The sequence below is a fragment of the Chenopodium quinoa genome, unplaced genomic scaffold (assembly GCF_001683475.1).
Source record: "Chenopodium quinoa cultivar QQ74 unplaced genomic scaffold, ASM168347v1, whole genome shotgun sequence".
NCBI lineage: Eukaryota > Viridiplantae > Streptophyta > Magnoliopsida > Caryophyllales > Amaranthaceae > Chenopodium > Chenopodium quinoa.
The window spans coordinates 6,180,341-6,251,460 of NW_018744633.1; the positions used below are offsets into that span (position 1 = coordinate 6,180,341).

At 34.4% G+C, this 71,120-nt stretch overlaps 8 protein-coding genes and 1 pseudogene across 10 annotated transcripts; 3 read left to right on the forward strand and 6 right to left on the reverse strand.

Annotated features, from left to right (window-relative positions):
* Positions 1-736: 736 nt before the first annotated feature.
* On the reverse strand, positions 737-1,651 carry LOC110701473 (protein DOG1-like 3). Its single transcript, XM_021879122.1, has one exon. The coding sequence runs from the start codon at positions 1,649-1,651 to the stop codon at positions 737-739; it is 915 nt and encodes a 304-aa protein (XP_021734814.1).
* Positions 1,652-3,533: 1,882 nt separating this feature from the next.
* LOC110701525 (protein DOG1-like 1) lies at positions 3,534-5,458 on the reverse strand. The gene has a single exon (XM_021879163.1). The coding sequence runs from the start codon at positions 5,389-5,391 to the stop codon at positions 3,916-3,918; it is 1,476 nt and encodes a 491-aa protein (XP_021734855.1). The 5' UTR covers positions 5,392-5,458; the 3' UTR covers positions 3,534-3,915.
* Positions 5,459-9,031: 3,573 nt separating this feature from the next.
* LOC110701474 (protein DOG1-like 1) lies at positions 9,032-9,376 on the reverse strand. The gene has a single exon (XM_021879123.1). It carries the CDS (start codon positions 9,374-9,376, stop codon positions 9,032-9,034), a length of 345 nt encoding a protein of 114 aa, XP_021734815.1.
* On the reverse strand, positions 9,248-10,739 carry LOC110701526 (annotated as a pseudogene).
* A 6,631-nt stretch (positions 10,740-17,370) lies between these two features.
* Positions 17,371-18,468, reverse strand: LOC110701475. The gene has a single exon (XM_021879124.1). The coding sequence runs from the start codon at positions 18,466-18,468 to the stop codon at positions 17,371-17,373; it is 1,098 nt and encodes a 365-aa protein (XP_021734816.1).
* A 4,604-nt stretch (positions 18,469-23,072) lies between these two features.
* LOC110701316 (cyclin-dependent kinase E-1-like) lies at positions 23,073-30,714 on the reverse strand. 2 transcript variants are annotated; one of them, XM_021878953.1, is made up of 15 exons: positions 30,229-30,714; positions 29,351-29,461; positions 29,105-29,208; positions 28,980-29,022; positions 28,777-28,875; positions 28,605-28,674; positions 28,319-28,413; positions 28,024-28,057; positions 27,860-27,944; positions 27,570-27,647; positions 27,266-27,313; positions 25,827-25,859; positions 25,605-25,713; positions 24,492-24,701; positions 23,073-23,812 (listed from the first exon to the last, which is right to left on the reverse strand). In XM_021878953.1, the coding sequence occupies exons 1-15, from the start codon at positions 30,523-30,525 to the stop codon at positions 23,747-23,749; spliced, it is 1,482 nt and encodes a 493-aa protein (XP_021734645.1). In that variant the 5' UTR covers positions 30,526-30,714; the 3' UTR covers positions 23,073-23,746. The 2 variants fall into 2 exon arrangements, with proteins under 2 accessions (XP_021734645.1, XP_021734644.1); XM_021878952.1 differs by having other exon boundaries at positions 23,073-23,815.
* A 2,054-nt stretch (positions 30,715-32,768) lies between these two features.
* Positions 32,769-41,028, forward strand: LOC110701317 (alternative NAD(P)H-ubiquinone oxidoreductase C1, chloroplastic/mitochondrial-like). The gene is made up of 12 exons (XM_021878954.1): positions 32,769-32,941; positions 34,323-34,516; positions 35,323-35,418; positions 36,649-36,715; positions 36,831-37,011; positions 37,439-37,532; positions 38,477-38,689; positions 38,890-39,285; positions 39,413-39,489; positions 40,405-40,508; positions 40,594-40,774; positions 40,911-41,028. Exons 1-11 carry the CDS (start codon positions 32,893-32,895, stop codon positions 40,734-40,736), a joined length of 1,614 nt encoding a protein of 537 aa, XP_021734646.1. The 5' UTR covers positions 32,769-32,892; the 3' UTR covers positions 40,737-40,774; positions 40,911-41,028.
* Positions 41,029-55,621: 14,593 nt separating this feature from the next.
* LOC110701318 (fatty acid amide hydrolase-like) lies at positions 55,622-63,428 on the forward strand. Of its 2 annotated transcripts, XM_021878955.1 has the most exons (20): positions 55,622-55,897; positions 57,159-57,268; positions 57,448-57,508; positions 57,691-57,878; positions 58,218-58,347; positions 58,638-58,715; positions 58,822-58,969; positions 59,172-59,284; positions 59,374-59,449; positions 59,589-59,660; positions 59,745-59,796; positions 60,821-60,892; positions 61,012-61,092; positions 61,282-61,385; positions 61,473-61,568; positions 61,927-61,995; positions 62,199-62,263; positions 62,377-62,438; positions 62,548-62,643; positions 62,986-63,428. In XM_021878955.1, exons 1-20 carry the CDS (start codon positions 55,798-55,800, stop codon positions 63,046-63,048), a joined length of 1,836 nt encoding a protein of 611 aa, XP_021734647.1. In that variant the 5' UTR covers positions 55,622-55,797; the 3' UTR covers positions 63,049-63,428. The 2 variants fall into 2 exon arrangements, with proteins under 2 accessions (XP_021734647.1, XP_021734648.1); XM_021878956.1 differs by lacking the exon at positions 55,622-55,897 and having other exon boundaries at positions 57,172-57,268; positions 57,440-57,508; positions 58,207-58,347.
* Positions 63,429-64,642: 1,214 nt separating this feature from the next.
* LOC110701319 (caltractin-like) lies at positions 64,643-68,472 on the forward strand. The gene is made up of 7 exons (XM_021878957.1): positions 64,643-64,790; positions 66,340-66,454; positions 66,542-66,578; positions 66,654-66,681; positions 67,393-67,545; positions 67,631-67,733; positions 68,096-68,472. The coding sequence occupies exons 1-7, from the start codon at positions 64,788-64,790 to the stop codon at positions 68,158-68,160; spliced, it is 504 nt and encodes a 167-aa protein (XP_021734649.1). The 5' UTR covers positions 64,643-64,787; the 3' UTR covers positions 68,161-68,472.
* The last annotated feature ends 2,648 nt before the right edge of the window (positions 68,473-71,120 follow it).

Below are 71,120 nucleotides of genomic sequence, written 5' to 3' on the forward strand. Positions count from 1 at the left end.
TTTTAATAGGTTAGAAATAAGGAAGCTAAGGTGATTTTAGAATTAGATGAAAAAAACCACTCTAGCAACAGGGAACTCATTTGTGGTAATTCAATCTTCAAAGACTTCAAAAAACAATAATTTGTCAAAATACTCACATGGCCATAACCACGACATTGATTTCATCCCAAATTAGTAGGTGCAGTTAAAGGGCCGGACTCATGGTATGTACTAATACTTATAAATTTACAGTCACCTATCTTATAACTTTATCTGTTTTACTATAATCACAACATTTCTTATTTTTCACATTTCAATGTATTTTTCAATCAGTTATACTTTGTATATTGGTAGGCATAACCTGTAGAATAAAATAACTATGTAATAAAAACTGCGAGAAATTTAAAGTATAAAGAATAAAATGAAGCAGAAGGAGAGTAGTATTTTGCAATTTCAATACTACTCCATAGTATTTTATTCGAAGTGATTACAAGACAAACCACCGACTATAATTAATTCCCATACATAAATCCAAAATCACCCATCATATCTACATTTATGTAAAAACTCGAACAAGCATCAACTTGTTATTCTATTCTATTTATATCAATATTCAATTATGATTATACAAGCTAGTTATTAGACTTATAACTAACTATGACAGCAAATTCAGGCAATTACATTGCTATAAAAAAATCACACTAAGCTTATTCATACTCTTATTATACATCTATAGTTTAGTTGGAATTAAAGTAAATTATGGGCTGGGCTGAGGCCCACCAGGCCCAACAAAACCACGGGCCTCTTTCGAACTCTTTGCATCTTCATCTTTTAACTTACCCCACTCATGGACCCTTAGATGAAGTTGAGTATCAGCAATCAAGAAATGAACGGCTTGGATTGGAGTCAAAATGTCAACCACACTTTTAAGCGTTTTCAGCCGTAGATCATCCGCCTTCCTCAAAATATCTTCTAATCCGTGCTCCTTTGGTGCTAGAGCCGAGTCAACTCGATCTTTTACTGAGTCAACTCGGTCAGACTTCCGAGCTGCTGACTCAGCATCCCGCTTTAACTCGGTGTAGTTCTCAGAGAGCTCAACCATGGATGAGTCAGCCATTGTTTCTTGGTGTGAAGCTAGAATCTCGGTCAACTTCCTCTCTTGGTGAATGGTCTGTCTTTGTAACTCGTCAACTCGGACGAGTTGACTCGGTGAGAGGTTGCTGAGATCGTCCGAGTTGACCCCACTCAGTAACTCACTGAGTCGGGCCTCGAACTGAAGCCCGGCCTTGGAGTAGAGCAAGTGTACGGCCGTGGTGGGCCGCCACCCTCCAAGCCAAAGGAAGGCGTCCTCGAGTTTGGATAGCCAATCGGGGTTTAAGACAAGGAGGACGTTCTCCTTGATCGACTCGGACCGAGCCCGGTAGAACTCATCGTAGTGGGTCATGACTCGGTCGACGAGTTCTTGGAGTTGCCGAGTCGACTCGGAGTGGGTTTTGACCATGGACTTGAGCTCCTCCAGGTCCCGCTCCTGGACCTGGAGCCAGTCCAAAAAGAACTTGTTGAAAGGTGCAGGTTTAGACTCGGACTGATACTCAAACTTACGTTTTGGCAAGTTAGACTTAGGCCCTGGCTCGAGTGAGGATAAGGGTGAGTTTGAGTTGGATGATTGCATAATTGTTGCTTTCAAAGTAGTGTGACCAATGATCAAAAGAAATTTCGATGCCTAGCTTATATGTGCTAATAAGCTAGCTTAGTTGATGATACGGATCAATAAAAGGGTTACGAATGAACGATGTTAGTTGCACCACAGGGTATGTAGCATAAAGTATGAACCAAAACTACATGAGTCAATTGTTGTTAGACAACTACTTATAGTGTACTACGACAGTGTTTAGTGGCATATTGTATCACTGTATGTATGCACTTACATTCAACTCAAAGTCGGCTACCAAAAAAAAAAAGGAAAGTTAATCTGCGCCGTCATTGTTTGGAGGAGACTTTTTTTAAAAAAGGAAATAATGATTTGGTGTAAAATCGTAAGGACTAAGAAACTAAGGAAGCATTTATGATTTATCCAAATGGGATTAGAACTTAGAACTTTAGAAGGTCTTGGTAGTCATGGAAGACATCAGATTTTTTGTAAGGAACGCATAGGACAAATGTTTGTCACAGGGTTATGTAGAAGAGAGTACACTACCGTGTAGACATATTCGTCTGCAAAATCACTCAACCGTATAGAGTAAGGTACACTCGATTATGCCTGAGATAAAACCTTTCCAGTTGTATTACTAGCTAATTTCAACATAGGGTGCACCCGAATGTATATAACAAATTCTAATGACATCTATCCTATGATTTTGAAATCACACAACCAAAAAAACTAAAAACCACACCAAACGATCTTTACCTTATTGATTTTTTTTTAATTTTTTTTTTTTTGAGAAATACCTTATTGAATTTTTAAAAACTTATGACGTCAACAATTATAAGATTGCTAAAAAAAATATTATTTTATATTATTTGTAACATTTATTAATATATTGAGGTACAAATAAAACTGCTACACAATATTAATTTATACTAATTTTATTGCGTTTACTATCCAATATCCTTGATTGAATTACACGTTTCTCTATTAAATAACACAAGTGTCTAATAAATACTAACCAGCAAAATAAACTATTAAATTGTTGGTCACCAATAATTTAGAACAAATATTATGTATATTGTCAAACACTCCCAATATGCAACGGTAAAGTTTAGTTTGATCCTTATATAACTAGTCACATAATTTACTATTTATAAAGAGTTGATAATAAGGTAAATTCTTTGTGATTTAATTACCAAAATAATAATAATTTTGGATGATCCAAAACATGTTATTAGGTAATTTATCATTTGTGATGAAAAGGTGTTATTTTAATGAATTAATGAGTCAACCAGTCAACCACCTTCTTGTATTTGTTAGGCTAATCAAGACATATATTTAGAAGATTGTTTCCTTAATTTTAAGAGATGATTGATTATATATTAATAAACATTTATTGACGGATTAATGATATCCAAGGCAAGCTCTAAGCCTTAACCTAGCTAAGCATAGAGTCAGGTCCACAATTGAAAATTTTACTTTATGCCATATTGAATTTGATCATGTGATCGTATCAGGGGTGTGAGATAGTGGCGGAGTTATTAAGGGGTCTGGTGGCAACGACCCCGTCATTTTTTTTTATTGTTTTTAATTTATTAAATTAAAGGTGTAAATTTATAAGTTATATACAATTTTAATACAATAAATAACATCAAATTAGCTTTATCATAGTGGTAATCCATTAAATTTGTGTTACAAGCAAGTCATGACTTATATTTATAGGTGAAGATAGTTAGATAGAGCATGACTAGAATATTCTAGAATTCCCTTGATTATTCTTGTAGCCATAATGTTCTAGAATTTTATTATTCTTGTAGTCATAATGTTCTAGAATTTTATTCTAGATAATTGAATAGCAATACTAATAATGTTACATGTATTCAACAGCTTCCAAAACACGCATAAATATAAAAATAGAATCACAAGTTAAGTTTTATTTACTATTTAACCTTTTCGATGAATTTAAAAAAAATTAAAACTTACTCATAATAGTCAAGTAAATGAAGATTCGACAAAAGTACAAATCCTAGAAGATTATAATCCATACATTACTAATTAACTACTCCGATATACTTTACTTTTTTTTTTTTTTTTTTTCTGTGTTATGACTAGGATAATCAATTACTCAAATACATATATATAGTCATATACTAATTTCATACTAATATAAGTACCGAAGAAAATACATATTTTTTTTACAGGTAGAAAATTTGTAATCTTATAATATAATGAGAAAGAATGACATAAATTAGTTAAGTTGAATATAATTATTAGATTATTATGCATGGTTAATGTTGTTGTTGGTCAGCATCTTTGTCCTTCCCCCATTCATGAACTCTCAAGTGAAGCTCAGCAGCAGCAATCAAAAAGTCAACGGCTTGGATTGGACTTAATATTTCCACCACTTTTGTAAGCGTTTTCATCCGTAGATCATTAGCCTTCCCAAATATCTCGGCTAACATATCGTCTTTAGGCTCTAGTGTCAACTTAACTCGCTTCTTAATTGACTCACTCACAACTCGCTCTCGGGTTTTCGACTTGCGTGAGAGCTCAACCATTGAGGAGTCAGCCACGGTTTCTTGAAAAGAAGCTAGCTTTTCAGTTAACTCTCTCTCTTCCTTAATAGTATTCATTTGCAGCTCATTGACTCGGGTGAGTTGACTCGGTGATAGTCCTCCAAAATCGGCGATTTTCAATGACCCGTTGAGTAACTCACGGAGTTTATACTCGACATGTAACCCTCCAATGGTGTAGAGTAGGTGGAACGTCTTACTAGGTCTACACCCGGTCACCCAAAGGAAGGCATGCTCTAGGAGAGACCTCCATGCAGGAGTCAGCATGCAGAATACGTTCTGCTTCGCTGACTCCGACTTGACTCGGTAGTAGCTTTCATAGTGACACATGACTTTGGCTACGAGTCCTCGTAGATTCTGAGTCAACTCGTTTGAGGACTGAGTTGACTCAGTGTAGGCCTTGGCGGCTGACATGAGCTCCTCGAGGTCTTGTTGTTGCTCGAGGAGCCATGTCTCAAAAACCCTGCCAAATGACTCCCGCCCACGACCGGCGCCACCCTCGTCGGGATTATCATGTGCATGTTTGTGAGCCCCTTCTTTTTTTTTACCCCATGTATGAACCTTGAGATGGAGCTGAGCAGCAGGAATAAAAAGTTGGACGGCTTGGATTGGACTTAAGATTTCCACCAACTTTTTCAACGTTGTAAGCCGGAGATCATCCGCCTTGCCAAATATCTCCCTTAAATTTCCATGCGGATAATCATACACCTCGGTCATCACCGAGTTTTCGTTTAGAGAGACCGGCTCTACAAGAAACTGAGTCAACTCAGTCTCCGCTTTGATGGTTAGCCTTTGCAACTCGTCAACTAGGACGAGTTGACTAGGCAAGATGTCTTTAAACTGCCTCATACCCACCCCCTTGAGCAACTCGCTGACTTCAACCCCGAGCTGCAGCTCGGGGTTGAAGTCTAGCAAGTGGAAGGCCATACTAGGCCTCCACCCGCCAACCCAAAGGAAGGCGTCCTCAAGGTAGGAAGGCCAAACATGGGATAACAAGAGGAGAACATGTACACTATCCTTGACTAAATCGGACTCGACTCGGTAATGATTCTCATAGTGAGTTATGACTCGGTTAACGAGTTTGGTAAGGGTTGGAGTCCAATCAATATCAGACTCCTTGGTCTTGGACATGAATGCTTTACGGTCTAGCTCTTGAAGCACTAGCAAATCATCAAATACCTCGCTAGCCATGATTGGGTTAATATTTAGTTGTTTGGCTGATAAGTGGTAATATTTTGTTTGTTTGTTTGTTTTGGTGTGTTTATTAGGCTTATTTTATGTTTAATGTTACAACCAATTCATCCAATATATATAGCCGTATAAAGTCTACCCACTTTCTAAACGAACCACTTATTAATCTACAATCTACTTGATGATGAAATAATTACGTACACACATGCATGCACCGTACAAGTATGGGGTTTTGTTGAGCGAAATTTGTTTTCCTCTAATCACGTTTCACTAAACTTAATATTTACTCCATCACATTTTGGTAGTACACATAAATGACATGCAAGGTGATCGATGCAACTGGTGTTGTAAGTGGTGAAAGTAAAAATTTAGGCGACAAGTTGGAACCATTTATTTTAAGTTGACACGTTATTTTACTCACTTTTGCAAATGTATAAATTCAATCATTAATATCTATAGTCACCAACAATCGATGAAAATAATAATATAAAAAGTTGATAGTTAAAATATATATCTAACAAGATTTCCGTGACTATATTTTTCATCACTTATAAATCATAGAAAAAATTTGAATTTTAACACCACAAAAAAACACAATAATAATTTTTAACACTACAGACATAAACTTTTATTTTAACACCATCAAAAGTTAAAAAAAAAATGATTTTACACCCATTTAACGGCTGCTGTCCCACTTTTCGTTAAGTGGGATCCATTATGCCATGTGTCGCTATATTATTAGTTTTTTTTTTTAAAAAAAAAAAACCAAAACCTCGAAAACTAACCTAGGGTCCCTAGTCCATCGCCGACAGCGTACCACCACCACATCCTCACCCTAAGTCCCTAACCATCCTGTTTCCATCTCCAGCCACCGGAAAAGCGCTGCCCTCCCTTTCCCCCTCCCCGAAACCTATCGTTAATCCTCCTCGGACACACAAACATCCAAAAAAACGAACGACCACATGCACATCGGTTACTTATAGTCAAACTCGACCAATTTCGACCACTAGTGGCCGTTTTGGTGGTCGTTTTAAGGCTTATGAAAAACGACGGCTGTTTTTGGTGTTTGTTGGGGAGCTGCTGCCGGTTTAGGGACGAGAAAAGGGAAGGAGGAGATTTTCTGGTGGCTAGGGCTGGAAACGGGGCTGTTAAGGTGAGAGAATGGAGGTGGGGGTGGGGAGGCTAAGGTAGTTTAAGGGTATTTGTTATTTTATTATTTTTTATTTTTTTTAAACCAATAATATGCTGACACGTAGTATTGTAAGTACCACTAACGAATTTCATCCATAAATCAGTTAAGTGGTAGTAAAGGATCATTTTATAAAATTTTTGCGGTGTTAAAATAAAATTTTATTTATTTATTGTTATGAATTTATTTATTGTAGTGTTAAAAACCATTTTCGTGTTTTTTAATGGTGTTAAAATTCAAAATTTCATAAATTATTAAGCACATAACAAAATAAAGTGTGCTACCACTCAAATAGAGTTAAATTCAAATTAAAAAGTATCAATTTAACTAAAAAAAACAAAGGTATTACTACCTTCGTTATAGATTATGTGCAACGATTAGACATTTTCCCTCTCTGCTTTTTGTCAAATCGTTGCACATAACTTGTAACGGAGGTAGTATAATAAAATGCGTAATTTTTCATGGTAAAACTCACAATCTACATTAAGCAAAATTTATTGTATAATTATTAGTATGATGCAAAGGTTAAAAAACGAGTTAGTTGCACTGCCATACTCCATTACTCACGTATCGTGCTATATAATATACGGTGGGTTCAATGAATCCATTTAAACCCACCATAGATCCGCTAATGGTTGCTTCTCTTAGTGGGACAAAATTTAAGATAGAATTTGAGTGAGGCGGTGGTATTTTAAGGAGCAACATGATAATGTATATCTTAGATTCTTAGTCCTTGGAAATGAGCATCATATATTGATATACACTATATATTACTTTGCGACTACGTGTAGCGCTTTGCTTTACACTAGCTTTCAAAATAGGACTAAAATACTTCACTTTATATATAAACTAGTTTTGTGCCCCGTGCGATGCCCGGATTGTTTATGAAGTTGATTTAAATCTATACAACGTGGCGCGATACTCAAATTTTATTTTATGAAAATAAAACTCTAAATTAACAATTTTATTCTAAAATTCTATCCAAATTTGATTCATAATAGAATTATAAACTAACTTTTTTATCTTATAAAGTATTTTTAAATCTATCCAACGTGGCGCGACACTTGGCGAAAAGTTAGAATGTCAAATAGTTTTGTGCCCCGTCCGATGCCCGGGTTGTTTATTGAAGATAAATTTTCAATATATATGTCAAAATTTTAAATATATCATTGATACAAATTAGTTAGGAATTGATGTGCTTTTATAACGATTTGCTATATTTTATCAAAAAAAATTTAACAAAATTATAATTTAATGTGTACCTCTAAAATATTGGTATTTTATTGAAAATAAAACTCTAAACTAACAATTTTATCCTAAAATTATATCCAAATAGAATTTTAAATTAACTTTTTAATCGTCTATTTAAATTCATCCAACGTGGCGCGACACTTGGCGAAAAGTTGAAACACCAAGTGTCGATGCCTCGTGACCTGCTAAAAGTTTAGCTTTATATATTAGTTATATGACTAGGTGCGCAGCCCGTTGTTTTTGTAATTTATTGTTATTATTATTATTATTAAAAAAACAAATAAAGTTTATAAATAACAAGATATTTATTATTATTATTATTATTATTATTATTATTATTATTATTATCATCGATATTTATTATTCTTGATCAATATACTTCGCGACTTTGTGTATAGCTAGCTTGCTTTGTTTTACGTTAGCTTTCAAAAGCCGACTAAATATTCCTCTTTAAATATAACTGGCTGTAATTTCGTGTAATACCTAATTTTTAATAATTTAACTCATCAATATGGCACGGGATCTAATCTAGTATTGTTACAATATATTTATTAAATATATTCTATGTGTATCATACGTTCGTGTATATCTTTCGCTACAAGAAAAATCTCTTTTCGTAGCGATTGTACATTCGCTACAATATGTAAGTATGTGAACCAAGATACACATAAATATCCTTGTGTAAGTGTACATGTAACTCTTCAATTAAGATATGTGGACGATGTGTTATACAAAATACCTTTTTTTATAGTATAATAATACTCGTATTGCAAAAATTGTAACCACACAAAATATTTATGTAATAAGATAGAAATTTCACATGGCTTCACTAATGCACCCTCTCTTAGAGTAGCTAAGACTCTAATGAAAGGTTTATTCATCATGGGCGATGGCCTGTCGGGTATCAATTATTAATAATGAAAGGTTTTTATCTTTTATTTTCTCTGATATGATCTGTTTGTTTTATTATATACTTTTTGATTATTAATAGAAAAAAAAGGGGTACATATTTGTACAAGTAGTGTTTAAAAAAAAAAAAAAGTCTAAGTTTAAGGATGATACATATACATCTACTAATAAAAAACATTACAGAAAACAAATGAATAAACTTGACTTTTTTTAACAAAAATATTTATTAAGTCTGAGCCATGTTATTCTATATATCTTAATCTAATATTAATAATGTTTATGTAAGACCAACTAATTTTTCATTGAAATGACCATTGCACCAGTTTTATCCTTCTTATTACCCCATTCATGAAGCCTAAGTTGAAGTCCAGCAGCAGCAATCAAGAAATGAACGGCTTGGATTGGGTTTAAAATCCCCACCACATTACTAATCGTTTTCATCCGTAGATCATCCGCCTTCTCAAATATCTCCTTCAACTTATCCTCTTTCGTCACTAGTGTCGACTCAATACACTCATCGTCTGACTCACTCGACCCTACCACACCCGAAAGCCGAACCATCGACGTGTCGGCCACCGTCTCTTGCACCGCAGCCATCACCTCAGTCAACTCCCTCTCCTTCTTAACCGTCTTCATCTGCAACTCGTTGACTCGATGAGAGGTCACTCAAGTCGTCGGTTCTTAACCCATCTAGCAACTTAGTGAGTCCGGCGTCGAGTTGCAATCCAACAATGGTGTATAATAGGTGAAATGCCGTAGTCGGTCTCCACCCGCCGATCCATAGGAAGGCATGCTCAAGGAGAGACCTCCATGCAGGAGTCATCATGTGGAGTACGTTCCGCTTTACTGACTCGGACTTGACTCGGTAGTAATGCTCATAGTGACTCAACACCCGCCGAACTAATCGGCGGAGGTTTTGGTTCGTCTCGTGTTTAGATCGAGTCGTCTCCGTGTACGCCACCGCGGCGGACCGGAGTTCAAGAAGGTCCGCCTCCTTCTGGCAGAGCCATATTTTGTAAAACCCTCCGAAAACATTATCAGATAGTTTATTATCGTCATTACTCTTATTGGTATCGTGGGCGTGCAGTTTTCATGTATGAGCATCCTCTTTGTTCTTACCCCACGCTTCAACCTTGAGGTGAAGTTGAGCGGCAGGAATAAATAATTCGACGGCTTGGATCGGACTTAAGATTTTTACAAACTGTTTGAGTGTATTAAGCCGTAGATCATCTGCCTTGCTGAAGATTTCCCCTAACTCATGATGATCAGTAACGGCGGCGGCGGGGGCGGTAGCGATAATTATGTCCGCCATCACCGTATCAGCCTCGCTATTGTTCTCCGCCATCACTAAATCAGCCTCAATGTCTTCGTCCGCCAGAGCATCAGTGTCGGCAAGAGAATGAGTCAATTCGGTCTCCTCCCGAATAGTGTGCCTCTGGAGCTCACCGACTCGAATGAACTGACTTGGCGAGATGTCTTTAAACCCTCCCATGTTCACCCCGCTAAGTAACTTACCGAGTCCAACCCGAGTTTTAACTCGGGCTTGAAGTCGAGCAAGTGGAAAGCCATACTAGGCCTCCACCCGCCAACCCAAAGAAAAGGGTCCTCCAAGTGGGAAGGCCACTCCGGGGACACCATGAGTAGGACTTGTACATTACCTTTTATTAACTTGGTAATGACTCGGTAGTACTTCTCATAGTGAGTTATGATCTGGTCAACTAGTTCCGTGAGGACTGGAGTCCACTCAGTATCTGAATCCTTAATCACAGCCATAAATTTTTGGCGATCTTGCTCTTGAAGAGCAAGCAAATCATCTAAAACCTCATTCACTAGGGCTTTGTGTTTAACTTTTGGTTCTCTCTTTTTTTCTAGGACCAAGTATATGAAGATTTTTTTTAGTTGGACTAGCTTAGTAGTTTTTCGCTAGTACACCAAAGTATATATAATCTCACTTTGCACAATTTACAAGATACAATTTTGACCTGTATTATACATTTAATATTTATACATTCTTGTTTCCTCCGCCATTAGTTTTGCCCCCTCTTTGAAGATAATATTGTCATAAAATATCTAAAAAAAACACTGAAAAACTTTAATAGGACAAATAAGATTATACTCCGTATTTTGTAAGACGAATAATAATTTGTTTCACATTGATAAGTTTTTTTAAAAAAATAATGGAGTAATTTATGTCCTTAAGTAGCATGTGGTGGAACGCAAATCGGTCTAATGGGAATTGCTAAATTCAGGAATACCACAACAATGCAGCATGCCAGCATTAGTGCATTACGCTAACAAATTGCAGCTGCGTGGAGTTTGATCGTGGCTCCGTGCTCCATGCACCGCCGCTTTTCTAACAAGTTATAAGAGTTGTGGCTGAAAAATACAATACTTTTGTCTGCTTTTGTTTGTCACAATTTCCTTTTTTGAATTAGTATATATCTCTTAATACTATTATTTTGTTTGAAGTAAAGCATAAATACAGTCCCTGAAATTTCGTATAAAAGCCGTTTTAGTCCCTCTTTAACTTTTTTCACCAATTTAGTCCCTCAACCCCTACTTTAGTGTTTGTCAGCCAAAAGTTTAGGGACTTTGCTGACTAAGCAAAAGTTGAGGGACCTTGACTCATCAAAAAAAGTTGAGGGATGTTGAGTCATCAAAAAGTTTAGGGACTTGATGTCAGAATTTGTAATTTAACTTTTTTTTTTCTTTTTTTTCTTTTTTTTTTTTTTTTTTGACAGGAGTAAATCCCAGGATAAAATTTGTAATCTTATTCTGCAAGCTTTATTATTTTAATGAGATGATTTTGAACAGTTTGGAAATAAATGCTTTAATCCAATGTTCAAATAAATGCTTTTATCCAATGTTCTACCACTATACTATTTATAAAATGCATTTATACGCATCAAATGCATTTATACGTTCATCGAATCACTTCATCAACAATCATTTTATCCAATAGTATTTATGAAAGCATTTTATCCAATAGTATTTATTTTTTTTTTTTTTTTTGTGGTGAGATTATCCAATAGTATTTATAAAAGCACCAAAAAATTAAAAAAATGTTGTACTTGGGGAAACAATCCCCTACTTTGCACCTCATCAACATTCATCAGGAATAATGATCTTTTAATTCAAGCCTTTGATTTATCTTGTGTTGGAAATGTGGACCGGTGGAGAATGCGACTGCGCAAATTAGGGTGTGCACAAATTAGTGATTATGAAGTAAAGTAAGAGTTTAGATTTTGGAAAAAATAGATTTAAGTAGGATAAAAAAAACAAAAAATTGCTTATCGGTTTAGAACGGGTAACCGTTAATTTTAAAATGATACCCAATAACCATACCCGATAACAAATTATCGGAACGGGTACCCAAACCATTATGGTTATCAGATCGGGTACCCTAATTTTTGAAACGGTAACGAAACGAGTTTTCGGGTAGTTTTGCTCAGCCCTACTTATTAGATCTAAGCTGAGCTGAACTGAACTGAATTGGATATTTTATAAGAGAAGGAAATTAGGAGCTGAACTAAACTGAACTTATTAGAGCTGAACTGAACTAAATTGAAAATAAACGTATGAGAACAGTCCCTTAACATTTACTGAACTGAACGGAACTGATTAGAGCTGAACTGAACTAATTGGAGCTTAACTGAACTGAACTGAACTGAAATGAGCCGAAACAAATATTTTATGAGAGAAGGAAATTATGAGCTGAACTAAACTGAACTGAACTGAAATGAGCCGAAACAAATATTTTATGAGAGAAGGAAATTATGAGCTGAACTAAACTGAACTGATTGGAGCTAAACTGAACTAAACTGAACTAAACTGATTGGAGCTGAACTGAACTGAAATTAAGTAAATGTGAACAGATCCTAAGTGTAATTTAGGGACCTTAGTGCACATGTGGTAATAAATTTAATAATTTTAAAAGCAAAGTTTAGGGACCTTTAGTTGATGAGTTGACATTAATTAAATTGGAATAGAAAGTTTAGGGACCTATAAGGTGATGAGGCTAATGTAATAGTTATAGGCTCGAGCTTAGGGACTTATAGGGTGAAGTGGCTAATGTAATAATTATAGGTTAAATTAGAATATGGAATACTAATGCTATACTTGTTGATCTCATTTTATTTGCCCCAATTTTCTTTCACTTTACTCTCACATTTACAAAATTTAGTATCGATTTATTTTTCTTTCTTTCTTTCTCATCATTCTCTGATTACAAAAGGTAATGGATTTATAAAGGGACAAACAAAATGGAAAATTATACTACCTCCGTTAATTGTTATCTGCAACTTTGGAATATTTTATATATCTCAAATAATACCCAAAGTTGCAGATAACAATTATCGGAGGTAATAGAATCTTAGTGTTTATTTATTTTTTTATTTTTTTTGGAAATGAAAAGAAGGGAACAGAAAACAAAAGGAGAAGAGATTAAATAAAAATAAGAAGAATATAAAACATGTTAAAGAATTTACCGATAGAAAAGTTTTGATTAATAAAAGGAGTAAAAGAGTGAAAGAAGATGGGTGAAATTGTTGTAGTGTTATCATTGTATTCTTACTTCTATGGCATTGTATTTATAGCCATGAGTTACACTAATAATACAATAATTACTCACATAGAGCCATATGAGTTCACAAGTGTTTGGACCTATATGAGCATTGTGTAATCAAATCAATAATTGGCATTCACTTATTAGACTTATCTTCTAACACTCCCCCTTGAATGCCACTAAAGATCTTGTTAGGTAAAACTTTATGGGATAAGACCCATAGCCAAAAGAGTACACCAATATTATTGTATTATATGCTTTGGTATACTGCCTCGTTAAAAACCTTGTCAGGAAAAACCCGGTGGGATAAAAACCTGATCGAAGGGAAAAAGAGTGCAGTACATATAATACTCCCCCTGATCTCAGCATAGTTCACGAAGATGTCGCATTCTGATTTTGTGAACTAACTGTTCAAATTTCTTCGAAGGAAGTGATTTGGTGAAAAGGTCGGCAAGATTTTCACAAGACTGAATTTGCTGGATATTTATTTCCTCGTCCTTTTGCAGATCATGTGTGAAGAACAGTTTTGGGGCAATATGTTTCGTTTTATCTCCTTTAATATATCCTTCAGTTACTTGAGCGATACATGCTGTATTGTCTTCAAAGATGATGGTTGGGTCTTCTGTTATTGCGTTCATTCCACACTCCTTCTGGATATTACTGATCATCGACCTCAGCCACACACATTCCCGTCCTGCTTCATAGAGGGCTATCAACTCTGCATGATTTGATGATGTCGCGGTCAATGTCTGCTTTGTTGATTTCCATGATATTGCAGTGCCGCCATAAGTGAATACATATCCATTTTGTGACTTGGCATTTTGAGGATCTGATAAGTATCCAGCGTCTGCATACCCAATGAGAGCAGCATCTTGTTTTGGTTGGTAATATAAACCAAGGTCTTGTGTCCCTCGTAGGTACCGGAGTAAGTGTCGAACTCCCTTCCAATGCCTATATGTTGGTGCATTGCTGTGCCTGGCTAACAAATTCACAGAGAAAGCTATGTCGGGTCTAGTATTGTTAGCTAAGTACATTAAGGCTCCAATTGCACTTAAGTATGGTACTTCTGGACCCAGAATCTCTTCATTTTCTTCTCGGGGTCTGAATGGATCATTTTTCATATTCAAAGAACGAACAACCATTGGGAAGTTGGTTGGGGTTGCTTTGTCCATGAAGAAACGTTTCAGAACTCTTTCTGTATAGTTTGATTGATGGACAAAAATGCCATGACTCAAGTGCTCAATTTGTAGTCCAAGGCAAAATTTAGTTTTCCCAAGGTCTTTCATCTTAAATTCTTTCATCAAGTATTTTGCAGTTTTCTCGAGTTCATTTGGGGTTCCGATGATATTTAAATCATCAACATAAACTGCAATGATAGCGAATCCTGATTGTGATCGCTTTATGAAAACACAGGGACTAACTTGGTTGTTTTTGAATCCTTCTCTCATAAGGTATTCACTCAGACGGTTGTACCACATCCTTCCAGATTGTTTCAATCCATAAAGTGACCTTTTTAGTTTTATGGAAAGCAGTTGTCTAGGCTTGTGGTTTTCTGGTAGTTTTAGTCCTTCGGGGACTTTCATGTAAATGTCCGTATCGAGTGACCCATACAAATACGCAGTCACTACATCCATTAATCGCATTTGCAGTCCTTTTGTGACTGTCAAACTTACCAGAAATCTTAATGTAGTTGCATCAACCACTGGAGAATATGTTTCTTCATAATCAATCCCTGGAATTTGAGAAAATCCTTGGGCTACAAGTCTTGCCTTGTATCTAACTATTTCATTTTTCTCATTACGTTTTCTTACAAATACCCATTTGTATCCAACGGGTTTTACACCTGCTGGTGTAAGGGCTATTTTCCCAAAAACTTCTCGTTTTTCAAGTGACTTTAACTCAGCCAGCATTGCCTCCTTCCACTTTGGCCAATCACTCCTACGTCGACATTCTTCTACAGTTCTTGGTTCAACATCATTTTCATCAGACACGATGTCGATTGCGATGGAATTTGCAAATGTTTCATTAACGATAACATCTTTCCTATTCCACTGAGTCTTTGTAGAGACGTAATTCATTGAAATTTCATTGTTATCGATGTTTTGAACATCTTGTTCATTCCCCGTAGGGTTGTCTTCTTGTTCGTCCCCTTTTGGATTATCATCATTTTCTTTACTTTCATCCACATTTGGTCTTTCTTGACCTTCTGACGGGGGAACATTATTAGTCTCATTTTCTATTCCATCCAATCTTTTTAGTTTCCTTGGCTTAGAATCTTTTGAACCAAGTGGTCTTCCACGCTTTCTGCGTGCCTGAGATTCATTTTCTATGGCCTTATTACCAGTTGGGATTTCAATACGTGCAGGGGCATTTTCTGCTGGTATATGTGATTTTGTCACCTTCTTTGTGTCTACAAATGCATCGGGCAATTGATTTGCAACACTTTGTAAATGAACAATTTTCTTAACTTCTTGTTCACACATATTTGTTCGTGGGTCTAACATCAACAGTTGTGTTGCATTCCAAATGAGTTCAATTTCTTTCTTATGTGGGTCCACTTTCTCTCCCCCTAAGGCTGGGAATACTGTTTCATTAAAGTGACAGTCCGCAAATCTAGCCGTAAATAAGTCACCAGTCAATGGTTCAAGGTATTTAATTATAGAGGGGGATTCAAACCCGACATAAATTCCCAGCCTTCTTTGTGGACCCATTTTTGTTCGTTGGGGTGGAGCAATGGGAACATATACAGCACAACCAAAGATTTTTAGATGTGAGATACTTGGTTCTCGACCACAAACAAGTTGTAGTGGTGAGAATTTATGATAAGCTGTAGGTCTCAATCTAATTAGCGCTGCTGCATGTATTATAGCATGTCCCCAAGCAGATGATGGCAATCTTGACCTCATTAATAATGGTCTTGCAATCAATTGTAATCTCTTAATTAGTGATTCAGCTAGGCCATTTTGTGTATGAACATGAGCTACTGGGTGTTCAACATCAATTCCAATTGACATACAATAATCATTAGATGTTTGGGATGTAAATTCCCCAGCATTGTCAAGTCTTATTTTCTTTATTGTATGATCTGGGAATTGTGCTCTTAATTTGATGATTTGGGCAAGTAATTTTGCTAAGGCAACATTTCTACTTGAAAGTAGACTAACATGTGACCATCGTGTAGAGGCATCAATTAAAACCATGAAATATCGAAATGGTCCACATGCTGGATTAATTGGCCCACATATATCTCCCTGAATTCTTTCCAAGAATTTTGGAGATTCAGTAGCAATTTTGTTCATAGATGGCCTTATTATTAATTTGCCAAGTGAACATGCAGAGCATGTTAATTCATCTGATCGGGGAATTTTGACATTTCTTATTGAATGTCCAACTGAATGTGCTATTATTCTTTGCATCATCCCAGTTGCTGGATGTCCCAAACGATCATGCCATAAAATAATCAAATGTTTGTCATCTAACTTCTGGTTAGATATCATATTGATTTCCACGGGTCGTATGTTTATACAGTATAACCCCGAAGAGTATGCTGGCAATTTCTCATATATATGTTTCTTGCCATGTTTTTCTGCCGTGAGGCATATATACTCTTTTTGATCTGTCGTCATTGTTTCTAGATGATAGCCATTTTGGCGTACATCTTTAAAGCTTATGAGATTTCTTCGAGATTTACTCGAATATAAAGCATTATTGATTATTAATTTTGTTCCATTTGGAAGCATTATACAAGCCTTTCCAGATCCTTCGATTAATTTAGCTGACCCGGAAATGGTGTTTACATTTGCTTGAAACAACTTTAGTTGTGAAAAATATTTTCTATCTTTTAAGATAGTATGTGTTGTTCCACTGTCCAAAAGGCATTGATATTCGGAAATAACTTCAGGTAGATCCATATCTTCATAAAATAAATTTAATATTAGTTTAGAATAATATCATACAAACTTTTATTGATGATAAAGATTTAAAGTACATGACTAGAAATTTAAAATACAGGGAACTAAGAAAATACATTAAAACATAGCATATGTTACATTAGTAGATGGGGAACCTAAGCATTGTTGTTTTCTCCAAGAATGAAATCATTCCCAGTTTCAGCATTGTCCATGAAGAAATCGGACACATCAAGGGTAGGACATGGAGCATTTTCTTCATTAACATAATTTGCTTCTGCATTTTTCTCTTTGCCTTTTACAGAAGCCTGGTAAAGGTCTACCAAATGTTTGGCCGTACGACAAGTACGTCCCCAATGTCCTGTCATGCCACATCTGTAACATGTGTCTTTTCCTTTTGAAAGAGTTTGTTTGTGGCTTCCAAATGACTGTCCCTTCTGTTTTTCAAAATTTTTGAAATTACTGTTTCTTTGAAAATTGTTTCTACCACGTCCTCGGCCTCGTCCGCGATAATTTCCACGGCCTTTTCCACGGCCATTGTAATTTCCACGTCCACCTCTTCTTGTAGCATTTGACTCGGGTGGATAGGAATTTGTTGCATTTGCCTCATGATGAGTGGCCAAAGACCCAGTTGGTCTCAGGTTATGATTTTTCAACAAAAGTTCACTATTTTGTTCCGCAACAAGCAATACACTCATTAATTCATTGAACCTTTTAAAACCTCTTTCACGATACTGTTCTTGCAGCAGTATGTTACTTGCATGAAAGGTAGTGAGTGTTTTTTCAATCATCTGTTCATCCGAAACTGGATGATCACAGTATCTCAATATAGACACTATCTCATGTATGGTTGAATTATAATCAATTACAGATTTGAAATCCTGGAACCGTAAATTTGTCCAGTCAAATAATGCCTTAGGAAGGAGCACCCTTTTGTGGTGTCCAAATCTTTCATTAAGGCAATCCCATAATTCTTTGGGATCTTCAACCATCATGTACTCAGTTTTAAGGCCTTCATGTAAATGATGCCTTAACAACACTAAGGCTTTTGCCTTATCTTGTTCAGTAACAGGTTTTGCAACAGTCATTGCAGAAGTGGCAGTATCAGTTGTTTGACCAGAGGGACTTTTATTTTCTTTAACAGTGTGCTCCAAGACTTGAGCTTTCAAATTCATCATTGCGTCCACTTTCCATTCCAGAAATTTCTTTCCAGATAAATCTAAGATGCTGAACTGTCTTTTCATAAGGTCTCCCATTTTAGCTACAACAAATTTCGTGATAATTAGTTTATAATAACAAATTATATGTACAATTCACATGTTTAGTTCTTCCATATTTATAATTAAGTTAATAAGACACGTGATAATTAAATTTAATAATAATAAACCATAAATAATATAGTCTTTTCTCCCCCTTGGTTTATTATTGTGAGTAATTATTTGATTAGACAAAAATTAATCATGTTAGTTGCAAAAAAAACAGCAAAACGACAACAATGACAGTAGTAACAATAATTATAATGATAACGGTAATTATTATACAATGATGATTAATAACAACAAACATACATAATAAAACAAAAACAAGCTTTTAATATACTAAAACGACAAAATAAGTGAGTTTTACTTATACATAATGACAAAAATTAATATTGCTACTAATAAAATTACAAGCGCCGTAATTAGAAGGAAATATTGTTTTATCTTCATTAAATCTTCCTCAAAAGTGAAGTTGTGGGTGTTTTGGGTGTTTTGGTTGCCGTCGTCGGGGAACATATCGGAGAAGAAGGGGGTGAATTTTTTTTTTTTTTAGGTGATTTTTGGATAAAAAGTGGGAAAGGATAAGGGATTTGTGGTGAAATTGGGGGAAAAATCCGTCTTTTATAGAGGTAGGTTTATCCGTTACTGTTCTGTACAACTGTAAAAATATCATATAATAGTCTAACGTACTGGCATAAAATTATGGTCCATATATATATATTTATAATTGTAAAAGGTTATCACACTGGGAATGCAAGCCATAGTGGTCCGAGAGCCCTAATATCTATAAAAGATCATGGGTTCGAAAACGGAAAGAAACACAAAAAGTATGTAAAAGTAAGAAAAATAATAAGTATAAAAGGCTGCATCTTTTTGTTAATCTAGTTAATAATAATATGCATGCAAAGCTACTACTTAGCAATTATAATAACTAAGATAAAAATTTACGTAAAATGAGTATGTAATATCAACATGGATCAAACAAAGAAACAACAACATGAATAAACAAAAGATGATAGTAGTAAATTCACAAGTAAGAGAACTTTCACCGTTGTTTTTGAGGTATATATATTAAATGTTTGAGTTTCTGTTATAGAGGATCCCAAATATGGGCAACTATAGAGCATACTCCTCGAAACATTTAGAAGTAGATAGTATTATTTGTTATAAATTTTTAGAAGTAGGTATAAATATACCTGACTGAAAACTGGTGCTGATAACGTGTTAAAGAATTTACCGATAGAAAAGTTTTGATTAATAAAAGGAGTAAAAGAGTGAAAGAAGATGGGTGAAATTGTTGTAGTGTTATCATTGTATTCTTACTTCTATGGCATTGTATTTATAGCCATGAGTTACACTAATAATACAATAATTACTCACATAGAGCCATATGAGTTCACAAGTGTTTGGACCTATATGAGCATTGTGTAATCAAATCAATAATTGGCATTCACTTATTAGACTTATCTTCTAACAAAACAGAAAATTTTAACTTTTTTTGGCCGTCCATAAGAAAAAGAATAGCGGTGGTTTAGTATTTCTTAAGAAAAAGATATTCATCTTTGATGATATTGGAAATGCGCATCATTTAACTAACACCGAATATAGACATACAGTGTGTCAATGTGTGTGACTATTTTTTTTCTTTGGACAAGATGTGTGTGACATTTCGCTCCTTGTAAATGTCAGTAGGATTTTAATATTTTATTTATTGATCAAGTTGCGGTATCTAGGCAATCTAGCTTCCTATTAGACCGCCAAATTATTTATTTCCTCTATTTCTTTAGTTTTTAATTTCATTGTTAATACCGTGATTTAACCAATAATCTCTATAATTATTAGTAATAAGTATGAATTATAAAAGAGATTTTCTGACGTAAAAGGCATAAAATAAAGATTTCTTATCTACATAGTTATATTAACATATAGTATAACTTGAATCTTTCCTTCATATACTCCACCTTTTTTTTTAAGGTTTTTCTATAAATTTGGCACCAAAACTGTCGATATATATCTAATTTAATATTGTAACTTAATATGTGTTTATGGACACACGTTAAAAAAATCGATAATGAAAAGTTTATTTGAAAACTATACATTAAGATGATGGGTTTTAACGAGTACCTGCTATATGACTATATTAAATTTTATGTATAAAACATAAATATTGATTAAAGTAATGTATATGTAAGTAGTACATAAGTCAAATTGAGACATAACATTTAAAAAAATGGAGAAAATATACCATAAATATTTTACGATTTTCAAATATATATATATACAAATCTAACTAGATCACATGTGATCATGTATTCATGTTTGTTTTATATGCCTATTGATAAAAATACAGAAATAGGGCAAAGAGTCAATTAGGAGGTTATAAATCTTATAATTATGCAAACATTGTAACTGTAATTCATTATCACATTGTTGTAGCTCTGATTTTTGTATAAGCTAGAGTTCTTGAGAGAATATAAAAACTACTCTGTTTAAGGGTCTGTTCTCATTGATTGAACTCGGCTAAACTGAACTGAATTGAATTGAGCTGAACTGAACTGAAATGAAAATTTTATAAGTGAAGGAAATTAGGAGCTGAACTGAACTGAACTGAATTTCAACGTATGAGAACAGATCCTAAGTTTTGTCCTCCGATTTAACACAAATCTGTTTATAACTTATATTGTAAATTAAAAAAAAAAAAAAAAAAAGACATCGTTTAGAGTTTAGATGCATGCTCATTGTTTGACATTGACGTTAAAATGATGAACCGAAAACAAAAGATGGATAATATATAGTGAAATGTTCATTCTTAAAAACTCAATTCAATGTCATCTTTATGGATTTTTTAGCAATGACGACAAAGGAGTTAAATTGTTGATTATTACTCATACTATTAAATCAATTAAGATAAATACACATCTAATATATACGAAGTACACAACATATAGTGTTACGTACTGAATGAGGTAATGAAAAAGATGATGTGCACAAGTACAGAATAATAAATAGAGTTTATATGGCATATACGAAGTATTCGTCAAAATATAATACGAGTTTATATGGTACTCCGTATATGGTACATTGGTACTACACTACAACGTTAGTTATGTAACGTAATTGATGCGGTGAGATATATGCAAGTAGATCATTTTCTTTGTCTTTCATTAATTTTCTTTGTCTTCATTAATCATCCTATGTATCTGCGCACATTATTTTTTTTGAAGAATGGTCTACTTTGTTCTGCTTCTATGTTAGCTTTTATATTTGTCTAAATATTACTCCGAAGGTTATATTCCAATAATAATATCAGAGGTTTTTTTAATGTGGCATGCCACATGGTGCGCACGGGTTACTTATAGTTTAGGGTTACTTGTATTTTGGGGTTATTTACATGGGTTACTTGTAGGGTATTACTTGTATTATGAGGTTACTTATATGGGTTACTTGTATTATGAGATTACTTATATGGGTTACTTGTATCGTGGGGTTACTTGTATTCTGAGAAACTCCTACAAGTAACACCAGACAAAAATCCCATACCAAACCAGTAATACTTTACAAGTAATCCCTGATCAAAACCAGTAACATCCATACAAGTAATCCTAGAATACAAGTAACACCTATAAGTAACCCCTGACAAAACCAGTAACACCATACAAGTAACCCCATAATACAAGTAACCCCTGACAAAACCAGTAACACCATACAAGTAACCCCGACCAAAACCAGTAACCCCCATACAAGTAACCCCAAAATACAAGTAACACCTACAAGTAACCCCTGACAAAACCAGTAACACCCTACAAGTAACCTTGCCGCAGCATGTGGCCAGCCACATACAAAAATTTGTATAATAATATATTGAAACTTATTTTAGTTAAATTTAATAACAAGTATACAAATAAGGTGAGGAGACTATTTTCTTTCTTAACACAACTTTATTAAGCTACCAGACGAAGCCCGTGCAATGAACGGTTTGTTTGAATTTTGTAAAATATTTTTTTATATATATATTTATGTGCCAAAATTTGTTATATATTTAGATAAAATTACTGATATTAAAAGATAATATTTGCCCGGGTTGTTTATTGAAGATAAATTTTTAGTCTATATGTCAAATTTTTAAATATGTCATTGATACAAAATTAGTTAGGAATTGATGTGCTTTTATGACGATTTGCTATTTTTTATTGAAAATTTTATAACAAAATTATAATTCAATTTGTACCTCTGAAATATTGGTATTTTATTGAAAATAAAACTCTAAATTAACAATTTTATCCTAAAATTGTATCTATATAGAATTTTAAATTAACTTTTTAATCTTCTATTTAAATCTATCAAATGTGGCGCGACACTTGACGAAAAGTTGAAACGCCAAGGGTCAATACCTCGTGACCTGACTAAAAGTTTAGCTTTATATATTAGTTATATGATATGATATACAAGTATAAGTATTAGATTAGATTGGGTTTCCTTTACTTGTCCAACATAAGATATTTATATGTACACAACATAGATATCTGTACTAACTCATACACTTTTCTTCATACTTGTATGAAGTCATCCAACAGAAGGTTTAACGCAGATTTGTTATTAGGTTAGACCAACATAAATGCGCAGTATATTCCTCTTGAAGGTGATTGAGTTCACATTAATTAAAAAAAATGATGAATATCATAGATGAGGCTTAAATTACAATTTTGATAAGTCATTTTTCTGTAAAAAAAAAATAATTTTACACATATTTATAGGGGTGGAAAAGGGCATGTACAAAGTACATAAGAATAGCCAGTGCGCTGCTATACCATAGTGCTGGCACAGATCTGCAATGAGTTATACGATAGCAGGCAACTAATGTTACAACAGAACACCCTAAATTACGATCAACTGAATCCCCTGCATTTCACGGCTATTCTGCAAATGCAGTCGGGACTCCAGGGATGTGGCCAGCATCTCAACATGCCTCTATGAGTCCATGGCCCTCCAAGCAGACAAATCAGGGATACATCTTGCATTTCGAAGAAATCTGAGCAGTTCTGCTTCAGAAACATTAAGACAACACTTGCATCTCTTAAACAACACTGCTCAAGCTTCTCTCGGACTTGGATTTCACTAGTCCCAGGTTGATGTTGGTATTTTTTGGGCATACTACGGAGTATTTAGCAACGGGGAAGAACTGCAGGAGTCAAATGGCCATTAAATTTGTTAGAATGCTACGCTTGGGACTTCAGGTGAGCACGAACAATGTCTTCTATCCTAGTTATGACATCCCTCAAAACCTTCTTGATTTCTGCTGTGTAGGGTACCCAGGCAACATTCCAGGATCCTTTCTTCGCAGCTGCTTCAAAATGATAAAACATATCAGACCATATGCAACCAGCATCCTAGACTAGTTTAAGGAGTAATAGAGATCAGTCTAAAGAGTAAACTGTGAGATAGTTCCAAAGAACGATTTAAGAGCTACAAATATAAATACAGGTATTAGCAGTAAAAAAAACAATCTATGATTTCACCAAGGGTCGAAGACATCAATATTTGATCCAAATTACAAATTATTGCTAATAAAAAGTCAATTCAACTATGCCCTGATTTTCACCTCCCAGAAAATTGAAATCTCCAGATTAAATAAACTGGGAAAGATCATTTCAGGGTTCAGTTATAGCCTCATACGGAGTGGGTGAGGAATTACGGAACCAAATTTGAATGGAGATAGAGAGACACAATCTTGGAGTAAAACCACAGAGCGAAATTTGACTCTTGAATAAAGGGGAATTTAAAGGGAACCGAGGATAATGGTGAGATGATCAAAATACTTGTTTTTTTTTTCTTTTTTCTTTTTTTTTTTTTCACAGAAAAAGGCTAATGGTAGAGGTAAAAGATAGTCCATAAGAAATGAATTTGACAATTTACAAGGTAATCGTTGCCAAAAGTGTCAATTATTAGATAGTTCCAGACAATTTTGTACAGAAAAGAAAATGCTGTTAAATTTTAACAAGATGGAATGTACAGAGCTGTACCTGCTGCTGTGGGTGACCTTGATTAGCCACACCTCGTTGCATAGGGATGCCTCCAGGGTTCATTGCACCACCCATTCCAGCCTGAGAAGAGATGTTATATGGTGCTATCCCTTGAGGCGGCACTCTTTGCATACCAACCATATTCATTTGTCGAGGTACATTTCTGTTAATATGAGAGCCTTGCATGTTACCAGCATTTGGAGGTGGAGCCTGAGAGAAAATATGAATTCAATACATGCAATTATAATCTGAAGTCCAACTACTAAAACACAAAACAAAATATTCTTGCAACTATTTATAATGTAGTTACCATTATATTTATCATGAGATGTTGGAATTCAGGCAAAGGGATGGAGGACATTCAAGATAAACGCATAGTTCTATGAAGTTATAATGTTAAATAGAACAGGTTTTTCATTTCAACAGGTTACTTGCCTCTAGATGTCAAGTTCAATAATCCTTGGAAATTGATAATCCTTCCAGTCTTAGGACTACTTTAAGTCTTTCAACGGGATGATTAATACTATGCATCTATTAATCAAACCTAAAGAACTGAACATTTTTCTAGCTCTGGTTTTGTGCACATTAGCAAAACCAGGTTGGTCCAATATTAACAAAAAACACATCTTACAAAGTAAATAGAAGATTCCTCTGAGATGATCAAGCTATTAGCTTTTCAACATTAATATGATCAGAAGCTGAACTTTCAACTCCTCCAGTGTTACATGTTATAATTACTAAATCTTGCATCTATAGTCTCTGCCTACTTCTCTTTCCACAGCATGGACTCATATAAATCATTCAAAAAATATTCCACAAAATAGTGAAGGAGCATGGGTTCCCTGTTTTCCTTCGGTTAAAAATTCTCTTATATCTCACCTTCCTTTACCCCAGAAGAAACATGTTCTTCTCAAGCACCACTCTCGAACCAGAAATACATGCTAATATAAATTTCAGATACACATGTAAGAAACAACATGAAGGAAAGTGCGGGGGAGGGGGGGGGTGGTACAGCCCGAAGTGAATTATGTTAAATCACTTATGATACAAGATTTCTGCAATTGATAATCATTGTATGCTCACAAGTTCCAAGCAGCACATCGATATGCATACCTGCTGTGGAGGTTGAATGGTTGCTGTTCCTTCAAAATGAGTATTGCTGTCCACTGGTCGAGCAGGATAATTAACAACTTTTTCTTCAGGCCGGGAAGGAATAAATGCACTGAAAAACATTATCATGGTTAAAATAAAAGTAAACTGTTTTGCAATTGACAAATGATCAGTCCCACAACAGCATCCAACTTGAGTCCAGCACAAGGGAGAAGAGTAACTTACTTGCGACCTGGCAAAGGCTCCATCTTGAAGTACCTGATTTTAAAATATGGGGAAAAACACAAAAAATATTAATAACCCAAAGACTCCTTAAAGACCTGAAGCTACTCAATCTGGGGCAAGTGAAACTTGAAAAATGGAACTTTCATGCTGACACGGAAAGGAAAAAGTAATATATGATGAGTCAAGAAGAGACATTAATATTTCCAAAACATCAAAAGTGTGCAAGTCAATCATAATCTTCCTGAAATACTTCCTCGTTTTAAAATAGATTAAACCTTTAAAATTTTCACTTTCCAATGCAAATTTTCAATTGTTACGATCCTTAATCATCAATAAGTAAAAAATAAAAAAAATTGATATTATAATTAAGACGAATCTAACAAATCACATGTTTTCCAGCCAAGCTGCACATTCACTTAAAACTTCAGTTACAAAAAGCCAAAAAAATAAGACTTTTAAGAAATCACAAACCCAAATGGTCCAATAGAACCCCCCACCCCCCCGCCCCTGCCCACAGATACAACCCGAAATTCTGCAAATATGTGATACAAATCACACACTCTCTGTCGTCAGATAATTGTCATGTATAGTTGTATACTACTAGTATTTTGGTCAGTCCCGATTGCCCTTGTTACCTTCAATGAAAAATTAATCCCACCTAATTCACTAAACCCTCCTCAAAGAAAGACTTTATTCTTACTTTTCCAATATCTAACAAAAACCTACACTACCTACTATACGGTTAATATGCGCGCCAAAACCCAAGATGGCAATATTTTGAGGACAGAACAAGTAATTTCAACTACTCTTTTCTGGGAGTAATAAAAGAAATAAGGAAAGTAGTTCATTGACTATAATTATTATTCAGACTGTGGAACCAAGCTAGAGATTAGTGCATGTGAGCATGGTGCCATGGATATGACCCGGGGGGGGGGGGGCGGCAGAGAAAAAGGAGAGGTGCAAACATGGGCTCCCAAGGATCCTGGTTGCAAATAAACTGGTTTCCATTATGCTGCACGATGTGTCATAGAGGGATTGGGAAGGACGAAAGGGGAGAGGCACATGAGTAGGAAATTTAGTCTTTTGCTAGTTCTGGTAGATAAGTAGGTCAGCTAAGGGGTAAATCTAACAACAGAAATACAAACTACAGTGGTAGGAGACTAGGAGTATAAATTCATCAAAGAAAAAGGGAGCTGAATAATTGAATATGACTGGCCACAAGTAATTTTACATAGCACACCTCACGAAACATAATTTTGAAAACCTAACACTATTTAATTCTCCATTCAATATAAATTTAGCCCAGCAAGAGCAATGATTCTTTAAAGCATCCATAAGCTAATAACTAATAACCACCTAATGGTGTGAGTATGTTCAAGTCATGATGCAAATAAAAGGGGGAAAAATAAAGAGTAATCTGAAAAGAATGATAGTCTTACTCATGTTCAAGTGCTTGTGCAGCTGTTAGTCGCTTGCGAGGATCGTATCTGCATAAAGTTCAAAGGAATAAAAATATCACAAAAGTAAACAGGAGATATATTTGAACATAACATGAAAATAAAATGAAAAATCTTCCAGGAGAAAATCACAGAAACAAGAATCATGAAGTGTTCTACAAAGGTCAATAAGTTTATACAACTAAAAAAAATTAACAAATCAAAAAATTGATGTAGTGCTATAAACACTGATACACACAAACACACAGGTAACGCTACAGTCAAAACATTGCAGTAGCACACTTACTCAAGCATTTTGGACAGCAGGTCATAAGCAGGACTTTTGGGAGAAAGATGGACAACACTGTAAAGCCCAGGATTGTCGCTGCAGTAAATGATGAGTAAAAGGGTAAATACTTGATGGATTAGTAAATATGTAGTAGTAAACAGGAATATAAAATAAAAATATGATCCTCGTAAACAACATGGCTACGCAATATATTAATAAAAAATGTTGGCCAGTGTCACTTGCCACTAAAGACTGAAACCAATCACAAACAACCAAGGAGGGAAAGAAAGAAGTGCAGGTCCACTCACTATTTATGCCCTTGAATATGCTGCGTATCTTGTTGCCAATGTGGAAGATTCGCAAGTATAGGCCACTTTTCTGGTGTGGGATGACCTGAAGTAGAAGGAAATGACTTAATAAAGAGCACTCGGTCCTCAGAAAGAAAATTAGCAGCCAATTCTAGCTAGCTTACCTAAGACTTTGAATATTTTGTCAAGTTGATCCAGCTGTAACAGAAGGCATCCATGTTAGAAAGCAACATTAATAAATTAGACCAAGATCAAAGCTCAGGATATATTCCTCTGATTCATATTAGCTGCAATTTCAAAATAAATCGCAACATAACTTTTTTTGGTAATTGCTCCCCTCTCTCTCTCTCTCTCTCTCTCTCTCTCTCTCTCTCCTCATAACGTTTTTAAATAATTGCAGCGTAACAGAGTAATATTTTATAATTCCAGCAAGAAATCACAGATAAACCTTTAAAATACCTGAAAATGATTTGGTGTGCCTTTGACTTCCGCACCTTGAAACAGTGGCTTTAAAGTCAGAAGCTCAGCAAATATGCATCCAACAGCCCACATATCTATTTTTATTTTTGAAAGAAAAAGAAAAAAAAAATCAAGGGTCAGCTCCAACAGGAAAATAATATTTAGGATAATATTTAGGTCAAACGAGAATCTAAGGCATTGCGTGATGCCAAAAGGTTGTGGGTAAAGGAATTTATCTACAGCACACTTAATTAAAAAAAAAAAAGGGGTTGGATTAAAGGAATACCAACAGCACTAGTGTAGTGTTTTGCCCCAAGCAGCAGCTCAGGAGCTCGATACCAAATTGTCACCACAACCTGCACAAAGGCTTCAAAATGTGAACTAATTTGACAGATAACCTGCTTAAAGTGAATCAATCACAGTCCATATATTGCAGGTAAAAAAAAACTAATTAATACCCCGTTGTCAGCCAATGCCTTTAATGGAGCCTGGTATACTCTTGCTAATCCAAAATCAGCAATTTTAACAACTCCCTGTTCTTCTCCTTCGCCCATAACCTTCAAACATATATTCCAAAACAGACATATATATAACCAAATGAAAGTGCAGACTTCAATAATTTAGAGACATCAACACAGGACGACATAATGCACAGCCATACCAAAATGTTCGACGGTTTAAGATCTCGATGGATGATCCAATTACTGTAGCAAAAGAGACAACAAATTTGAGTATTTGGAGGAAACATAACATTTGCATATTATAGTGCCTTGCTAATGACCATACCTATGTAGATAATTAAGGCCATTCAGCAGCTGCCAGAGCAAAGACTTAACTGTGTACTGATTGATTGGTTGATTTACCTTATCTCTATGATATCTAATGATCTCCTGCAGGACCCAACATGCAGAGAAAGTAGCAGGATTGTTAAGATAAGTTATCCTCCTCTTAGACAGCAGTAGAAATTACAAATACTTTATAATAAATTTGTATCATTATTTTCATTTAATATTAGAGGGACAGGGTACTCACATATAAATCATGCTCCGCATAATCAAAGGCCAGGTACAAAGACATGTCTGCAGGATTGATGTGTACATTCACAAGCTTAACCACATTTTCATGGGATATTTCTCGTAGCAACTGCATTTCAAAGAAAGCAGATATAAACAAGATGATAGTAATACCCATAACCCTTATAACACCACCAACATCATCATCACCACAATGCTTCTAACGAAGATTTCGCTCTATGCAGTAATAACTAACAATGGTCGAACGTATGCAGTAATCTCCTAGATTTCACAAAAAGAAAGTATATATCTAGCCCTTGGAATGTCCATATGTTATACAAGTAATTAACTTGATAAGAATACCTCCGGTAATCAAAGAATGAACTAATCGACACACTCTTCCAATATCAAAAATAGAACACCAACACTACACCATTTAAACAAGTATGCATATTGAAAGTATCCTAGAGTTTTATCGTGAACAATCTCCAATAAATCCTCTTATTTTCAAAATTAATAGAAATACCTATAAAGAGAGAATCATCATGCTCCATTGATGAAAGCTGAAAGCTTTAAATTTCCTAGCCCATAATTTGATAAATTTCACACATTCCCAGTAAACCCCACAAGCTAACACTTCCCCTTTCAATTCAAAATTCAAAAGTTACACCTTTTCACAAGTGAATTACAAAATTCCCAATTCAACAACAAAAAAAAAGCCCTAATTCCAATCAACCATAAAACACCCAGAAAAAAGAAAGAAAAAAATCCAACCTTTATTGATCAATCAAATGATAAACAAAACACCCAAAACTTCAATTACAATTACAATATTGAACAACAATGAAAACCCAAAAAATATTGATCAAAAATAAAACAGAAAGAGGAGAGAGAAACCATGATTTCGCGAATTGCAGTAGGGGAGATGCCATCACCATCTTTAGATTGCTTAAACTTCTTAATAGCAATAGATTTACCACGATGAGGAGAAGGGGGTGTAACACGGGCTAAGAACACCAAACCATAAGTTCCTTCCCCAATTTTACCGATCAAATCGTACTGTTGCAGCCATTCTGGTTTGTTGCTGCTGTTGTTGGAGTGTTGTTGATGTTGTTGCTGTTGTTGTTGATGGTGATGATGTTGTTGTTGTTGGAGATGATGGTTGCCCAACATCCCTCCACCTCTGTTGCTCATTGTTGCTGTTGTTTTGATTCTTCTCCCATGTCTCTCAATTGACTCTATTTTTTCTTGTTTGATTTGGAAGTCCACGGTATTATTACGGCGGTGGTGTTATTAAATCTTTGGTACTAATTGGAGTTTCGTTCGTTAATGGACAATTGGACAAGGTAACCCAAGGTTATACGGAGTATAATTTTGAATTTGGGATCGAGTTATGGTCTTATGGACATATGGGCGGAAGATATGGGTATGGTTAAAATATTAGGTGTCGTTTGGTTCACAAGGGAATTAGAATTTTCTATGAATTGCAAATATATGGGAATTTATTTCTTATAATCAAATTCATGGGATTTTCCAAAATTGTTTGATTAACAATGAGAGAAGTTACTTCCCAAGGGAATTTCTACTTACCTAGGGGGGGATAGGTAAGTAAATTCCTACATTTTGTGGGAACTCAAAATTCCTAGGAAGTTCCACTTCCCCCCTATCACCAAATTTTTGCCAACCAAACAACATACAAAATTTGTAATTCCTAGGAAATTTCAATTCTCATGTTTTAGTATGTTAACCAAACAAGCCCTTAGTATATTACTCATACTATTACTTATTGAAAAGGCTAATTACTATTCCGTATAAAGTACTACTTTGGCTATCGAAAATTTTACTACGTATTTTATTTTAGGAAATTTTGACATTAGCTACCATTAAAACACCATGCTTCACATTTACTATCTGTTTTTTTTTTTTATAAACTTTACAACCACCCAAATCACACTTTGTTAAAATTAACTACCACTTAATGGAATATTTTGTAAGTTTATTATTAATTAGAAAAATCCAGCCCCGGCCTCATTGCTAACCCCTCACGTCAGCCGCCCCTCAACTCCCCCCCCACCGGCCGACGCCTGCGACCCCACCAACGCTACATCCCACCCCTTCCCTTTTCCCCTTCTTTGCCTCGACCTCAACCCCCACCATAAACCGAAAACTGGCCACCCCCTTTCCATACCCCCACTGGAATCGACCCCCCTCCCCTTCCTCCACCCAAAAAACGACACCCCTAACCCTAAACAACCAGCCCGAAAACCACCTTAAACGAGTTTTAGGGTTTCGCTTATGGTGGTTTTGGGTTAGGGGTGGCCGAAAAGGGTAGGGGAGGGGGGTCAATTCCGGTGGAGGGAATGGGGTGGGCCGATTTCGATGGGGGGTAATGGGGGGTGGTTTCCGGTTCGGGTGGGGGTTGTGGTCGGGGTAGGAAGAATGGGAAAAGGGAGAGGGGTTGGCTGCGTATGTGGGGTAAGGGAGGGGGTGTGGTCGTCAGCGCTAAGTAGTGGGCGCCAGCTGCCGGCAAGAAGGAGGGGGGAAGGGTGGCAATAGGGTAGCTGGAAGATGGCTGACGGTGGTTGGGCCCTAGTAACGGAAATGCTAATGGAATAAGGCATTAAGTAGTTAATTTTTTTTTTTGAAGGGTGATTTGGGTGGTAGTAAAGTTAAAAAAAAAAAACTAAAATAAACTGGTAGTAAATGTGAAACACGGTGTTTTTAGTGATAGCAAATGTCAAAATTTCCTTTATTTTACTGCCACCCAAAATATAAAAATATAGATTTTGCTACTTCAAGTAGGTTTTTGTTAATGGCTAGTTATTAAATTTTTTCCTCGATTTGCGCTATAAAAATATTCCGTCAAGATTTTAGTGCTCATTTTGGTTCTTAATGAGTTAAAGAACCAAATTGAGCTCGATATTAGAAAAGAAAAAAAAAAGTAAGTGTCTCGTTTTGCAAATAAAAAAAATACATGATGTGCAAATTATTGATAAAATTTGTTTCTTTCCCACCTATAGGGTCGTGTAGGCCGGCTTTACCAATAGGTACGTAAGTCACTAACCTACTGGTTAGGAAACTATGTGAACCAAAGGCCTTTCTTCGAGTAAGATTTAAAAGGTCATTAAAACACCCAATTAAGCTCAGAATTGATTAAAAAAATAATAATGTAAATGTCTTGTTTTGCAAACTAAGGGTCTGTTCTAATAGACTGAAATGAGCTGAAATGAACTGAAATGAACTGAAATAAATATTTTATAAGAGAAGGAAATTAGAAGTTGAACTGAATTGAACTGAACTTAGTTGAAATGAAAATAAACGTATGAGAACAGACTCTAAAGAGACTAGTCGGTACTTCACTCCTCCCGTAGAGGTTTAAAGACCCTAAAAGTGCAATTAGCACATGAAATTAGAGCAAGTAGCCCGTTAACGTGGAAGCCAGTGAGCCAGGAAACACCCAAACCTCACTCTATTCAACCAATTCAACTATCTTTCACTTTCACTCTTTCTTTCGAATAGATAAGCAAACATTCGAGTACGAGATACTGATAATCCTCCTCAATGTCGCAGCTCGCTTTGTCCTCCACATCAACGCTTCCCCATTTTAACCGTAAGTTTCCCTCATCCTTATTTCTTGCTGTTTCTCCATTTTCAGCACTCCATTTTACTTTAATTTTGCTAATTATTAGGCCTTTAAACCCCATAATTAAGAATGTGTTGTATAATCGTTTTAACCTGATACTTGTTTTTTTTAGGATTTTTTATAAGTGGGGTTTATGTATATTGATTTAATTGGGATCTACTTGGACACCCTTAGCATGTTTTGCGATTTAATTGTAGTTTTCAATATAGTATTGGCAAATGAAGTATTATTGGAAGATGGATCAGGTGAATATGGAAATTAAATGTTGTTGTAGAACAATTATTGAGTATTTCTTTTGTGGGATTTTGAAATTTGAATTTGTGGTGTTACATGCAATATTGTTATCTTAATGAATCAAATTGTCATTTATGTGGGTAATTTGGAGTGATTGTCCATGTATAATTAGTGGGGGGCGCGTTTCACTGATTTTGATCGGATTGCATTAATCTATATGATATATGCTGCATGGAAAACTTTTGTATACACCTGGTTTTTAGTAATTTACTGTACATCGGGTACACTTTTGTCAGATTTAGTGTCACTTTTGTCAAATTTATCAATGAAGCATAAATAACTTTTATATATGTCAGGGTAACTTTTGTGCGTTTTAGTGTAACTTTTTGCACATTTTATTGTCACTTTATAACGGATGTTCAATAGAACATCCGTTTTATTTAAAAGTTTGTCATGCGGCATTGCTGGCTTGCTGCCTTGGTTATTGCTGAAGGGTGTGAAGGAAGTATGTTGAGGTTGTTGCTGGATGTAGTAGGCTATTGTTGGTGTTAGAAAGAGAATTGAATTCACAATGCAATAAGAGTTAAAGTGTAAAGAGAGGAGATGGGACGGGCGAGATTGTGATATTGATGCCGAAATGAATTCACAAGCTTTGGTGCTTATCTTACAAGATTTAAGTTTTAGGATACCTGTTTGATTGATTAGGATGAAGATTAGTTGTTTATTGTTCATATTTGCTATCAACACATTTCCGTCTTCATGGATATGATGTTTTTTGGGGTTTTGTTTATTTATACTCTCTAGTACTTGTACTCTTGGCTTTTTTATATGTTGCTTAACAGAGGGGTGGTATGATCATGGGGAGAGAACCTGGATAAAAAGTTCAGTACCAATGTTGTGCTGCTCTTCAGAACGAGCTGAAGTTAGATTGTTTTGTTAATTGGTTGATACCATGCTGTCAAATTTTTGGTTTTGAGAGATCTGAAAAGGACCTTGGAGGTTTGACCTTAGTGCACAATTATGCATGTTTACTTAATATTCCTATTCTGTGGACATATTTTGTCCATTTCATTTATTTTCCTTCTGTTAAATTTTTGTTTGTTTACTATTACAGGAACTGTAAAGAGACTAAATAAAGTATTTCCCATATTTACGGGGCGATATGCAATCAAATCTTCACTATATGGGAAGTTTCAAAGGAAAGGATTCTCTACTGTTGCTTCAGCTAATACAGGGATTAATGGGGGTGTTGCTGAAGTATCCGAAAGGGAGCAAGATATAAAGCATTATATATGGCCAGACAAGAAGGTTTCAATTTATTTAATCCATGCAATGAACATCTATTTTATCCAAGAGTCACATCTTATTGTGCCTGACTTATTGTCGTCCATGTTGATATTGCTTTCAGTGATTTGGATTTGGGGATTTGGTAGATTGAAACAGTTAGCGGTCATTACAACTGAAGTTTGCCTAAGTGGCCTGACATTATGTAAAAATGTTATTTGTTGTTTTAATAATCATGATTGAGCCTTTCGTTGCATGAAGGGCCAATAATTGGTTTCATTACCATGACCTTTCACAGAGTGTATGGTTGAAGACCCTGCTTGGTTGGTCTGCCTTGAAAATAATGATGTCATGTTTGATGCATAATGGTTTACCATTGCTTAATTAGTAGTTCTCACTTCTCAGTACTTATTGACAGGCATTAACTTCTTGAAAATGTTACTCCATTGGCAGTGTTAGAATATAGATCTTTTATCATTCTTAGCATTGTAACTGGATTAATAAATAGGAGCCACCTGTTGTTGATGTTTATGAAAACACGCGTTAACCTGAAGCGCTTCCCTATGCTTCGCGTGGTCCATATGCTTTGTAGATCATCTGTTTCAGGTTTTTTAGATGTTTTATTCATTCTTAATCTCTTCTGTCATTAATTTATCTATTGACGTATCTAGCAAGTGCTAGCTGCTTGTGTTGTTTTTCGTATCTGGTATGTTTAGTTTGTGTGTTTTGTGAGTGCACCTTAGGATTCATTTCTTTCTGTATATAGCATTTCAAATTTTAGTAGAAATCGTGTGTGATCCCCTCTTTCCTTTTTTCTTTGGTTTGAACAGAGGCCTAGGGTATGCATAGTAGGCGGTGGATTTGGGGGCTTATATACAGCTTTAAGATTGGAGTCTCTTATTTGGCCTGATGGCAAGAAACCTCAAGTAAGTTATCGTTGGTTTCATCTTGCATTAATATTCTTTTCTGGCTGGTTATTGACCTTATTGTAGGAATGTTAAATTGCTGCAGCCTGCACACAACTAGTTTTGAACAGACTATTTTTGTTCCATAACTTTGTCATGTTTCCTATGATTGAGATATGTTTTGAACTGACTATGTGAAATATTTGTCATCACCATTGGTGTGAAGTTGGATATCGGTTATATCACAATGTTAACCGAAGATATATTCCCTTTGTCATGTATTTAAGCTACTACTTTTGCACAAAGATTAGGTAGTGTGACAAAGTAGAGGGGAAAAGGTGGTGGGTAGATGGGTGTGGACCCTCACTTTAGAGAAAAGGTAGAGATTACTGAAAATAGATGTAACTCACCTTAAAAGACATTAGCTTGATTTGGGATCCAGAGAGTATATTTTTCTATGAAGTAAGGTGCTTTATTTTTTAATATTCATTACCATAGGGGTGTAATTTGTTTTTTTTTTTTTTTTTTTTTTTGTTTTTCCTTAGACAGTAATGGATCTGAAGCCACTGAGTCCAGTCCTTTTAATTTGCAATTTATTGATGGAAAAGGGTGGGGAAATTTGATTGTTAAACTTGCTATGATTTGTAAGTGAAATGTTGAAGGAGGCCATCACTAAATTATGATGGTCTGAGCTGTGAATGGAGCAATTCTTATTTATGTAATAGACCAAGCCAACAGTCCTGTTCCTACACCTAACCCGCCAATTAAGTTGTACTATCAGAGGAAGGGGAAAGCAGTCAACACTCTAGCATTTCCACCACATGAGGACAAGGGTAGTTAAGGTCTGCAACTTCAGAAGGGGAGGGGAGCAACACCAACAACACCTACTAGTGGAGCAGCACGACAGTAGAACATGAAGTAGCATTAGAATAAGACAAAGATAATTAAAGAGCAATGTAGCCTAAGCTTGTATATATAAGAATGTTTGTCTTAGAAGAGAGGGTATGAGATTGGACATTTGTAAAAGAGAGTAGTATCCTGATGTTACTTTTGGAGAGTGATAGGTTGAAGCTACCGTTATCTTTCAATCAATCAATCATCAACCTTTCGATTTTATTTCTTTGCTTGTGTGTTTCTTTTTGCTTGTGTTCTTGTCTCTGTTTAGTCAGTGAGGTAGTGAGTTCCTCACAATTTATCCCTAATATCACCTATGCTACTCTAATACTGTTCGATTTTTTCATGTGGGACCAGGTAACTCTCATTGATCAGTCTGATCGTTTTGTTTTCAAGCCAATGCTTTATGAACTTTTATCTGGAGGTTTGTTTTGCTTCTTGAGAACTTATCTTGTGAACGTTTTTCCTTAGTATTCATCTTTACACTATCAACTCCTTGTTAGTTTATATTGTAAACCTTTAAAGGGATTTAATTGCAGAAGTGGATGAATGGGAAATTGCTCCCCGATTTTCAGAATTACTGGCAAATACTGAGGTTCAATTTATACAGGACAGAGTGAAACTCCTCCATACCAATGATATGCCCACAAGCGGTGGTCAAAGGAACCCTTGTGCTGGAAGTGTGCAACTTGAAAGTGATCTTCTTATAGAATATGACTGGTATTAGTTTTGTCTTTGGTAATCTCTTCAGTCTTCAGTGTGTTCTGCATTTGTATCTTGCATACTTGCTTTTGGTATCTAGTACTGCAGTAAGAGACTCATTTTATGTACGGTACATCTATGGGGTTTTCTCTATGCCATTGAGCTATGTGGATCTGCACTTGATCTCTTATAACTTAAATTATCATGTTTCATGATATTATGTTTCACTTTTAAAATCAATGGTTAATTTGTTACCAATTATTGTCTTTTCCATATGTGTCTAACATCAAGGAGGTGCTATTTTTCTTGGCAATATTTCTTGTAAGATAGGCAATATTTCTTGTAAGATATGGCATAATGCTGTTAAGCTGTGATTGTATGTGGTTGCTTAAATCTATTTGCTACTGCTCAGGCTGATTACTTGTTTGTTTGCTTGGACAGCCAGGTTGGTTCTTGCTTTGGGGGCTGAACCAAAGCTTGACATGGTACCAGGGGCTGTAGGATATGCTCTGCCATTTTCCACTTTTGAGGATGCATGTGTAAGTATTTGAGGTATTAAATTATTTGTTTTATTTGTTGGGTATTTGTACTTACCTTGATGCTTGCGTGGGACATTACACATTATGTATTTGACTCCGTGAGTTATGTGACTACTTACAGTGTATTGGGTTGACGGTAAGAAAAGCAAACCACGAAATTCCAGCAAACCACGGTATTGACACTTTAATTCTAGTTGAAATTTACAATGGAGCTGAAAATAATTATAAATAGCTCTGTGGATCCTCTTGTTACATCAGAAGCTGTAATTGAATAAGAAACTGCTCATCATTGGAATGATGGAATCTAGAGCAGCATGATGATGGTGCTAATTCATGTAGAGTAAAGCCTTAAATTCTGAAGTATAAAAGTAATAAATGAATGGAAACAACTGTTGTGATGAGATATGGTGCAGACTGCAGAGAATTCTGCCTGCAATCTAAAATAAAGTATACGTATAGCAACTTTACCTCTCTGTTTGAAAATTGTAAGGGAACTGTGCTATGTAGCAGAAATTCTTAAAGAGGTGATTTTTTTTCCCCCTTTAACAATTTATGGACTATGGAGTAGCTTTTCCCTCCTATTCTATTTGTCGTAGAGCTTACATAGAGCAAGTCTTTACAACTTAAATTATCAACTTAGATTTAAAGTACATACTTGCTGGAGAGAATGCAATAGTGAACGTGAGATTCAATCGTGTTATCATTGGGTTGGTTTTTGGTGTGAGGATGAAAACAAAGTTTGTCCTTCTCAGCCAAAGAGTTGAGGCAGTCAATTTATGGCCCAACCGCCTGAGATAGTATAATACTGTAGGATAAACAACTTAGCTGTTCTTTGTACCCTTGTATATTATTTGGCATGTATAGCTGTTTACCATTTGGTCTTTTAAGATATATTTACTATCTGACCTGATAATATTTGATGTTGATCATCATTCATTTTACAGAAAGTTAACGATAAATTAAAAGCATTGGAGCGAAAGTATTTTGGCGAGGGATCCCCAATCCGGGTGATAGTTGTTGGGTGTGGTTACTCTGGAGTGGAATTAGCTGCAACAGTATCCGAAAGACTGAAGGATAAAGGAATTGTGCAAGCAATTAATGTAAATAACACAATCTGTCCATCTGCCCCACCTGGTAACCGGGAAGCTGCCTTAAAAGTAATCTGTCTATCATAAACTTCATGTTTTTATGCTTTATCAGTTTATTGCTATACAATCTATTCCTCCTCCCCTCCCCTTTTATTGCTTGTGTTGAAGTGAGGTGTTCAGATGCTATTTTATATTATTTTGTCGGCTTTCTATGTTAGATAGAATACTTCCTGTTATGCAAATCCTGATTTATTTTGTGACATCTATAGGTGCTCTCGGACAGAAATGTTCAGCTCTTTTTAGGGTATTTTGTTAATGCTGTAAAAAGAGCTGCTGATGTTGAGGTACTGAACCAGTTGACTGACGAGGGAAACAATGGCATGCAGCAAGATTCTAAAGAACTTGTTGTGGAAATTCAACCTGCTGAAAGGGGCCTGCAAGGGCAAAACCTGGAAGCAGATTTAGTTCTGTGGACTGTTGGCAATAAGCCTCGCCTTCCTCAGTTGGAGCCCTCTGATAAGCCCCACATGCTTCCTCTTAATGGCATAGGACAAGCAGAAACTGATGAAACTCTTCGAGTAAAGGGTAATCCACGTATATTCGCATTAGGTGACTCCTCTGCTTTGAGAGACTCCAGTGGAAAGCCTCTTCCTCCTACTGCACAGGTGTAATAGCCTGTGATATATTTTTTTTTTTTCCAATAAACTTTTGCTGCATCAGTATCTGTTTTGGCCACAATAATTTTTCTTCCATCTTTAATAGTGGCATTTTCCTTGCTGTCATATCTTTCAGGTAGCTTTCCAGCAAGCAGATTTTACAGGCTGGAATATATGGGCTGCAATCAATGATCGTCCTCTTCTACCTTTCAGGTCAGATCTTCAATTCTTTTTTGTTTATTGTATGCTTGAGTAATTTGGATTGGCCATCAGAACCAGGCCTCAGCTTATTCAAAGGACATTTCCTGCCAAAATATGTTACTTCCTTGTTCCCAACATTTAATTCCCATTTGCCTTTTGCACAAGTTTTTAGGAAGGTGAATAGAGTAGTAAGTTAGTGGGGTTGGTTAATTAAATGTGAATAAAAAAGGAAGATGTTGGGGTTTGGTTGATTAAAAGTGAATAAATCAATAAATAGATAAAGGTATTTAGGAACAGAGGAGTCGTCTCCTTTAAAATAACTAATTGTAACTGTTAGTTGCCAAATTGAATGGTGCGGCTGAAAAGAGATGAAGTACTTGTCACCTCTATAATTTAGTTCCCTTGCTATTAATACTCTGATACTACATACTTGAGGTGAAACAAAAAGCCCGAGTAAGGAGTTACATTTCCATTACGTACATTTCATAGGAGGTTTAAATTTTATGCCTTCAATCGTGATGCTGAGCTGCCACTTGCACGTCATCTTTACAATTTAATTAGACTTTATATACTCATTTTAAGGCTCTTGTAATTTCTGTCCAGTGTACTCAGGAATTTTCTGCTATGATGGCTGAAGATTTAGCTTAATCTTCTGATGTTTAAATATATTTTGGCAACTTAAATTTAGGCTTATTGTAGTTGAAATCACATCCTTCAGGTTCATTTTAATGCTCACAGGCTCATTTAAGGCAATTTTCTCTGGCCATAGACCCATTAGTAGGAAGATATTTTTCATCCAGGTCTACCGATTTGTTCCCCTCCCCCCAAATAATGAACTAGCCCTATATGCTTTTCTACTGTATTGTGCATAGTGCGAACAATAATGATAAAGTGAATCATGCTGACTTGTACTCTTTGGTGTTGCAGGTTTCAGAACTTGGGAGAGATGATGACTCTAGGGAGATATGATGCTGCTGTTACTCCTAGTTTCATTGATGGATTAACCTTGGAAGGACCTGTTGGCCATGCAGGTAAAATTCTACTTCTTCAGCCCTTTCAAAATACCTATCCTCTTCTATTTATTCAAACCATAATTCTTTTGTTATCTTGCTGCAGCGAGGAAACTGGCGTACCTCATCAGGCTACCAACTGATCAGCACAAGATTAAAGTTGGATTAAGCTGGTTCACGAAGGAGGCTATTGATTCTGTGGCAAATCTGCAAACTACCTTAACCAAAGTCCTTTCAGGCTCATCATAGTATTTTGCAAGTCATGTACTACTAAAAGTTTTCCACAGGTGAGATAACTAGTCAGATTTTAACATGCACAGGAGTAAACTGTGTATTGCAGTTGCTGCAATTTACTACGTTTCATTTTTTTATTTTTTTTTATTTTTTTTTATTTTTTTTTACAAATAATAATGTCCATTGTAGGGTGCTAGATTACTCATACAAGCTTACAAGCATTTCTGCTCTCCAGTCTATTTCCACAATCCGTGTTTGGTGAATCTCGAGTCCAGAATGAGAGAATAAAGGTAAGTTGGAAATAGAGTCGAGTGTTGCTTTTGTTTAAACTAAGATTGTATCCTTAATACTCTTTGCAAATTACTCCGTATATGCTGTATGAATGCCATCATCAATTCAGTAAAAATGAATTTACCTTGAGGATTTAAATAAACACAATATCCTTGACATTAAAAGTTGTAGAGTCGCCTTGTAGGCTCATTATATACATTATTGTAACTGTCACTCGCGTTAGATTTACATAAATTTTAAAAAGCTAATATTACTTCAATATGATCGTTTTCGAATAGAATTTTTTAATTCTTTTTTAAATTGATAGGAAAATATATGATACTCTGTCATACTGTATGTACTTTTGACTGCAAAACCCGTTCCACAACTTTGGTTAAATTTTAGTGTAGTTTGTACTCAGGCGGTAGCAGTAGGGAGTTATTCAGATTTCAATATAATGATATTCCAAAAGATTAATGTTCTTCTGAAGGAACCTTTGATTATAATCAGAATTCACAGTGTTACTAGAAGATTCTTAATTTTATATTTTGATAGATAACAGTATTCTGATGTTTTTAATAATACTGTATATTTTAAGGGATAAAAATTCTGGTTTTGTACTTAAATTGAACAATCAGACGTTTTTTATATTGAAATCTGGCTTATTATTTTGTAAACACATGTAATATCAGAGTTAGATATTGAATCAAATGCCAATTACCAAACTTAAAAATTTATCTTAAATTATAGCAAAATAATATCAATTGTCTTTAGCTCTTTTAAAAAAAAAAATCTTTCAATCTAAATTTCTTAATAATACTGTATATTTTAAGGGATATAATTTCTGGTTTTGTACTTAACTGAACTATCATACGTTTTCAATATTAAATCTGGCTTATTTGTTTTTAAACACATGTAATACCAGAGTTAGATAATGAATCAAAGACCAATTACCATACTTTAAAATTTATCTTAAATTGTAGCATTATACTACGTAATATCAATATCTAGAGTCCCAATTTTATACAAACACTTCTTAAAAATCTATAAATACCCCTTTCAGGCTCCAAAATACACAAATCAACCCTCGAACCCTTTTGTTTTATATTATCGAGTAAACAAAACAAATACCTTACAAAAACAATGAAGACAATTATATTCATCGGTTTACTAGCTCTTTTCGTAGGAGGAACCTTTGCCCAAGAAGTGCAACCAGAGGTGTTCTTACACCCGCACAAGCCGCGTCTACTCCCACATCCACACCCTCACCTTAAGCCACCTCACCATCGCCCCATGTTCCCTGTATGGAAGGGGGCATTGCCACCATTGGCTGATTTGCCACCATTGCCTCCGTTGCCTGCTGGTATTGATTGCAAGAACGAAGTAGGAAATTATCTTATTAATCATCCTCAAGGTTCATTGAGTAATGAATGTTGTTCGTTACTCAGAAACGACCCAAGTCCCTTAATCAAGAGCATCTACAACCAAGCATGTTCCGGTGATGCCGCACCCACTCCTAGTGCCTAAGAAATAGTTTTAGTATTATTGTTACGGTAGTTTTATTAAGAGTAGTATTTTTTTATAATACGTCATTAGGAACTTTAGAATGAAATAAATGTGGTAATCACATATTTAAATATGTACTGGTTAGCAGTATAGTTTATTTTTGATATCGTCATTATTAATAAAATTTATTTATCGCTATTTATTCTTGTTGTTGTTTTGCGTATAGCAATTGCAATTTTTTTGTTTTTCCCTTGTGATTTGATCTTTTACGCGATATATTTTTGTTATAACTTATTTGTTGGTGTCTGTTTATAGAACATGTACTAGTATCTGAATATATAGTATTCAGACCAATAGATTAATCCAGTTAAATACACCAAAAAAAAAAAACAAAACAGAAATTTAATTGTTTGACACAAACAAGTCTACAAATCCAAAATAGGGGTATCCATACGGTTTTCAGTTTTGGATTTAGGTCAAATTCAATCCAATTTGAAATATAATTCAGTTTTAAATTTTTCGATCCGATTCAAATTTCTCTCCCAATCCGAATCAAAATTCGATAATTTGGTTCCGTTATGAAAATCTGAATTAAACTATGTTAATTTTTAGTTGCTAATATAGTTCAACATCATGTCATTAGTAAATGAAATACAAAGTCTCCCTAATTAATTTGGGCTAAATTTCAAAAATCTATATTCATACAAGCTTAGGGCCTGTTCTCTTCCATTGAAATTCAGTTCAGTTAAGTTCAGCTCTTAATTTACGTCTAATGATATTGCTAATGATATAAAGCCAAATTTCATTCTTTTAAGCTCTTATTACAACGACGACAACAACAATAATAATAATAATAATAATAATAATAATAATAATAATAATAATAATAATAATAATAATATTAACAACAACAACAACAATAATAATAATAATAATAATCAATAAGTAATAAATAATAATAATAATAATAATAATAATAATCATCATCAATAAATAATAATAATAACAATAATAATTGAAATAATAATACTAATAATAATAATCAATAAATAATAATAATAATCATCAATAAATAATAATAATCATAATAATAATAATAACAATAATAATAATAATAATAATCAATAAATAATAATAATAATAATCAATAATTAATAATAATAATAATATTAATATTAATAATAATATGTACATTTGTATATACACATATGTATAGTAATAAATAATCAATAAATAATCAAAGATCACTAATCCGTAGTTAAAAATCACTAATTAATAAGTTCAGTTCAGTTCAGTTCAGCTGAGTTCAGTCAATCGGAACAGGCCCTTAGTGTTCGTTTGGCATTGCTGTAGTTTTATGTTTTTAGGTTTTTTGTTGTATAAACGTATATACCGTACTATATATGTCACATAATGAATCAAAAATTATTTAAACTAATTAAAATCATAATAATTTTAAAAATTGACAATAAAAAAGTGGAAACACCTTTTTCTTGTTTTTGGTTTTAAGTTTTCAAAAAAAAACGGGAAATTGAAAACTAAAAATGATGCCAAACAAACCCTTTATTATACAATTTGGTTTTCGGTTTTATTCAAATCCGATTAGGATCAATTCTATCCAATTTGAAAATATGAATTTTTAAAAAAAATCTTAATCTGATCTGATTCGATTTAAAGTTCGGATTCAATCCGAATTGATAATTCAGTTTGGATTGAATTGGATTGGATTTCGGTCATAATCTGAATTGTGGACGCCCCTAATCCAAAGTTGGATCCAAAACCTGATGAATTCAGGGCATGAATCTGCCAACCGATCAGAGTCTTTTTTTTTTTTTCTTTCTATATTTTATTTTAAAATTAAGGCATTCTAACAAAAGGAATAAAAATTCTAGTTTTGTACTTAAATCGAACCATCATACGTTTAAAATATTGAAATCTGGCTTATTATTTTGTTGTAATGTCAAAGTTAGATATTGAATCGAATACCAATTACCACGGGGATTGCTAAATGTAACCTCTCTTTACTAAGCAACACCTCTACCTCTTATTTTTACCATTCATCAAAATAGGTTTCCTTTTTCCTCTTCCTTGCTAAGTAGCCAAGTATTACAAAAATGAGATAATTATCTTTAAAATAATTGAAAGATTAATATTGAATTGAATATGATTATCAAATATATTGTATGGCATGTTGTGTATTCATATGAATTATTTAAGTAGGTCATTGCAAGTGCATTAGATTACAAATGAATTCAATATCATTATTGTTCCCTTGCTTTTACAATTCACTAAAAGTGCAGTTTCCGCTTGATGATTTCTTATTTGACCAAATAATTATGAACATAACGTAAAAAAAAAAAGTGAACAAATTTTTACAAAATTGACAATTTCGTGCAACATGGCTGAAACATAAACTTCTATTTCATACAATTTGAAGAAAGCGGTATGTAGTGTTTCATAAAAATTGACCAAAATAGTATTCACTGTTTCATACAAATTGAATGAAATAGTGCACACTATATCGTTCCAGGTATATGAAACCATATGATTGAATTAATCAATTTCTAATTTCTTGTGAATTTTTTTTCCTATATATAACAATGAAGGAGAGAAACATGAAAAAGAAGGAAAGGAAAAAGGGGTAATATTGGGTTTTTGAGAAGGTGCGTTAAGTAAATAGAGGTTACATTTAGCAACCAAATACAAAACCTAATAATATCAATATATTCTAATGTGTTTAGCCCTTTTATCTTCATAGTTTATATACTAATCTTTCAAACTAAATTTTTTAATGATACTGTATATTTTGAGGGATAAAAATTCTGGTTTTCTACTTATATGAACTATCATAAATTTTCAATATTAAATTTAGCTTAATATTTTGTCAACACATACATGTAATATTAGAGTTTGACATTGAATGAAATACCAATAACCAAACTTAAAATTTATCTTAAATTATAGCAAAAATATCAATATCTACAGAGTCCTTAGTTTATACAATCACTCCTTAAAAATCTATATAAACCCCCTTATGTCAGGCTTGAAATTACACAAATCAACTCTCAAACCCTTCGTTTTTTTTGTAGAATACACAAAACAAATACCCTACAAAAACAATGAAGACAATTATATTCATTGGTTTACTCTCTCTTTTCGTCGGAGGAGCCTTTGCCCAAGAAGTGCAACAAGAGGTGTTCTTACACCCGCACGGGCCGCGGCTACTCCCACATCCTCACCCACACCTCCACCTTAAGCCACCTCACCATCTCCCCTTTTTCCCTGGAAAAGGGTCATTGCCACCATTGCCTAATTTACCACCATTGCCTGCTGGCATCGATTGCAAGAATGAAGTCGGAAATTATCTTATTAATCACAAACAAGGTTCATTGAGTGATGAATGTTGTTCATTACTCGAAAACAACCCAAGTCCCCTAATCCAGAGCCTCTACAACCAAGCATGTTCCGGTGGTGCCGTACCCACTCCTAGTGCAACCATTGGAGGAACCTTTGCCCAAGAAGTGCAACCGGAGGCATTCCTACACCCTCTTCCTCTTCCTCACCCGCACCCTCACCCACACCCGCACCCCTCACCTTAACCGCCCCTTGATCCCGGGATGGAAGAGTTCATTGCCACCATTGGCTGATTTGCCACCAATATTCCCACCATTGCCTACTGGCATTGATTGCAAGAATGAAGTCGGAAATTATCTTATCAATCACAAACAAGGCTCCTTGAGTGATGAATGTTGTTCTTTACTCGAAAACAACCTGAGCCCTCTAGTCAAGAGCATTTACAACCAAGCATGCTCCGGTGGTGCTGCATCCCCTCCTAGTGCTTAGGAAGTTATTTTAGTACGTTATTAGCATTACAGTAGTTTAATTATTGTCATTTATATTATGCAATAATAGTCATTAGGAACTTTAGATTAAAATAAGTGTGGTAATCACATATTTAGATAGGTACTGGTAGTTCTCGTAGCTTCATTAATTTTGTAGTTTTGATATAATAAATTTTATTTATGAATTAGTCTTATAGTTATTATTACTCGTATTACTTTTGCATATTTCATCTGCAATTTTATTTTATTTTTGTTACGATGATCTTTTACGCGAATATTAGTGCTTTATAATTTTGGCCTAAATTGATGTCTAAGTCATGACGAAGTATCTTCTCCAGCCAATATTCGAACCAATAGCTTAGGTTTTAAAGTACAACTGTACATGCAACCATTATGATCATTGTAATACTCCGGTACAACAATTCTACGGCAAATCATCGGTTGATACTAAAAGAATAAAATAATTTCAATGATACTAAAAGTTTAAAACATAGTGTTGATCTGATTACTATGATTTAAATTACCATTACTAAATCAAACTTTGCAAGTATCTAAATTTTATGGAACTACAAATACTCTATAGTCTATACTAGTGTAGTTTTGCTGAAGCAATGTCTAATGATACTCGTTTTCTTCACTTCTACTTTTGTTCGTATGTAGATACGAATAGTAGACCATGTAGTGGGTGATAAGGGGTAAAAGTGAGAATTCCCTTATCATACAAAAATTTAACAATAAAATAGTAAGATTCTAGGTTTTTTTTTTCATAAATAAGAATATATTTTAATGTTTTTAAAATGAATATTATCTTGATTGATTTTTTTAAAAAAAGCTAAAGATATGATATTTATTCGAGGTGATAATTTGTAAGGATAGAAATTCTGATTTGTACATTAAACAAACTATTGTACTACTTCGTATGTAATAACGTAGTACGTAGCTATAAGACTATAATATTAGAGTTTGAGTTTGAGTAAAATACAAATTCTATTACTAATTTACTATACCTGATAATATCGATCCCTAGAGAATCCTAAGCTTATACAAATACTCTTTAAAACACTATATAAACCCCCTTTATGCCTCAACTTTAAAATCACACAAATCAACTTTCAAGCCCTATTGTGTATTATTGAGAAAAAAACAAACTAAAAAACACACACACAAAAAAAAAAAAAAAAAAAAAAAAAAAAACACCATGAAGACAATCATATTCATTGGTTTACTAGCTCTTTTCATAGGAGGAACCTTTGCCCAAGAAGTGCAACCAGAGGTGTTCTTACACCCGCACAAGCCGCGTCTACTCCCACATCCACACCCTCTCCCTCACTTTAAGCCACCTCACCGTCGCCACATGTTCCCCGGATGGAAGGGGGCATTGCCTCCATTGGCTGATTTACCACCATTGCCTCCATTGCCTGCTGGTATTGATTGCAAGAACGAAGTAGGAAATTATCTTATTAATCATCCTCAAGGTTCATTGAGTGATGAATGTTGTTCATTACTCGAAAACGACCCAAGTCCCCTAATCAAGAACATCTACAACCAAGCATGTTCCAATGGTGCTGCATCCCCTCCTAGCGAATAAGAAGTTATTAATAAAGTAACTAGTATGCAATAGTTTTATTATTATATTTTTATATAGGCGATTATAGTTATTAGGAACTTTAGAATAATATAATTGTGGTAATCACATATTTAGATATGTACTGAATTACGATAGTTCTGATCTCCTTAGGGAAATCATCAGTTTGCATGTTTTTATAGTACGTAGTAGTTCGTTTTTATATCATTAACTAGTTTATGCGAAAGTTAATTAGTCAAATTATTTTTTATTTATTTATTTTTATTTTGGCCTTTTAATTCTACGCAATAATGTGATGTTACTCGTACATATACCTACATTATATGCTTGTGTGTTGTGTCAGATACTCAAGTTATATAACAACTTTGTTACAAGTATAACATATTCAAGTTAGTTAAAAAAGTTGTTTACTACATGAAAATTTTGGCCTACAATTAATCATGACTAAGTATCTTTAAAGTTTTAACTGGACATAATTCAAGTTTAATTTGTTAATCCATACTCGAAACGAATAGATGAATAGATCAGTGTCACAAGTACACTTTTTTATTTTATTTTTTAAATTAGGTAATTGACAAATTTTTTTCTCTAGAAATATGCATTCCAAATAGTAACAAAATAATATATCCAGGTACATGATCTATAACCCTACACGGCTAAGTTTCCAACCCAATATTAACTAGTAACTGAGTTGACCTGATAATTTTTATTATCTGAACTTGAACCTGCATTTGACCTATTAATCCAAAGCTAATTTAAGTTGACCCGATAAGGCGATAACTAACATTCCGAACATTAATTAGCACTTGAACAATTCATAACTTGAGAGTGAAGAATAATTCAAATGGTTAGAACTTCCTTGATCAATTCTCACCCCCGCCCTTGTGGCTCTCTAAACACACACACAAAAAAAAAAAAAAAACTTGAAATCGTTTAGTACTCGACACAACCTTTTATTGGCCCAACTCATGATGACTTGTAAGCTGTAACTCGATCTTATTAGACTTTCTTGTTAACTCAACTAGTCATTGACCTTTTTTTTTGTACTGAATTGAACTGAAAACAAGTTCAATCAAAACTAATCTCGAGTTTAATTAATTTGATTATAATGATACAAAATCGTAGAATTGTAGTTTTGATTTTGGCCATATACATTAATTTGTTCATTTCATATGTACATTGACATCCCTAGTAACTTGGAAGCAATTATAATTGTGGTATGTATATTATACCATTAAGTTGTCTAAGTAGTACTATTATATCTCACAGTGGTATAACATTTGATGTACAATTTACATATTTATACCACTACAACATTTAATAGTACGATGGCATTTTATACTCAAGTTAATATTTACAACTTAGCCGTCCTATTTGTAGGTGCTATGCGTCAATACTTCTCCAAGAAAACAAACCAAAAATCCTACAATATATATATATGAAAACTTTTATATTCATTGGTTTACTGTCTTTTTTTAAGGAAAAACCTTTGCCCTAAAAGTGGAAGGAGAAAGGTTCCTAATCCCAACCCCTTGCCGCCGTAAACTCTACCCTCAGCGCAGCGTTAGCTTAGAGCCACCTCGATCACCGCCACCTCTTGATCGCTAGATCCACTGATGGAAGAGGCCTCCATTGCCTGATTTAGTTTACGACCATTGCCTACATATTGTTCGCCAGGCCAATGTTGCCTCTGGCATGTCATTAACAAGGTTCCTTGAGTGCTAGCTGAATGTTACGTTGTTCATTAATAATCGTATATTGTTAACAATAATCCTAACATGCCTAGAGAAAATTACCAACGCATAAACTAAATTATAGAATTATATGATCATATTTCTTCCTGAACTCTATGACTACTAGTCTACTACCATAATATCATAGCACTATAATGTAAAAATTAATTAAAAGCATTGCATGCTAATTACGTACTAACAAAATTTCTTAAGCACTAGGAGAGGGTGCAGCACCACATAGTGGCGGAACTTGGCCAAAAATATTAGAGGGGCGCGGCCGGGATTTAAAAAGTTTACCTCTTGCTCAAAACTAATCTTTGTACCCTAATATTATATAGGTAAATATAGGTTATTTAAGTTTATTGACTAATTAATTACAATAATTTACGAGGGGCCTGACCCCGGTGGAAGGTCCCCCCCTCCACCACCGGAACATGCATGCTTGGTTGTAGATAATCTTGACTAATCGTCTAATCTAAGTAACTCGGTTGTTTTTTAATAATACTTCTTAATTAATACTCCGTAATAGAGTTTAGTTTTTTTCAAAAGGATAATTTCATAATAATATCGATTTCTAAACCAGAGATTTAGAGATGAAACAGAATAACTTTTGCATTAAAATCATAACTTTTCTATTTTTCTGTACAGCTCATACTTCATTGCTTCAAATTTGAGCTGCCGATATTTTGATTACATATAGAGTTGATGACAAGACTCAATTGAATCAAAGATGTAGGGTTGGAAATAATTTAATTTCCGAATAAAGTAGACTTTTTAACCTAAATGACCTGAAAAAACTAAAAGTTTAAGTTTTATCTTTTTTCCATGCTTTTTTTTTATTGTTGATATTATACTTACACAATAATTTACTCTTTTGTAACAAATTAATTTCTTTATTTCTTGTGTAAGTAGTATAACAATTTTATTTGACGTATTCAAGTTAGTTAATAAAAAGTGCTTTTTTTGGTGTTTAGAGAACTACAAAGACAATACTCACAATAGTCTTTATATTGGCCTATAATTGGAACTCCTAAAACATGAGTACATGACAAGCTAAGGTCGTAGCTAGTACAAGTAAAGTAGTAATTCGTAATGGATTGCTTGTCGTATAAATTGATTGTAACTAATTTATGCAACATTTATCATGGTATGGGGTAGTAGTACAACATTATAATTTATAAACTAAAATTTCAATTGTAGTTGATAAATTTCGAAATTTCAAAGCACCGAAAATGTAGTAATATACAATATATAGACGTAAAAAGTAGGTGTCATGAATAAATTCATGGACCTACAAACTATATCACTCAAGAGCAAATAATGGACGTTAATTAAATATGTATGGTACGTAAAATAATTACATTCTTCGTATCTTTATACATTCGTTACTATGTTAGCACCAAAAAGGCAAAAACATATATCTATATATATACATGATGACTACATGAGTTACTAAATAAAGTTATAAAATAGCAAGCATTTAATAGAGGGACTTAATAATAGAGTTAAGTTAGTAGGTTAATTAGTTGTATTAGTAATACTGTTGAAGCTAATTAATCGTCTTGTTTGTCTTTAGCATTATTGCCCTAGGCTTGAGGGCATTGCATTATAGTTAAATTATTCTAATTATAAATCTGGAAGTATATTTTTGGGGTATACATATATATTTTCTGTTCCAATTTGATCGGATGTCTGTGAAAAGACGTGTGTATATGTAAGAATATTGATGATAGCTCTTGACAAGGGTTCGGTTTGGTGGTGTGCCAATGTGAGAGAACATACAATTTTGTTTCTTAACAAACTTTTTTAAATGTATTGTTTAACGACTACATCATTCACCTACGTTAACTTGATCAAATGTTTAGTCTTTAAAAGCAATGTGAAATATTTATGTAGCACCGTCTAATCATTATAAGATCATTTTTGTGATTAAACATAACTTCACCTTTACTATCGCTACCATTTATTGATTTTGAATTTTATTTATTATTTTATTTTAATGTATGCTAAAAGTATGATTAGGTCCAAAACTACATATGTTTGATTGTAATTGAGTAAGTCATTTACATTTCAAGTGTGGGTTATTAAATACAATGTGGTTTCATGTCGTTTTTAAAGAGGGATTGATGTGTCGTGAAAATGTATATTTTAGCCAAACTAATTTAGCGAAAAAACGTCGTATTCAATTGATCAATTCCTCACTTCCAGATATTATCGGCTAATTAATAAAAATAGACATGTCAACAACTATAATTACTACTCTGTTACTAAGATTAAGATGAAATAAATGTTTGCGTTAGGCGCCGGCTTTCTTGATACATATATTTTTTGAAGGGGGGAGATTATATTCATTAATAAGAAGCCATACGGCACTTACATAAGAGATCATAATCGAACAATACAAAGACAACCGAACCAATTACAAGTTCGAAATAAACGAAACTACAATTGCACGCGCAGAATGACTTTCTTAAGTACCCTTGGCTCATATAACGCTGTCCTATGCAGCCTCTTGCAAGGGGGTCTGGCAATATGATGTAATTTCTGACGAGAACCTTCATTGGCTCAGAATCCCGTACTCCTCGACCTGAAATCAAAATTGGTGTCGTACACTTCACCATAGACAAGATCAACTCCGGTTCAAACACGGATATCGGCATGGAAGCAAAACCCTTTAGCCCAAACCAACAGAAGATCAAACCGAAGCCCCATAGCCAAAAAACCCGGCTTAAATCCTGCACCAGAAGATCGGTACACCGATCTGCAAGCCCCATATCACTCCAACACACCACACAAACAGAAAAAATAATAAAACTAAAAAGCACACAACGACTTCTAAAAGGAAAAACAGAACGAAAACTAAAACCTAAAACAAAAAACGAAACCCTAACATCCCACCCCGCCGCCAAACCGAGTCCCACCACCCACGCTCTGGGATTCACCGACCCAGCCCACGAACCGTCGGAAATAAACGCACGGACCACCGACGCCCGCCTGAGAAGCCCGAACCCCACACGCCCCTAAGCCGCTGCAACGACAACCCTACACGAGGGACTTAGAACGGCCCTACACGAGGGACTCAGAGGGAGGAAACTCCCCCTCCCCTTTCTCGTAAACCACGTCGCGGCAACGGACAAAGGGGTGGGGCGTAGGCGCGGCGGGGAGGCGATACAAAGAAGCGACGGCAGGCCAGCCTCACAGTCGGAGAAGAACAACGGCGGCGATACATATATTGATCAATATTAATTATCAAAAATTCATTTCTTAGAAGTATAGAACTATTCATTTACATTCATCCTAGGTGAATTAAGTATATGGAGTACGGAGTATATTACATTACATATATTACGGAGTACAGAGTATGAAATAAGGAGTACTCTGTTAAATTGTGATTCGAAATCTAGTAGGGTTGACTTTGAACGTTTATATCTCTCAAACTACAACAGATTTTGAGGTGATTCAAGTTGGAGGTGATAGCTTGGTTCAAGAGTTTTCCAACGATAGGTCATATGCCCAATTCCGATAAGAAACGAGAAAGTTATGACCGTTTTACGAAAACCTGACAAAGCTGAAAATTTGCAATGAGGCTGCGAGCTATAGCTCTATACGAGTGAGCTATAGCTCGGCCCTATGAGCTAGGACTTGCGGCAGGCATGAGCTAGCTGCCGAGCTATAGCTCGGTTGTTAGGTTATTCTAGAATAATTGATGGAATATTTCCTAAAATTATATCTTTTTTATGACGCCTATTTGAGTATATTTGGGAAACAATCTTAGATTTTTATTAGGGTTTCCTTGTGTTATAAAAGGACCCTTTAGTTGATCAATTAGATCATACCTTTTTTGAGCCATTAGGTTTAGGACTCCTTGTATTATTCTCTTGTTTCTTTCTCCATTATAGTGAAGAAGCTCTCGAATCCTCCACCCGTAGATGTAGGTCTATTTTGACTGAACCACGTAAATCCTTGTGTTCTTTGTTTATCTTCTTTATTGTTTTTCTCGTTCATATTTTTCATTGATTTGTTCCGCATTAATCAAACACAATTACACTCTTATTTCCCAACATACTCATTGCACTACTTTCGATTGGAAATACCAAATAATATTAAGGAAAAAAGATAAGAGTTGCATATAAGAAGCTAAAAATGGAAATAATTAACAACAAATAAACATGTATTACACAAATTTACTTGTGAATTGTCGATAAATTTCCAACTTAATTTAAAAAAAAAAAAAAAAAGTAGTATATTTATTAAATGCTTATATGCAGCCCTTAGGGTTGCATATAGCATTACCCTAATATTAATACGTCATTCTTATATATAATGTCTTATGGTAATTCTTGCGCCGTTTCACAAAAATTGTACTCCATAATATAATATTAGAATTAGGCTTCTAATAAAGGGATGGAAGGAGTGATATTTAGACGTATAGACTAAATACAAAGTACTCCATAGTATAATTATAATAGTACATAGTACATACTACACTATTATGTATTACGGAGTACTATTTTCAAAAAAGATGGCAACTTCTTCTACTTTGTATAACACTATAAAATAAATGATACTCCGTTGTAATCATAAATTAAGGACACGTTCTCTTCAACTTAATTTCAGTTCAAATCAGTTCCTAATTTCTTTCTCTTGTAAACAATTCAGTTCGGTTCAGCACATCAGAACAAACCTTAAATAACTTAGAATGAATATAACAAATTGTTAAAAGTCTTAAAACACAAGACTTACCAAATCTTAAATGCTCATCAATCGAAAAAAAGGAGTCAAACGTTACAGTTAAACGAAAAATGGAATAAGTATGACGTATGAGACTATTATTAACCCTCAAACATTTATGATTGATTTAAAGATGGAGGAAAAAAACTACTCTCTCAATTAATAATAGTCTCCAACTCTTCATCCCCAACCTTGACTTGAAATCAAGTTTTGAATTTTTTGGTCAAGAACTATCCGCTGAATAAGAATTTCTAGCAAATGCAGCCCATTTTTCATGTTTTCTCCAAATTTGTTATATTTCTCGTATTTATAAGGAAAAATTGATAAGAATCATATACATGATTTTTAAGTGATCTTCAAAAAATAAAATAATTTTTTGATTATTCCAAAATAATAACGGAATGCCACTTTGGGGGCATTTGCCTTTAATAAAATAACCTATTTATCAGGTTAAGTATGTATAACATGCTAAAAGTCTATAATTTTTGACAAGTTTTCCTATTTATTACTTTCAACCTTCATTTCTCATCTTCATTTCACAAAAAAAACATCCAAAACATCGAATATCAATTGCACAACCTATTGAAAACTTACATATGGATGATAATGCAATTTTGTAAAAGTAAGGATAAAATTCCAAAATTCCACTATTTTTCCCTCGAAATCCCATAAATAATTACTACCACTCTTCTTAAAATTACAAAAATACCTCTAAGACAGCGTCTCTTAGTGGATCACCTAAGCAATCCACACGAAATTAGGATATTAAAAATAAAAATAAAAAAACTTGATAAGGACCTATAAGTCGAGTAACTATTTTTTTTTTTGTAAAATATAGAAATCTAGAAATAAACAGAAAAGGTGATTTTGTAAACTTGATTTGATCTCACATCTTCATTCTTGATTACCACATAAAATTCGAACCAACTGAGACTCTGAGAGTGAGATATAGCTAAATTGGTAGACCTCCTTTCCCGACTAAAGAAAACTCGATTTTGAGATTGATTCTCATCACCCGGCCTTGTAGCTCTCTCCACGCCAAAAAAAACTCTATCCAATTCTAGATGGATGGAAATCATGGAATAGCTAATAGTCAAATACTAAGAATAGTCCACTCAACTCAAAAAAAAAACCCGCGAATCACCTTTCTCCTCAGTAACTATTTCTCCCCAAAATCTCAACCTTAAAACCTTTCCAACTTTCATGATGTACGAATATTACCCATTAAAGTATGATCATTTTCATCCTCATCAACTACAATATACTTTTCTCAAGTACAATTTTCCACCCTTTTTCTCTCTCCTCTACTTTTATATATTGAGAATGACTCCTGAGTTTGATGGGTATTGGGGAGCTATATCACATTCTTTGAATCCTCTGTTTTTTGTTGAACAATATTATCAAAAAAGATGGGATTTTTTAGGAGTGAAAGTGTGATTTATAAGCCTGTTGATGAGGTTGATCTTGGTCCTGAAAGTGATGAAGTTTATATTAGTCCCATTGTTAAAGGTTTGTTTAATTGTTCTTGTTTTGTTAATGCCCACCAGGTGTTTGATGATATGTTTGTTCTTTTATTTTTTTGATTATGTGACATTTATTGGTTGATATGATATTCTTTGGTTGATATCAATTTTGGGATTTAGTTGAATGGTATAGATGGAGTATTTGCATAATGCTAATTGGGTTTAGCCCCTAAACTTTAATTACTAGTAATTATTTATGTGATGTTAATTGTTTATAATAAGCATGAGTAAAAGAAAACTTGAGTGTCAATGAATATTATGGGAAAGTAAGCAAGATTATTTAGTATATGGTAAGGATAATTGTGAAAAAAATTAGCTATGGTAAAAAGATAATGACTTAGAATCCTTTGATTAATTAATCAAATTTAAGGATTAGGGTGATTATTCTATTTGTAAATGGAAGGGCATACTCGGATTGAGGGACAATGGAAATAAAAACTTAAAGTAAAGAGAATGAAGATGAAGTTAGTTTTGATAGAAGTAGAAGGCCGGGGTGATGCAGTTATGATGCAGGGAGGAAGGATGGAAGATATTACCCTTGTTTTGGGAGTAATACATTACTTTATTGAGATAGTAAGTATTACCTCCAGAATGAACATAATCCCGGATTTCTCCCTCACATGATCACTACATCAACTCATCTCCCTTAACCTTCATCCACCTTCAATCTCCTCAAAATTCTTCTATTTCCTCATCAATACATTATTCCCAATCCAAGCATGCTCAAAGAATGGTAAAAGCGATATGAGATTTAGGGTGTGAGGGTGTATCTTACTAGCCATTGATGAGGTTGATCTACGACGTGATAGTGATGATGTTTATACGTTAACCCTCGGTATCAAATGGCTCTTGTGGTTTCATAAATCCCTCCTGGTATATTGATTATGTTTTTGTTTGTTTCTTTTAATTGTTTTGCTTTTATAAAATGAATTCTAAAAAATGAGTAGTTGTAAAAAGGCTCGAATATGGTTTTGGTTTTGGTTGATCTTAATTAGGAGTATTTTTTGTCCGTGTCAACATCGATTTTATGTTTGTTTGGGCATTTTGGGCTGGGTTTATCAAGTTTGTCAGATTTTTTGTTCACAAAGTTTTGTGACAATGAAAGAGATAAATATAAGCATGTAACTGATTCCTGAATCTTGCATTCTGGGTTGAGAATTCATGAGAAGTAACATGTTGATAACAGTAAAGATTAAGCGGTCATTAATTGTAGTCATCACTAAATTTTCCTTACTTGTTGGGTTCAGCTCCACGTATGGCAGGAATTCTGGTCAAACTCTTTGTTTGGATTCTGGAGTGCAGGATAGTTGGAATGATGTTGCTGTATTTCCTCAAGAAAGACAATTTGATTCATAAGGTACTTAAAACTTTGGCCACTTCTTGTTTGATAATGCTATTATATACCAATAGGCATAGCAAAAAAGATGATAATAGCTGTAAAAAGCTTCTTAAAACAATATGTCTTCAAATACATTTATGTAGATGAGAAAAACCTTTAATGTGATAATTTGTTTCTTACTAATATAAGTTCTGCAGCTTGTTTCATATGCTGAGTTGGAAGAGTCACCTGTATATGTCCCATTACATCCTTCTGAAGGTATTACCCTGCTCAGGAACACTTCATTTATGTGTTACTATTAACTATAGAGCTCATTTGACCGTGCTCTGGAAATAATTCTACTTTCCTGCTTTCATATTTTTCAATCAATTCAGTAAATCAACTCCTTTAGATATGAATTTATATGCAGTATAAAAACATATTTGAGTAATCATCTGCAGATCCCCCAGAGCAAGAAGTGCAATGCATCAAATCTAACAGTAATCCATGTGAAAGAGTACAAGAGGTGCTAGAATGCCTGCCTTCTTCTTCAGGAAGTATTTCAAGTGGTACAAATCCTTGGTTTCGACGCTGGACAATAATGGACTACTCAGAAGCCTACAGATCTGGAGTGCTGACTCCGAGCATGGTATAACTTTGCTGTTAATATTTATGGAGTACTTATATGTCATTTCTTTAGCTGTAACCTTATATGTGTGAAATTTCATTGCATTTCTTCCTTATTTTAATTTTTTTTTTCTTTTTTATTTTTAAGTTTGGGAGGATTGGGAGGTGTACTTCCCCTTTCAATGTTAAAGTACCTTATTTTAATTCTTATCCTTTCTAGCTAGTTATAATATGTATTCATTCATGTGTATGCGTACCATCTTTTACTTTCGTCTACCAATCAGAAATGTGTCTGTTTTTGGATGTGTGTCACATTTCAAGGGAACAAGTGATTGAAGTGCTTCTTTTAGTTTGTTTGCAGGTGGCCGAGCGATTTATTAGAGCTGTCGGACAATCATCTAATACTAAATGCAATATGTCGTTTTTTATTAGTTGTGATGCCAAAAATATTTTGGAGCAAGCTGCTGAGTCTACTCTTCGTCATAATAAAGGTACTAGAGTTATGAGATAAAGTAGTTCTTTATTTTCACATATTCCCACAATACTAAAAATCATATTTCCTGTAATCCTTTGAGCAACTGTACTGATGACAATGAATGAACTGCTTGAGTGTGTATGTGCTACCGTTAGTTCAGTGTCCTCACATCAGTCCAGATCAATCAACGGATCTTTTGATTTTCCTTTAACCTGATCAGTAGCATTTTTTTCTTCCCGTTTTTGTAATATGAAGTATATAACTATGTGCCTCACTTGTTCTCCTCATGGTCAAAACGTCTTGCAGGAGAACCACTCTCTGTGCTGGATGGAGTGCCAATAGCCATCAAAGATGAAATAGACTGCAACCCTTATCCAACTACAGGTATGCTTATTTCCATAGTTTCTAAGTTCCTTTACTAAAACATAACGACATTCTTGTGATTATAGTTTGTGGAAAATACTCTACATTTTTTTGTTATCTCTTTTAGGAGGTACAAAATGGTTGCACAAGTTTAGATCCTGCGAAAATGATGCTTGTTGTGTTGAGCGTCTGAGATCATGTGGTGCGTTACTTGTTGGGAAAACCAACATGCATGAGCTTGGTGCTGGGACAAGTGGAATAAATCCCCACTACGGGTAGTTTGCCTTTCCTCATCTCATCTATAATCACATATATATTCTCTCTATATATATCCAAAGATCAAGGAAAACTGTGTAGGAAAAAAGGGGCTGTGTAGAATACTGTTAGTTTGATGCAGTTCTTCAGAGAAAACTTATTTTACAATAAATATTTTATAATCGAGTTTCTTTTTTTTTCCCTCTTCCTTGATTACTGTAGGGTAACTCGAAATCCTTACAACACCAGTCGGATAGCTGGTGGATCTTCTAGTGGCTCTGCTGCCGTTGTTTCTGCAGGATTATGTCCTGTTGCACTTGGTGTTGATGGCGGCGGTAAATATAATATCATATTGATGCATCACATTAAATGCTCTTGTACTTAAATTGACAAGTACTGAATACTTGGCAACATTTAAATGCAGGCTCAGTCCGTATGCCTGCAGCTCTCTGTGGCGTTGTTGGTTTCAAGCCAACTTTTGGACGTGTACCTCATACAGGGTGAGTACTATGTTCCTGAAATTCATCATCATCAGGGGAAAAAAAGGATTTATCTTTGTCATTCTTTTGCTGTATTATTTTGTTTTTTCTTGACAATATGAGGTCCAAAATGAGTCATTTATTCTTATTTTGTTTATAGCGTACTTCCTCTTAACTGGACAGTTGGGATGGTTGGAATTCTATCTGGTACAGTTGAAGATGCTTTAATAACGTAAGCATTCCTTTGCTACGTTCTCAAGTACTTAATCTCTTCATATGGGCTAATATCGCTAATAATCATGGGCTTTGATTTCAGTTATGCAGCTATTAGTGGTCAACTCCTCTCAGAGCAGCCTACATTTTTGGCGGTAATGTTGCTTTAACTCATAAGATAAGTATAAGTTACAAGAATACATTTCACACTTCAGTGTAATACACAATCCAGCATAAAGTTTTTTCGCCATGAAATTTTTGAAGAGGAAGAGAAATCAGTGAAGGACTAGAATTGCTTTGTAGGAGATTGTCAATATAAGAGTATGACAATCATGCTTCACCAAGAAAGGATAAACTTTTTAACCAAAAAAAAAGGGAAAAACTTAGCCACCATTAAATGGCTCCACCACTTCAAGCTCCAAGGGATGCTAAATATACAAGCCTGCTCCACAAAACTATTATTAAGAGTTTGTATAGCATTGTATTTTGGCATTCCTCTCCAACCATTAACCTAGATAATATCCATTAACACTAACTGCTACAGGGATTTTCTTTTTACCTTCTAAGCTGCACATGTAAGTGTGAACAAAAAACAAAAACAAAAAAAAAAAAAAAAAAAAGCAACCAACACACCCATTGCATCCCCACACATAGTTTATTTTGAATTTATGGTTGTATGTGAGAAGAATTTGATCAATAGTTTACCTAACCTAAGAATATAATATGTTTTCCTAATGACATAATAGCATTATGTTAGTTTTAGTGGAAGGCCCTCAAATAACACAAAATGGCTCAGTGGTTTTACTTCAGTATTAGTGTTTTCTGCTCCTTTTGCTCACTTTCTAGAAACGCAATCTGCAATGTATATTTTTCCTTTATCTAGGTTTGATCTTCTTCTTATAAGAATTGTCCCGTAAAATTTCTAATAGAAACTTAGAAAGAGGCTGATGCTAACCTTGTTTGACAGTGAAAGTTGCCTTTTATTCTAAGCTTATCAAGTCGATCTGTTGCTTGATAGAGAAAAGTTACCCCTCTAATCTTCATTTCTTTCTCTCAAATAACAATGTAAAATGCTGTATATTGGTATTGGTATTGCCATTTTTGTCCTTTGAGCACTTGTTGATGCACAATAGTATGGATTATATGTTGATTGTAGACGTGATGTTGTGATCTTACCAGCCTAAAGTGAAATTGCCTCTGCTGAGACCAAAGACATCAATTGGTGATATCAAAATGGCGAGATATGGAAAGGTTTGTAGTTCATCTGACCTTCTATGTGCTACACATCAAATAAATTTTTCTGTAGAATCCTTTCACAGTCAACCATTCTAATGATTCTTTAACTTCTTTGTTTAATTCTCCTGGCATAGTGGTTCGATGGCTGTCACTCTGATATCAAGCTTTGTTGCTCCCACGCTCTTGATAAACTTCGAAAATGTTATGGATGGGAGGTAATGGATTCATTCCCTGCCATTCTGTGAATGATATGCTATATATAACCTAGTGGTTACTTTTGTATGCTGGAGACCTTTATATAACAAAGACCCACCACGAATTCAAGAATTTTAGTAGGAAAGAATGGAATGGGTTGAAAATTTTCAATATGGTCCTGTTAAATTAAGTTTCCTTTATTTTCCTAGACTGTAGAGGTGACAATACCAGATATAGAAACAATGCGACTAGCACACTATACAACAATTGGTTCTGAGTGTACTGCTGCACTTGACCATCTTCGGCAGAAACTGTAAGTTATGCCATGCCAGCACCTTTTTTTTTGTCAAGTGTTCTTCAGATTAATATGCTTGGCTCACTAGCTCCTTTTGTAATGTAGTAGGAACTCCTCGGAAATTGGATGGGATGTACGAGTGGCACTTTCTATTTATGGTGCCTTCAATGGCATGGAGTATATTAAATCTCAAAAAATCAGGTGATTCTTGTGCATTTGGCTTAATGTCTATAAATGGTCTGAACAAATGTGGTGGGATTACCTGTTCACAGATGAAGAATAAATGTGTCTTGTACATGTTAAATTTACATTCTTCTGTACTCCTGCTCCTGCCAATGAAGTGATTTCTGAACACAAAGCACATGAACTATATCTACTAATTTTGTTTTGTTGTTGCAATCCAAATACTCCTCACTTGTGGTTTCCCTAATTCTATGCTTTAAATCTTTTTATGCTTGAACATATGCAGTAGGTTTCTTTTTCTTTGGGGGGAAGAGGTTGTGGGGGGAGGGGATTAGTGTCGACTCGGTGTAACTTATCTTCTGTCATTTGTCTGCAGGCACCGACAGATGCTTTTACATAACAAAATATTTTCAAAAGCAGATGTTATTGTTACTCCGACAACTGGGTATTGTTTTGCTATGCATCCTACTCTCTCATTAATGTTTTGGGCCTTGGTCACAGATGTGTCTAATGCCAAATTGAGTACCTTTTTCTATCTGTGATCATTAATGGTTTGCTACCTCATATGTCAAAACAATTTATTTCTTTTTTAGAAGTTAGTTTATATAGTACCATCAGCTACAGTAATGTGTCCCAATGTTATGCCAGTGTTACTGCTTACCTGATCAAGGATGATGCTTTAAAAACCGGTGAACTTGATTACATAAATGGAGGTACATATGTTAAAGCACTTCTGTATCTTCCAAGTGTTTGAAGCTTTAGATCCTCAGGCATACTTTGTAATGAACGTAAATAAGTCATCTTCAATATACTTTGTTTTTTCCAGCTGCACTGGTACGCTATCAAATAGCAGGAAATTTTCTTGGCCTTCCTGCAGTTACTGTACCGGTGAGTATAATTTTTATTTTGTTTTTTACCCTTTTACATTCACTGCTTGAAAGTGAAACTGTGGTCAATCCTTTCAGTCTTAGCTAACAATTTTCAATTACTGTTCTAGATTGGATATGATGCAGAAGGATTGCCTATTGGCCTGCAATTTATCGGAAAACCATGGGCTGAAGCAACATTAATTCACATAGCATCTGCAGTCCAGGTAAACCTTCCTGTTTCTAAGAAGCTTCTTTAACAAACTGTTATATTTTCTCGAAATGCTAGTGTCAATCAAATAGACATTCTCCCTTGTCATGAAGTAATCGTCACAGTGTCGTCTCTACCCTTTCATAAGAAAGTTATGACCATTATTTTACTGAAACACCTTTATAATCCTTACCATTTTCTCTCGACCTCTGCATTTAGATGGGGTTATGCTTGGAATTTATCATATGTATTTCAACTTGGGAATGTGACAACTTGCTGCTGTACTTGTTTAAATGATGAAAAATTGTATTAGCTTCCCGCTGTTTCTGATGTATACTAACTTTATTTGTTTCATCAGGTTTTGTGCATTTTAGACTACAAGAAGCCAGCAGTTTTCTATGATCTGTTCAAATCAATATGATCAGAACTGACCATTATGGAGAGCAATGTAAATTAGATTTGGTATATATTAAAGGGGTGTCTGAATGTCTGATCTCCAGATATACTGCCGCACGTCAGAGATGAAAAGACAAACTGTATCGCAAGGCTATACTCCGTATTTAATTACTGTTAAAATATGATTGAGCTTATTTGTTTAGTGATTATAGGTGAAACTGTAATATGTTCAATTTAATACAATCTGTTTGGCTTGCATTATTTATGTTATGCTTTGAACAATCTCCAGATCTACTGTGCCCAACATAATGAAAGTTGGAAGTCATGAATCATGATTTTATTTTGTAACACTCGACGGTTGATAAAAAATACAGCTACAATGATTTACAGTTACTCCGTAATAAATATATGAGTATGGTAGAACTTGAACCTAAAACATTACCCCGTAATATATTCACTTGTTTGTCATGTTCACGAGTATTTGTGCCTAAATGTCTCAAGGAGCCACAAGTATTTTAGATTTATAAGGTCTATATTGTGCTATTGACACATTGTTTATCTAGCAAATCACAATCATAATTTAAGGGGGTAATCCAACTCGGCTACTCCAAACATAGTAGATTGGAGTTGCAATGTTCAAAAGCAGTTTTATTGTAAGATAATCTTCTTTTTGCTTAAAGAAATTTTATTTTGCTTACAATATATAGCATATACTTTATATCTATCAACAACTAATTCATGTGAACTTACCCTTTTCCCCTATGATATTTTAAACTCGAGACAAAGGCACTATTGTACCTGAAGTCCTCTAAAATATAATCATGGTGCAATTGATAACATTAAAGAAACAAAGAGTATACAAAGTAGGAGTATGCAGAATTTGGCTTGATCTTCAATGACTCATAACAATCTCTACTTCAAGTAGTGGTTTTGTTTTGAACATAAAAAAAAACTCACTTTATAAAAATAAATTATAACTTAAATTATAGTTTTTACCTTGAATTGTACAAAAAAACAAGAGTGAATCTCATAATTGATTCTATATTGCAACATATACGAAGTATCACTTGAAAATATTTTATTGTCATGAAGAAAAATGTTAGAACATCGGTCAAATCATGTTCATGTTAGATGTGTGTTACTAGTTATGTTATCTAATTTGATAAAGATTTATTGATATATTTTGGTATTATGGAACAAATGGTCAGTTGATAGCTATATTGTAACTTGAACTTCTTATTCAATCCTTCCCCAACCCACCTATTCAAACATTTTTATTTTTTTGTGCTCAAATACGTAGTATTTCTTTTTTGTCAAACATCTTTTAACAAAAATCCTATTTATACGACTTACAAGTTATATCACATTTGAATAGTTTTTATTTGTATTTGTGTGATTGTGTCAACTTGTTTATATGAATTAATTTAAATTCAAGTCATTCTAAATTTAATTCTGACAAAATCATTCTTTTATCATGATTCAATATTTTAAACATCAAGAAACCTTTAAATTTATACTCCAAAATTCCCTCACCAAGTGAACAAAAAACTAGAATTTACATAGTTACTCGTACATTCTTACATGTCCAACCAAAAAAAAAAAAAAAAGTAAAAACTTTATAATTCCACAACTCCCTTCTTTCGAATTCATAATCTTTTGTCAAGAAAGTGAGAAACGTCAAGAAAAGACTGCTTACAAAGTTACAATCAATCTTTCTTCCATTCTACTCACTCTCTCACAAGATCTCTTAGCAATTTCATCACAATGGTGCGTCTCCTTTTTTTCCCCTTTTTATATGAATTAATCGTTGTTAAATTTCTTCCCTTTTTTTTTTTTTTCTTCTTCAATTTCCCTTTTTTGGCTTATTTTTATCATCATACCCTGTGTAATTAGTCTATTTGATGAGTAAGATTTCTATGAAATTCAAACCAACATGTTTTCATTTTAATTTAATAGTATAATTTAATTTAATTTCCCACAAATTTAGAATAAATAAAAATTGAGACTTTAGGGTCTGGGATTGAAGAAATCATGGTTCTTGAATTTAGTTTTTTGTTTGAGTATAATTAGGGATTTGGGATAAATACCCAGATGATTAAAGCATGATTAGCCACCAAATTGGAAGATAATTGAGCTCTTTTGATGTTAAATATACTGGGATTTTGATTTGGGGCTTTATTTGATGATGGATTGAGGAAATTTAGAATCTTTTTTATTGGGTAGAGGTTTGATCTCTGGATAAATCAATTGCAGGTTAGAATGAATAGTGTATGATGGAGTTTGAATAAGTTTTATGGAAATTGGGAGTTATTCTGTGCTATGAACTTATGTGTTTATAATATAGGCTTGTTAGTCCCAATATGAACAATAAATTGCCCCTAATGTTTCGAAATAGACTCCCACCTATGCACCAATTAATGGAGGGCCGAGCTGAAGAAGATATTTGTTCCATTATCCCGAAAGACAACAATGAACTTGATAAGTCACCATAATTTCTTCCATTTTTTCCAAAGCTGAAGGATTGTGAATTTTCGGGTCATTGGTGCGTTTTAGATCAATTGATTTTCTTAAGGGTATATCTTGAATTGAGCTCATTGAGATTTTACATGAAAGAATTATTGTTTTGGATCATGTGATGATTTGATGAAAATTAGAAGGCATAAAGATTCTCCATTTTTCATTGCTTGTTAATTCTGCTGTTTCTGACTTTGTTATCAGTTTTGCATCCAATATTCTCAGTTTATAGTAAAATGCAGATGGTACGATAGTGTTCTTACTTTGTAAGCATTTTGTACCAAAATACTTATTTTTGTTGCTAACTAAGAATGCTTATTTTATTTTATGGTATTAATAGAATTATTTTTGGTATTACATGTGTACCAACTAGGAACAACTTAGAACCAACTAAGTTTTACTTTAAACTGAGAAGTTCCCTCTATCAATGTTCCCTTTTTTGTATGAGGGAGGGCTCGGGTATTTGTAACCCTTAAGTGGATAGTTTTTGGTAGTTAATAAACTTCTATAGTATTCTGATGAGTTTCTATTCGGTATATGCTTTCTCCATGGTTGTATCGGTATTTATTCTGATTAGTTGTCAGTATGTAAGAATTGATACCTATGTTTGTCTGTCTTTATTATGAGAAACGGTTTGGGTAGGAATTGAGTTACTATGGTGTACTCCAAGTAGTGAAATAATTTGTCTGATGCTGATGCCATGATGTGGTTTTTTTTTTTTTTTTTTTTTTTTTTTGGGAATTTTTTGTTTTAGTGAAGTTTGTTGACTTTGATTTTCTGGATCTGGTAATCATATTATTAGTCAAGTGCTAGAACAGTGAGGAAAGACAAGCCACGTGGGCGTCATCATGGTCTCACTCAACAAAAGAGGCAAGAGATTAAGGAAGCTTTTGATCTGTTTGACACTGATGGCTCAGGTTTTGAACCTATCTAGTGTTTTTAAGTTTTGTATGGTAATGCATCTATTTCACTCTCACCTGATTTGTTCCATTTAAATTTTATAGGGAATATTGATGCTAAGGAGTTGAATGTTGCTATGAGGTATTGTTCTTTGTAAACCCAGAGGTATTAATTTTCTACTTTTCAATTACCTGATTTAAAACTGTGTGGTTGCAGGGCTCTGGGTTTTGAGATGACTGAAGAGGTATTAATCTGTAATTTTTGGTTATGCATTGATTATGATTGTATCATTTCTTCTGAATGCTTGCACTAAGATGATTTATGTTCTTTGCAATCTTCATTTTATCTCAATTACCCATGTGGACACATACACTCGAACAAGGTTATAGACTCCTTACCTAACACATCATTATTTACCTAGGCACCTTAATTATCTTGAACCACATATTCGTAGATATGAAATAATACAGGTGAGAGATAGTGAAGAGGAAGTTATGTGTCTATATACTCACAAATAAATTTGAAATGAGAATTCATTCAAGAATTAGCAAACAAGTCAACTTAGAATAGCGTTTATGAATTTACAACTGGAAACGAAGATAAAGTATTTTAACATGAGGCATATGGTTCATTAATGTCATGTTCCATGCTAATGTCTAATTTAAAGACAGCGTTCTCATGTATGATAATTTTGGCACTTGAAAATGTATCTTTTCTCTGTGCTTATTCAATGATACCATCAACAAACTACAGTATATCTGGCATCTCTCGTAGTTTCCACACATCCCCCCCCCCCCACCAGAAAATGACTTTTTATTGTCTTTTAAGGCATCCTTTTGTAGATATATGTTTACAAAACTTTCCTCTGGTTTGCAATCAAATATGGGAAGGGCAATTGGTTGTAGGGGTTAGGGTTTCTGTTATGAGCTGGGCTTGACCTTTTGTCTTATTTCAGCAAATCAATCAAATGATTGCGGATGTTGATAAGGATGGAAGTGGTGCCATCGATTTTGATGAATTTTGTCACATGATGACTGCTAAAATGGGAGAAAGAGACACTAAGGAAGAATTAATGAAAGCGTTCCGTATAATCGACCAAGACAACAATGTAAAGTTTAGCTATTCTTCATTTATTGTTATTTTTTCAGTCATAACTCATAAGGGAGATATTTAGACCATGGTTGGTGGTGTAGGGAAAGATTTCTCCTGAAGATATTCAACGTGTTGCAAAGGAATTGGGTGAAAACTTCACTGTGAAGGATATCCAAGATATGGTTGAAGAAGCAGACCGAGACCGTAAGCTTCCTCCTTTATACTTGATACTTCCCATCTCTATATGATTGAGCTCTTCAGAATCAGAAATTGTGTGTTAAAGTTCTTTAAATACCCGTAATGATGTGTAATTTAAAACTAAACTCTGCTGTTGAGCATCTTGTACTAGCCATCCTTTAGAAGGAAGTTAAAAGATCATCAATTCTATAGTCTTTACTTTGATCCAGGAAGTTAAAAATGCTCAATTTAGACAACTTAATATATTTATATATGTAGGTTAGCTAAAAACACACTGAGCTAAATTCAATGTGATTACTTTCCTTATTTCTGGTGTTAAAAAAAGAGTGCTTATTTTCTAACCATATAGTGGCCTCTGAATCATACAGGTGATGGCGAGGTCAATGTTGAGGAGTTTTTGAGAATGATGAAGAGAACGTCATTTGCATATTGAAATTGAACCTTGATTAGCACTGCACCGTGTTTTACTAGAAGCTGCCCCTACTGCTGTATTTGAAGTGTACATGTCGAATGCTAATGCTGAGCGTTGCATTTGCTTGGTCTGGCTATTTTCCTTTGAAGAGTGGGGGATTGCTAATGTGTGTTTTATGGGCTAATGCTGTTTTATCTTTTTCCATATAAATTATTTGTAGCGAAAACTGATGTGAATTTGATATTTCTGTAGAAGTAATGTTAATGCTGAAAATTGTGGCTTTTGTATCAAAATTTTCTCATTCCTACGACGGAGTCCTACCTTTATTGGTCATCGAGCAAACAAAGAACTAGATATTCATTTTGTCTAGAATTAGTTATCATAGACTCATAGTGTCCTAGTTAATTGTTATGAAGGATGTTACCTGAAATTTTTGTAATAAGGACACTCTAATTTTCTACAAGTAGTTTATATCACACTGTGAATATATGAAAAATCCTCGATTAGGCAAGTCTTTAGAAATTATCTCAATTCAATAATCTTTTATATAATTTAAGAGTCGTGTTTACAAAACTTCATCGCAACACTCTAAATCCCCAACTCTCAACTCTCTCTCTCTCTCTCTCTCTCTCTCTCTCTCGTATATTTAAGAAAACTAGGGTGTACCCGTGCAATGCACGGGATATATATTTATAGAATCATATTGCAAAAAAATCTAATAACAAAAGTTATATTCAAATACGGGGAGTTATTTTATTAGTTTTAAAGGGGTTATCTATTCAGTGTTATAGAGGTAACTGTGTTAGTGTTATAAGGGTTATTATGTCGGTGTTATTTGAGTTACTTCGTTATATATTTTGCAAATAGCTACACTGAAACATATTGTATATTTTTTTTAGATGATTATTAGATTAATAATAAGGTAGTTATTGAACATTTTTTAGAAATATCAGTCAATGTGTATACCCGTGTTAATGCACGGATTATATTATACGCGAAGGAAAACAACACAAAGTGAAATATTTATAATTATTGGAATTCCTTGAAAAAAAAAGATAAATTAATTAATTAATTAAATTAAATTAAAGAACCAAAATTATTTGGATGGGTAGAAAACATGATGTATACATTTTTTAGTCCAATTAGGAGTTACTCAGTCAATCAGAGGTTAATCGGTCGGGGGATATTCGATCAGTCAAGGGTTACTCAGCCAAGGACTCGAGGGTTACTCGGTCAAGAGTTACTTAGTCAAGGATTACTCGGTCGGGTAGGGATTATTCGGTCAGAAATTACTCCGATTGGGGGTACCTGGTTAGTGTTTAGTGGGTGTAAGTCAGTCACATGGTGTGGCCAACCAAATTGAAATCATGATATTTTGATTTTGATAATTATTGAATCATTAAAAAGGTGATTATATAGTGATTTAGAAAATTTAAAAGAGAAACAATTGTTATTTTTAAAGGACAATAGTGGATATTATGGTGGTTGTATTTTAATTTTTATTTTGTATTTTAAATGAACTACACATAATTTTAAGATTGATTTTCAAGTGTTAAGCGGAAAAGTTAGGAAAAAATGTGCATTAATAATATAGATTTCTTGTAATATTGGGGTTTCTTGAAACCAAATTATTAGTTGAGGTATAAGATACATATTTTTTTCTAAATATTGACTAAAATAAATAGTATATGTGTTATTATTAGGAAAAATAATAAAAAGAGTAAAGTGGAAGTTATTTGGAGATTTATTAGGAAACATAATAAAAAGAGTAATAGTGGAAGAGGTGGAAGTTAATTATTGTGAATCGCTAAACATCGCCCGCAAATTACCATATAAAGCCCACAAATATGACTTGGTGTGACCATTATGCCCATTTTCTAAAATTGAAATAATCTCGGTTTAAAAAATGTGGAGCCGTACTGGCTCGCCGGGGGAGATCGGAGGGCAGGCCGGAGATGCGGGGGACGCCGGAGGTACGTCGTCGTCGACGGAAAACGAGGTAAGTCACCGTTAAAATTCACGGTTTACCGTCGAAGTGGCTCTTCCGCCTAGGATGGACGCCCAAACCGTAGCCTGGACGTCCAAGCCAGACGCCAAAACCACCAGAGTGGCGTCCAGCCTAAACGCCCAAACCACCGGACTGACGTCCTGGCCAGGCGCCACTCTACTGGCTGAGGCGGCCCTGCCAGGCGCCAGTCCAGTGGATGTGGCAGCCCTGGCAGACGCCACCCTTATAAATTAATTTTTTTTTTCTTTTTTGATTTTGTTGTTGTTTTTTATTTATTTATTTATTTTTTTAAAAAAAAATCGAAAATGATTTTTTAAAAAAATTCGAAATGGGTTTTTTTTAAATTAATTTTGAAAATTCGAAATAGGTTTTTTTAAAATTAAGTTTGAAAATTCTAAATGGTATATTTTTAAATTTAGTTTGAAAATTCGAATTGGGTTTTTATAAAAATTAAGTTTGATTATACATAATTATGCTTTTTTTTGTGTTAATTCTGTGTAAATATAGAAATTAAATGTATTATCCGTTAAATGTATTTATTGTAATATATAATTGATGCAGGATTATGGTGGAGACGGAAATGATTACAGTGGGATATTTGGACATGATGGTCCATTCGAAGAAGCTCAACAGGCGATTGATTGGGCAAAACAGGTTGCAATTGCAGCTGGATTTTGCTTGGTAGTGGTAACTCATAAATCTCAACGGGATGGTAGAATGGATCGCATTTTAAGATGTGACCATTATCGCAAAAGAGAAGACAGAGATTTTCGTACAGCCACTCGGTTTGATACAAAGCGGAAAGGTTGTGGGTGTGAGTTTAGAGTAAAGGTTCGACAACTACGGAGTCGTGACGGTTGGGAAGTGATTGGTTACTCTAAATGGGGGTATCACAACCATGAGATGATAGTATATGAAGAGGGTCATCGACAGCTGAGCGGCTTAAGTCCTGCTGCGAAAGTAGTTGTGAAAG

What these genes read in the sequence shown, in the direction of transcription:
- LOC110701473 (XM_021879122.1), bottom strand. Translation starts at nt 1,651, where the DNA reads ATGCAATCATCCAACTCAAACTCACCCTTATCCTCACTCGAGCCAGGG.
- LOC110701525 (XM_021879163.1), bottom strand. Translation starts at nt 5,391, where the DNA reads ATGGCTAGCGAGGTATTTGATGATTTGCTAGTGCTTCAAGAGCTAGAC.
- LOC110701474 (XM_021879123.1), bottom strand. Translation starts at nt 9,376, where the DNA reads ATGAAGACGGTTAAGAAGGAGAGGGAGTTGACTGAGGTGATGGCTGCG.
- LOC110701475 (XM_021879124.1), bottom strand. Translation starts at nt 18,468, where the DNA reads ATGGGAGACCTTATGAAAAGACAGTTCAGCATCTTAGATTTATCTGGA.
- LOC110701316 (XM_021878952.1), bottom strand. Translation starts at nt 30,525, where the DNA reads ATGAGCAACAGAGGTGGAGGGATGTTGGGCAACCATCATCTCCAACAA. An exon ending in GCACAAGCACTTGAACATGA is followed by an intron (nt 25,860 to 27,265) that starts GTAAGACTATCA and finishes TTTTAAAATCAG; the next exon opens with GTACTTCAAGATGGAGCCTT. An exon ending in CCATTCAACCTCCACAGCAG is followed by an intron (nt 24,702 to 25,604) that starts GTATGCATATCG and finishes ATTTTCTCTCAG; the next exon opens with GCTCCACCTCCAAATGCTGG.
- LOC110701317 (XM_021878954.1), top strand. Translation starts at nt 32,893, where the DNA reads ATGTCGCAGCTCGCTTTGTCCTCCACATCAACGCTTCCCCATTTTAAC. An exon ending in ATATATGGCCAGACAAGAAG is followed by an intron (nt 34,517 to 35,322) that starts GTTTCAATTTAT and finishes TGGTTTGAACAG; the next exon opens with AGGCCTAGGGTATGCATAGT. An exon ending in CTTCTTATAGAATATGACTG is followed by an intron (nt 37,012 to 37,438) that starts GTATTAGTTTTG and finishes TTGGACAGCCAG; the next exon opens with GTTGGTTCTTGCTTTGGGGG.
- LOC110701318 (XM_021878955.1), top strand. Translation starts at nt 55,798, where the DNA reads ATGGGATTTTTTAGGAGTGAAAGTGTGATTTATAAGCCTGTTGATGAG. An exon ending in ACTTGGTGTTGATGGCGGCG is followed by an intron (nt 59,285 to 59,373) that starts GTAAATATAATA and finishes ATTTAAATGCAG; the next exon opens with GCTCAGTCCGTATGCCTGCA. An exon ending in GTTGAAGATGCTTTAATAAC is followed by an intron (nt 59,661 to 59,744) that starts GTAAGCATTCCT and finishes CTTTGATTTCAG; the next exon opens with TTATGCAGCTATTAGTGGTC.
- LOC110701319 (XM_021878957.1), top strand. An exon ending in GTTTGACACTGATGGCTCAG is followed by an intron (nt 66,455 to 66,541) that starts GTTTTGAACCTA and finishes TAAATTTTATAG; the next exon opens with GGAATATTGATGCTAAGGAG. An exon ending in GTTTTGAGATGACTGAAGAG is followed by an intron (nt 66,682 to 67,392) that starts GTATTAATCTGT and finishes GTCTTATTTCAG; the next exon opens with CAAATCAATCAAATGATTGC.